The sequence below is a fragment of the Pipistrellus kuhlii genome, unplaced genomic scaffold, assembly GCF_014108245.1.
Source record: "Pipistrellus kuhlii isolate mPipKuh1 unplaced genomic scaffold, mPipKuh1.p scaffold_m20_p_2, whole genome shotgun sequence".
Classification (NCBI taxonomy): Eukaryota; Metazoa; Chordata; class Mammalia; order Chiroptera; family Vespertilionidae; genus Pipistrellus; species Pipistrellus kuhlii.
The window spans coordinates 7512589-7584677 of record NW_023425515.1 but is presented as its reverse complement, the minus strand read 5'-3'; the positions used below and the strand labels follow the sequence as shown (position 1 = coordinate 7584677).

General features: G+C 40.6%; 2 protein-coding genes and 1 long non-coding RNA gene across 3 annotated transcripts; all 3 read right to left on the bottom strand.

The window, feature by feature from the left end:
* Positions 1–17671: 17671 nt before the first annotated feature.
* On the bottom strand, positions 17672–65716 carry ADAMTS5 (ADAM metallopeptidase with thrombospondin type 1 motif 5). Its single transcript, XM_045585345.1, has 8 exons — positions 63781–65716; positions 54406–54538; positions 43535–43702; positions 33831–34114; positions 31173–31356; positions 30342–30517; positions 27798–27973; positions 17672–24126 (listed from the first exon to the last, which is right to left on the bottom strand). The coding sequence occupies exons 1-8, from the start codon at positions 64939–64941 to the stop codon at positions 23559–23561; spliced, it is 2850 nt and encodes a 949-aa protein (XP_045441301.1). The 5' UTR covers positions 64942–65716; the 3' UTR covers positions 17672–23558.
* Positions 50210–51930, bottom strand: LOC118722289. Its single transcript, XR_004988960.2, has 2 exons — positions 50574–51930; positions 50210–50349 (listed from the first exon to the last, which is right to left on the bottom strand). It is a non-coding gene; the product is annotated as an uncharacterized LOC118722289 (long non-coding RNA).
* Positions 65552–67325, bottom strand: LOC123652798. Its single transcript, XM_045585214.1, has 3 exons — positions 67273–67325; positions 66069–66578; positions 65552–65723 (listed from the first exon to the last, which is right to left on the bottom strand). Exons 1-3 carry the CDS (start codon positions 67323–67325, stop codon positions 65552–65554), a joined length of 735 nt encoding a protein of 244 aa, XP_045441170.1.
* Between the last annotated feature and the right edge of the window lie 4764 nt (positions 67326–72089).

Below are 72089 nucleotides of genomic sequence, written 5' to 3'. Positions count from 1 at the left end.
GATATTAGACTGCCTATTTATACCCAATCCAGTGAGCCTAAATGGGCAGTCGGACATCCCTCAAGGGTTCCCAGATTGGAGAGGGTGCAGGCTGAGCTGAGGGACCCCCCATCCCCATGGACGAATTTCATGCACCAGGCCTCTAGTAATAGATAAAGAGTTTCACTGTTTTTTTTTGTTTGTTTGTTTTTTTGTTTTGTTTTGTTTTTTTGTGTCTTTTTTTGTGTTTTTTGTTTGTTTGTGTGTGTGTGTGTGTGTGTGTGTGTGTTTTCAGAAACTAAATAGTTCTCCAAAAGTGCTTTAAAGAGCCCCATTTCCATTCAAAGACATGTATAACCAATGTTTCTAACTCTGGTCAGAGTCTCACTTTGATTCCTTTATCGACTCTCACTCTTCATGTCCCATCTATCTACTCTTGCCCTAAATCAGACTGGCACACCACAAAGGCAGCACAGGGCTTTCCAGGTGGTATGATTCCAGATCTCCCAGTGAGGACTAGAGGTCCTGTGTACTGCTGGGTCCCTGAATCTCAAAGAGGTGTTGGTTTTGGTCTATGCCTCTGGTGGGAGAGAAAGCAATGAGAGAGGTGGGCATGGTACCACGCTTGCCATGAAGAGCATAGTGAAGTTTATGGAAATATGAAGTGTTGTGAGGACATGAATGCGGACTTAGTTCCTTTGAGTCAATAGATGAAAGACTGCTGTTAACAGCACTGGCAGGTAATTTGACTTCAAGTCATGAATTATTGATCTCTACCCATAAAAATGCAACAGGACAGGTGACCACACATTTTCTAATTGGTTTTGGCATCATCAGTGTCTGGTTACCTCTCTGTGTATGTGTTTTCTTCCGTAGGTAAATAAACTAACGCTAGCTGTTCTGTGTCAACTCTTCCAACAAGCTTGGACCTTGGTTCTGATTTGGCTCCATACAAACCAAGCACTGTCTCCACTCTAATATTTAGTTTGACTTCTTTCTTCTCAGGTCCATAATACTCATGAGTGTTTCTCACATGATTTCAGCATATGTTCATCCAAATAAGCAAGCATTGAGTCAGCACTCAATCTAGCTATCTTGGGTCAATGTTGTCCTGGACTAAAGGGGTCTGTTTGCCTGCGGCTCATCAGAACCCAATCAAAGGCAAACAGGAATTTGCCGCCAAGAAAGTAAAGGTTTGTTTTTAAGGAAGTGGCATCATGCCCAGAGTCACAGGTGAGCTCCTGCTCAGAGACCTGGCTCCCAGATGGCTTCTAGGGGATGGGTTAGATAGGGGACTAAGGCAGTTAGGGTCATGGTTTTGGTCCTGGCCTCTAGTGATTGGTCAGTATTGGGTAGGGGGTAGTTGGTTATTGTTAACTGGTCCTGAGGTCAGCCATGATATCACTCTGTCTGATTTTGCCAAGGGTGTTGTCCCGGGGAGCATTCTGCATTTCTGGGTCTGGAGCTGAAACATAACTGAGGCCTAGACATTGACTTTAGATTGAAACTCTATCTCTCTGGTCAACAGACTGGAGGCATTTTCCCCAAGATTATTTGATACTGACCAGAAAGAACATCATTGTTCTGACAGCTTCATGACTAAGGAAGTGAACAAGCAAGGGAGAAGGATGGTGAGGCAAGTTGCTGAATGGGGCCAGAATCAAAAGGAAAGAAAGATGGTAAGATATGTACACAGATAATAATTTAATTAAAAAAAAAAGAAAAGAAAGGAGAAAAAGCCATATTAAAGAAATGAAGTTTCTGTGTGGTTACATCAGTAAAACAGAATATGATGCCATAGTTGAAAGCATTTGCAAAAAAAAAAATAAAAAAAAAATACACAGTACTATTTTATGTGTAAGAAATTTAGTATTATTTATCTAGAAACTTCAGGTTTAGAATTTTCTTGAGGTATTTAGAACATGTTAGGCTGTTAGCATTATCTAGGATCAGGATGTATATGTTGATCATCTCAATTTTTCTCAGATCTTTGAGACTACATTCAGTGAAATTAATAATAAATAGTTATCAGTTGAGCCAAGATGTGAGATTGATTTAGAGGGTGGAAAGGGGACCATTTGCAAGGTTCTTCTACTTTGAAGATGTTATTTCTCTGTTTTTTTTCTTCTCATTTTCCTCTTACTATTAAGTTCACCTTATTTCAGAGCTAATACTTTGATACCTTTAAAAAGCTAATAAGAAAGATACAGAGATTAAATGAAAAAAAAATAAGTGAAAGGATATATAATGCGACCAAAAACTCAAGGAGTGAATATACTTGAGGCTTTAGAACTTTTTAAAAGTAAGGAATTCTATATTGATATTTTTCATTAGCTTTGTCATTAGCACTTCTCAACTCACCTGGGTATGACTACTTAATATTTGAATTCAGTTAACTGTAATCTCATGTTCATTTTATGATTTTTAACACTCATATTTACAATATACACTTATCAATGTTAAGATTCCATTTGACAGGATCAAAGTTATGGAAAAGATCTACATGAAAATAAAATAAGGTTATGATTTCTTAAAGTAATTCTCTCAGATATTTATATATTCATATTCAATTTAGGAAAAATTATAGTTTTTAAGTTTTTGTTACAGAAGTCAGAGGAGTAAACATTCATTCTCTTTCTCAACTTTCCCCTTTCACATTCTTTCAGTTTTACTCAATGTCTTTCTGTCTCTATTTTTACTCATGACTTGATTTTGTTGGTATATTCCGTTTGCCATTCATTCACTAAAATGACTGGAAGTGAAGTTCCTTTAGAAGGTTAGCACAAACATGACTGGTTTATTTCAGAGGGAGTCCATCAACCAAAGGTGGAAAAAATTCCAAAAAAATTCTATTTGCTGGAAAATTTGCTAATAAGCTTTTGGTTACTCAAAGGCTTGCTCACAATGTGGGGTTTGAGGGCGGGGGCCTGGGTGGAGAGAAGACAAAATATAATAAACACAACAGAAACTTCCTGGCATCAAACTAGAGTGCATTAGGAAAACACGAGAGGAGAACTGTGAAAACAGTCTTTGTACTTTGAAAAGTGGAACGTTTCAGAGATGCCGATTATAAAGATTGGAACTAATAGCAGTGCCCCAGAGCAAGTTTCTGATTCAGTCCTGCATTTGCACGTTTTATTCTTCATTCATAAAGAAATCTTAGTTTGCAAACAGGATGTATACCAGACCCTTCAATGATCTAAGAGTTTCATTTACATAGAAAATTAATATAAACACATGCCCTTCTTTTAGAGTGAGAAACGACTAAGCTGAACTGAAACAAAGAGCATTTACTACAGCTTATCTAATTTTTAACAATTAGATACGTAAAGTATATGAATGGAGAATCAGGTTTTTAATTAAAAACATATTTTTGCATGTTTTTTTTTGTTTTGTTTTGTTTTTTTTTCCCCCCGGTACATTTATTTTTTTTTCTCTTCCATTTGTTGACTCCAATGTGAATTCAAGTTAAGTTCTTGGTTTATTTGACTTTTGATTTTAAAAAGCAAGGGATGAATTTCAGTCCCTAAATTTGGAAACATGTCCTTGGAGTGAGGTCCTTCTAACTTCCGTGAGGGAGTGGCAAACTAAATTGGCTCTTAGAGAAAGGGTATGATTTCAATAACAAAAGGATGGGGCAGAGTCCTCCCATACCAAGGGGATGGGATCATTGAAGGCAAGAATGTAGATGTGGATTAAGTCATTTTTGATGAGTGAGAGTGACTGGACAGTGTAAGACAAAAGCCAAAGAAGAGGAAAGTTAGGAAATTAGTCATGTGCCTCATCCCAGAATGCCAGGACTAGGAGATCTATTTGAATAATTGGCCAATGGTAGACATTGGCAGTTTTAAGGTCCATGAAGAGGCAGTGGGTAAGCTAGAAAACAAATGAAGAAAGACTAAATGCCAATGGAACTATTCCTTGTGCTGTACATTATATAGGCATGTCAAATTCCCCACTACGCAGATAGGGAAACCTGAGTTCAGAAATGTTGAAAATGGCTAAGATCTATAAATTTAGCATTCAAATTCCAGTTTGTTGAATGAAAGCCTAACCTTCAATAATGACAAGATGCAAGAGATACTTTAGAACCAGAGATCTGGCAGAAGGCATAGAGATTGGGGGCAGGGAGACTAAATTGAGACCCTCTAGACTGCATCTAGGAAGACCTTATGAACTATGATGTTAGAGAACATAGGGCAAACACCAGAATACTAGTTTGTTATTTTTTTTTCTTCTCATTATTGAAGTTAATAGGATTTTTGGGTTAGCATACTAGCCATACTTAATAAAATACCTCATCTTAACTTCCCATTAAAATATCATAATGACACACAGACAGAGTGGCTGCAGCATTATAAATTAAACACAAGAAGAGATCAAGACCAGAATTTTTTTTAATTGGTAGATTTGAAAAGCATAGTCTTTAGAGATATGATCTGGGTTCCAACCTCTGAACTTGGACAAGAGAAAAGCCAGCCACGCCATTAGGCAAACTTGTTTACCTCTCCATTACAGGTGGTTGACTATTAGATTGAAGGGGCTATTGTTCTGGACCCATAGGCACTGACTTTTGAATGGTAAGTGTACACAGATCCAAACTCATTAAATTCAGAGCCCAGTTATTTCCTTTCTTTCTTCTGTGTATATGCGTCCATTTCTCTCTTAACATTCACTGAGAGGTTACAAGTTCAGGGTACTAAAAGCCAGGAATTATAGAAGCACTAAGAGACCTGGTGCACAGTTTGTGCATAGGTGGATCCCCTCAGCCCAGCCTGCACCCTCTCTAATCCAGGACCCCTTGCAGGATGTCTCACTGCCTCTCACAATCTGGGACTGCTGGTCCCTAACTGCTCACCTGCCTACCTACCTGATCACCCCTACCTGCCTCTGCCTGCTGGCCTGGTCACCTCCTACTTACCCCCTGCTGGCCTGGTCGCCCCCAATGACTCCCCCCTCTGCCAGCCTGTTTGCCCCATGCAGCCTGTTGTTCAGATGATGGAAAGACAAACTGAGGGAATGAAGTGATAATATTCAAATGCTTGTTTGTCAACCATTCATACAATAAACCTGGAGTGATTTATTTGGGTATCCCTTACTAATGCCCCTGTCAGTCTGGTTGCCCCACACAGCCTGCTGTTCAGTCGTTTGGTCATCCCTCACTAACCCCTCTGCTGGCCTAGTCACCCCACACAGCCTGCTGTTCAGTCATCTGTCCAGTCGTTTCGGTCATGACAGCTCTGGCTTTTTATATGTTAGGATTGTTGAGTTCAGATTAACAGAGAGCAGTTCTAATAAAGACAAGGACCTTGGACTGGGACTATTGCACAGGGAAGCTGGCTGGGCTCTGTTCATGGCCACGAAACCTAAAGAGTGACCTGGAGATCTAGCATCACCAACCAAAAAAGAAGTAAAAGTGCTTTCCTGGGCTATTTTCTTCTGAACTCATTGGCCCTTAGGTGTTTTATCTATGAAGAGGACAGCTGATATGATTTAAAGCTTCCTTAAGTCCAATCTATACATTATCATATTGTTTTTCAGTGTTAGAATTTGATTAGCATTGAGGACAACAAATAAAACAGAAAGTATATTCTCCTTACCTTTCAGCAGTTACTTTAGATGTCATGGATGTTCCAGCATCAGATTTACAATGAGGTGAGTGAAGAACTTGCATGAAGCACCAACTGTAAGGAGGGGGAGGTGCCTAAAGACTCAGTAATTAAAAAAAAATCTAGTGTTACATCTCAAAAAAATCAAAATTAACACAAAATATCCAAGATGAGCAAAATATCAATAACCAAATAAAAATAGGCTACAGTTTAAAATTTAGATGTGCTTAGTGTAAATTAATGTTTATAGTGTTTGATTGGGTTAATATTTAAATGTTTGTTTATCAACCATTCATACAATAAACCTGGAGTGATTGCAAATACAAGGATGTTGAAAATATAGTCTTTGACTTGAATGCCTTTATAATCTAATGTGGGATGGTGAAGTCTGTGAGGTAGGGGAATAAGCTAACAAATACATTTAATTTTAAGACAAGGCAAAACAGAAGAGTATAATAATAATAATACAAGTAGCCATAATATGGGTATTTAGAAGAAAGGGTTTTTGACAGGGAATGTGTGTGTGTGTGTGTACACACACACCCTATGAGGTAGATTTGGGCAGTCTTCATGAAAAAAATGTGACTTTTTAACTTTGTAGGAGAGATGATGGAAATACAAACTGAAGGAATGAAGTGACAAAGGCTCAGAAACTTGGAGATACAGAAAAAATTCAGGAAAGGAGATGGCTTTTGTGGCAGATCGTAAGTGTGCATGATTAGGTACAATAGTCAGACTTGTGGCTGGAAAAGTTGGTAGGAATTTGAATGTTATGAGTACCCATCATCAGCTGGATTCCAGAGTCTGGTCCTCTTGGGTGAGGAACAAAGCTGTAAACACCCCTAAAGTTCCGAGTTCCCACCAATGACAACCCACTGTGTTTCCAAATGCAACAGTGTTTGTGAACTTGGTAGCTCTGACCTGGTAAACTTCACCAAGAAGGTTTAGTTAAACATCGAGGGAAACACGCTGCCTCCAGAGTTTAGCTTTGAACTGACAAAAGCCACTATTCACTCCCCATCTATGTCACATGCACAGTGAATCAGAACAAAGATAACACATTTTTAGCGGTTGGCCTCAGGTCGGGAGGCTCATGAGTGATACCACTCGCTGTGTAACAGGTTTTTGAATGAAACCAAGATTGACTCTTTGGATGGAAAAGAATTGCTGTGAGAGAAAAACAAAGCACATCAAAGAGCAATCATTTTTCAAATTGTACACTTGCTTCTGGAGATGTAGCGTTTTTGGCCTTGACTTGAAAGCTGTGGTGTTGAGTCTGGGAGGAGGTGGAAGGTAATGGCTGTAGACAGCAGCAATAAACGAGAACCTCAGGAACCCTTCTGGTTTGGCCTGATGGAATCGAGTGGCAAGTACACTGTATGTATCTAAAATGAAAAAATAACCTCATAAAAATGTAAGCAAAATTTTGTTGTGTGTCCTCCCCTGATCTTACCTGACCTTAACCATAACACCTCTCTCTCTCTCTCTCTCTCTCTCTCTCTCTCCCCCTCTCTCTCTCTATCTCTCTCATGTTCTACTTAAATTCTAAGATACTATGTATTGTGTCTCCTATTTGGTTTTAGCCAAATTTCCATCTATTGAGTTATTGGTGATTTTCTTACTACATTAGGATATTGTGGTTGGAAATAAAGAAAAGAAAAACCCATTTTTTCCCCCTCTTTTGTTAATTAGAATAGGATTAGGGCTGTTCTAAATGGCCAAGTTTAAGAATGTATATTTTGGCTCCAGAAAGCCTTTATTTAACTCTTATTCTTAAACAAAAAGATTTAAAAGCAAAACAAGAGCCCAATATCTATAGCTAGTGACTCATGTAAAAATTGGACTGGGGTTGTTTAGTGTATGGCTGTATTTCTGTATTTTTTTTTTTAGAATTCTTGTATTTCTAGAATTCTCTAGAAACTAAACTTTGCTCACTAACAGTGCTTACTGTTTAAAAACAAGTGCTATTTGCACCTAAAATAAAATGTTGCTTAAAAATGCGCTTGAAGGAACAAAACTTTCATTCTTCTCCATTTCTTCATTTGGCTGTATGAGAAACATTCCACTGAGCTCATTCAGAAAATGTGCAAGCCTGGCTTTGGGCGCAATACTAATTTTCTAAAGTGGATGGGCCAGGACTGGTTTCCGTATATTTCTTGCAATCAGTTGCACGTGGCTGGAAGACTAACGGTGATTTATAGTAATTGCCTGTCATCAGTCTATGCCATTGCTCACCTGCATAATCCATCAATTGTCCCAACAATGCCCAACCTCTCTGAGGTTATTTGGTTCTTGTGTGAGGAAACACACACCAAGTGCCAAGTGCCAATGTTCCAAGAATGAAGCCCTGGCCCCCTGTGCCTGCTGCTCCAACTGCCACAGCAGCAAGGGGAAAAGAGTCACAGGCATGGTGCCTCACATCCAATTGGAAGTTAAGAAGGCATCCCCTGAGATTGTGCATTACACAGGCAGAGTAGGACAGGCATGGTCTACAAGGCAGGGTTCTTCAATCTTCTCAACACTGTTGGCATGTAGGATGGGATAATTCTTTGTGATATAAGCTGTCCTGTACAATGCAGCATCCTTTGATTCTACCCACCAGATCCCACACCACCGGCCCTGTATTTTGACAATAAAAAATATTCCCCAGACATTGCCAAATATCTCCTCGAGGGACTCAATTTCTCTGGAATGAGAACTGCACTGTACTAGGGGAAAAGTAAAACAGCATTCATAATTGGCCAGCATTGCATACTCAATGCATGACATCTATAGCACTCTACAGCATGGAAAGGAATAAGACAAGTATTAATTAAACATTTTTAAAAATAATGTATAGGCACACAAAGCATAGATCAACACTTTTAGAAAACGTTTCACTGGAAAGGGGAGTCGTAAAAATAAAACTCCATGGTTATAGTATTTCTGAAGCATCTGTGTTTGAAAGAAAAGTGAATGATAGGAAGTTTTTCTACATTGGTTACTATTTTGATTAACTCACCTATTTTATTTTTATTTTTTCCAACTCACTGATTTTAACCCTACCCTTCTCTTATATAAAATAAGTATAATTTTTCTTCCCCATGGTAGTTCATCAATTATTTTGAAAGCATCCTATCTAATAAAATAGTGATGTGCAAATTGACCATACCTCCACTACACCAACAAGCCATGCCCACAAGCCAATCAGGAGTAAGTATGCAAATTAACCCAACCAAGATGGCTATGGCCACAGAGAGAGCAGGAGGGATGCTTGGGTTTTCCCGGCAATGGAGGAAGCCAAGCTTTCTGCATACCCTGGCCAGCTGAGGCCTCCACTCCATCCTACAAAATTTCAATTATAAATTCCACCAGAAATGGCTGCTGCCAAAGAGTGATCAGAAGGCTTGGCTCTGCTCCAGGCTACAAAGTTTCAATTGTAGAAGATAAATAAATCTCAGATACCAGGGCCTCTGCTTGGGTAGCCAGGGGGTGTGGCTGGCCTGCAAACCACCACAGGTTTCTTGCCCAGGCCATCTCATGCCCCAAGGGAACCCCCACCCTGATCCAGTACACCCTTCAAGGAAAACCAGCTGGCCCCCACTCATGCACCAGGCCTCTTTCCTATCTAATAAAAGAGTAATATGCAGATTGACCATCACCCCAACACACAAAATGGTTGCCCCAATGTGGTCAAAGATGACTGCTTCATGTGGACACAAGATGGCCACCACAAGATGGCCAGGAGGGGAGAGCAATTGGGAGGGACCAAGCTTGCAAGGAAGGGCAGTTGGGGGCAAGTAAGCCTGCAGGGAAGGGCAGTAAGGGGTGACCAGTTTGGCAGAGGAGGGAAGTTGGGGATGAAAGGGCCTGCAGGGGAGAGCAGTTGCGGGGGACCAGGCCTGCAGGGGAGGGCAGTTAGGGGCAAACAGGCTGGCAGGGGAGTGGTTAGGGGGTGAGTAAGCTGGAAGGCAGAAGTGGTTAGGGGCAATCAGGAAGGCAGGCTGGTGAGCAGTTGGGAGCCAGCAGTCCTGGATTGTGAGAGTGATGTCCAACTGCCCATTTAGGCCCAATCTCAATACCCTAAACAGGCAGTCAGACATCCCTCAAGGGGTCCCAGATTGGAGAGGGTGCAGGCTAGGCCGAAGGACACCCCCCCACCCCGTGCACAAATTTCATGCACCAGGCCTCTAGTATATTATATCATTCTAAAGGCCCTTTCAAAGCTTTTTATCTTATAATATAGGATGTAGTTTTAATTTCCTTCATCTTTCTCATTTCTTTCCCCTAATAGAGATAGCCTATTTATATTATTCTTAAATTATGATTCCCAGGATTGAAATGAGAACTTGAACCAATTATAAATGCTTTTGTTTGCAAGAAAGAGAAAATTCAGTACAAATTTAAAACTTTAAAAAATGTTCTCACAAAATAAGAATTTCAAAGATGGTTGATGGTTAGCATTTGTTCAGTTGTTCCAGGACCCAGTCTCTTGCTGATTATCTGTCTTACCCTTGTTCATATTGAGCAAAAAAGGGAGGGTAGAGAGGATGTTAGCATTAGCAGCATCTGAAACATATGTTATCACTGTATAATAGGGAGAGAATCACTGTATATATACAGTGTGTATATGTAACTGCATCAATACACTTGAAAAGCCTAAATGCTTTTTACTAGTTTACTTGACTGCCACTGTATTTAACTATATTGTAGAAACTATTCTATTGTAATATAATTTGTCTCTATCTTTAGATCATTGATTACTGGAACATTATATTATTTGTTATTGCAACCCTAATATTATTGTAGCTTATATACATAAGTAATTACTAAAAATATTTTTAAATTATCAATATATATAAGTATGTTCTCACCTTAAAAGCAAAATTTTCACTTGCAAGAAGTTGTTTATAGAAAATTTCTATTTACAAGATATTTATTTTTCTTTCTGCTACATTGGAATTTCTTGTGGAAGTCCATGAATTCTCTAGGAACTGTAGATCTATCATATTTGTGTGCATGTACATTTAGGAAGTGAACCTCAGCTTTAGTCAGGTTTTTAAAGAGGGATTTGGCTCAAGAAACTTTAAGTTCTTATACAATATAGATTTTTCAAAAAAGGAGAAATAGGAGATCAAAGGAAAAATACTCTGAGAGAAGAAAAGTGTTTGGGAAATCCAGACAGCCAGAAAAAGCCTCTATTTGAAGAGATTTCCATTTTTAAAAGTTTAAAAAGAAAAAAAAAAGTACGTTTAGTGACAATCCTAATTTCATATTAAATTCTGTCACTGAGCTTCCATAATGAAGACTAGTGAATGCCAAAATAATAATAATAATAATAAAAAGAAGGTTTAGGAGTCTAATTTCTATTGGATTGTGAGTATAAAAATAACAGGCTCCAAAAACACTACCAAAATTAAAATGGCTTTAATCTTTCAATAAGATAAAGATGCAACATATAACTCTTTTCTATGGGTTCTAGATCCAATTTCAGCAAATGCCTTTTAAATTCTGTGTTGGAGGATTTATACAGATTCTGCAAATATTTGACTGGCCCACAGTAGGACCAACGTAGAGGAACTGGTAGGATTTAGGAGTGAGGTCTGTCACTTAAAAGGTACAGGAACTTGACAAGGCCAAATTAAGGAGGTAGATGCATTTATTCTATAGCACATTTCCTAAGTCTTCCTCCTCCTAATTAGAGGGGTTTTCGTTTCATATGAAACGACCTGCAGGTGACTAAACAATTTATTATGCTATTGTATACATTCAGCTTAATCTATTTTGGGAGATAAAGATGTCAAATTCCACCTGGACAACTGATACCGAAAGCTTTCTTTGCAGTCTTAAATTGGAGGCCTCCTTAGGGCCAACACTCCGGATCCACGCATATTGAAATGATTTTTCAGGGAAAGGCATACAGACTTGAAAAACAAAACAACAAGAAAAATAACAATGAATATCAATTCATCTTCCCCACCCAAAGAAAAAGAGTTCCTAGAGTCAGAGCTGGTACACCCTGTGAATTAGGACTGTCTGACTTATTGTCTGTGGCTTGTTTGTTTTGTATGCAAATGAATATTGAGGGTAATGATTCCCACTTGATTGTTAACTACTATACCTTTACATTTCTGCACATTGTTGTTTTTAAATAAATACCTCCATTTATTTGAATGTTGAAATATGTTTGCAGAGAAAAATAAACTTTAAAATGCTAATAACCAAAGTGCAAAAAAATTGGCATATTGTATAATCTTTTAACTTCCGGAAGAGTCAAGGAAGGATCTTTGAGTGTTCCTGATTTACACACTGGTAAATTTTTCATTAGTTGTGTTAAAATGGGATGCTCCCGGGCTCCCAAGTCTCTGCCATAGAATTTCAGGTTCTGCCGAAACTGGTATGTCTCAGTGGATAGAGCATCGGCCTGTGGACTCAAGGGTCCCAGGTTCGATTCTGGTCAAGTGCATGTACATTGGTTGCAGGCACATCTCCAGTAGGGACTGTACAGGAGGCAGCTGATTGATGTTTCTAACTCTCTATTCATCTCCCTTACTCTCTGTAAAAAAAAAAAATCAATAAAATATATTTAAAAAAAAAGAATTTCAGGTTCCACTTGGTCTTCTTCAAACACCTGTTCTTGTTTTGTTAAAATACATTTTTATTGATTTCAGAGAGGAAAGGAGATAGAAACATCAATGATGAGAGGAAAGGAGATAGAAACACCAATGATGAGAGGAAAGGAGATAGAAACACCAATGATCAGCTGCCTGCTGCAAACCCCACACTGGAGATCAATCCTGCAAGCGCCCCCCAAGGTAAGGTGACTGGATCATCCTGCTTTTGGCGGGACAGTTCTGATTTTTAACAATTTGTCCCGTGTCCCGCGGCATTTAAAAAAAAAATCCCAATTTTTGGAAAGAATTTTTGGAAAGAAATCGAGACTTTTTTAAAATGCCACCGACGTGGGATTTTTTTTAAAAATCGGGATTGTCCCGCCAAAAGCGGGACATGTGATCACCTTACCAAAGGGAATCAAACCTTGACTTCCTGGTTCATGAGTCCATGCTCAACCATTGAGCCAAGCCAGCCAGGCTGGAAACACCTGCTTTGGGAATCCTGGACCATCTTGTAAGAGGACTGACTACAATTTGCTGAAGAGGTCACAGTAAAAGGCTGAGACTATATGAAAAGGGGGAGGCATAGCTGAGCCTGACCTCCTCACAGTCACTGCCAAGGCACCAGGCATGTGAGTGAACCTGCCATGGCAAGCTCCCAGGTGAATCTCATCAAATGAGCCCAGGCAATGTGAAGGGCAGACTTACGGTCCATCTGAACCTTGACTCACGAAATCATTAAAATGTCATCTTCAGCTACTAAGTGTTTTGATGATTTTTTTAAAGAGCAATGTATAATCAGAACACCTTTGTTAACATTTTAATTTATTTGATCAAAATCTTTATTCACTTATTTAATGCCAAGGAAAGATTTCTTAGTTGCATTTTGGAAAACATTAATCCAGGCAACAGATCCTCCATTCATAAACTCCCATTCCTTTTGCCCCCGTTTTCAGCCTTGTTTTTGCTTGTGGCTACAGATTCTGATTTTAGACCAATCTCTTAGCTAATTCCATCCTTGAGTGAGAGTGTGTATATGTCTAGCAGCCCAAGTGATTTTTCTATCAAAGGTAGGTTAGATGGTCTTATTCCAAGACATTGTGCCAGGGCTAGTAACTCTGATTCTGTGTTTTTCTTTTGCACTCCCCTCCCTCTGAACTGTATGCAGTCCTAGTAACTGGGTCTTAACCTGTTCATTCTCCTAATTTGATAGCCTTTCTAATACTCCACTGTAAATTGAGATCTTTCCTTGCTTTCATTTTCTGTAAGTATTCATAACAAATTGCTACACATTTAGCAGCTTTAAATGATACCAATTTATTCTCTCACAGTTCTACAGATGTCTAGGCTCAGCATGGCTCAGCTGAGTCTCTGCTCGGGGTGTTACCAGGTGGGAATCATGATATCAACAGGACTGCCTCCCTTTCTGGAGGCTCAGGGGATGAATCTGATGCCAAGCACCTATGTGTTGTTGTTGCAGTCTAGTTCCTTGCATTTGTAGAGCTGAGATCCCTATTGATTTGCCGGCTGTTGGCTGGGGCTTGTTCTCAGCTTCCAGACACCATCTGCATTTCTTGGCTTATGGCTCCATTTCTTTACTTCAGAGCCAGCAATGGAGTACAAAATGCTTCTCATGCTTTAGAATGCCTCTGATTTCTCCTTCTGCCTTTCTCTTATATTGCCCTCACCCCTCTCCAGTTAATCCTGTGAAACTTCCCATTTTGAGGTTTGTTGGTTTAGTGAGATTGATTAGTGTTTGATTGAATGATGAAGGGACGAGAACTATGGAGGAAACTTTGGAATGCTGCCTTTCACCACATACCATCTCAGAATTGAAGATCTATCTTAAAATCAAGGAGCTGAGTTCTTGCTACCACCCATCTATTCTGGTTTCCTGGCCTAACCCTGGTTTGCTTTTTGTCTTAAATGTTACTGTCACACGTTTAAAATATTTTCATTATTCCATTCTGTCCACTTGTAAAGACACTTTGTAAAGACAAATTGTCCACTTGTTGACAATTTTCTAAACTCCCTTCGTAATGATTATCTCTGCCTGGATTTCCATTCATTCATTGATTCATTTACTCATAAATACATTATAAAAGTTCTTACTAGGTACTTAATATATGTCAGGCACCTTTTAGGAGCTAGTAATATGACAGTGAAAAATAGAAAACAAAACAAAAACAGAGACTGAGCCCTCAAAACTGTGTGTGTGTGTGTGTGTGTGTGTGTGTGTGTCCATATATGCATATATGTGGTATAAAACATATACAAAATGGGCATATAATGATATTTCAAGTGTTGATAAGTGTCATGAGGAACAATGGAGGACAAATGGTTCTAGTCAGAGATGGCCTCTCTGAGAGATGACATTTAAGCATAGATGTGAAGGGAGAGAAGAAGCAAGCCTCTCTCTGGGGAAGAAAGTTCTAGGCAAAGCGTTCTGAAGAGGATTCCTGCTTAGTACAGCAAGTAAGCAGTAAGAAGATAAAGCAGCTGGAGCCCTGAGCCAGGGGGAAAAAAGTAGGAGAGGAAGTGAGAGAAGAAGCAGGACCCTGGTCCCAGGGGGCCTTAAGGTCACGGAATGTACACTTTTTCATTTTGACTAAGACAAGAAGGCATGGGAGAAATTTTGGCAAAGGAGTTAAATGATCTGACACAGTTGAATGATCTAATGTATCTGTCTGCTGAAGAAAATAGGAGGCCCTATTAAGAAGCATTTGCTGTTGTCCACAGTGGAAAGGTTGGTGACTTAGACTACCGTGGCAGCCGTGCAGAAGCTAAGAAGTGACTGTTCAGCATAACCTTGATGGAAGGGACCGCTACTCCTTATTCCTGTACACTAATATTCTGCCTGATATATCTGAAAACTGCCCACAACCATACAACTAAGATCCAAGGAGCAAGACAAAACATTTTTAATGGGCAAAGATAGCAGAGGATCTGGAGAGTAAAGAAAACACGTGGATACATTCCTTACAATGTCTAGGAGGAACCAGACTTACTTGTATTTGGAGGATGAATAAGTTAGTGGTTCCCAACAGGAGAGACATTTTTTTTTTTAACCTAAAATTAGTTCAGCCACTGTTTTGTGATGAATCTACTTATAAGCAATTTAAAGAGGTACTTTTCTGCTGTCCAATATTTAGATGCTTTTAGTAATAAGTAACAACAGCAAAGGGTCGGTAGCTACAGTTCAAGACAAATGCCAAAGAAAACTGGAATTGGGAGACAAAATTCTGTAGGCATCTAGAAATTGTGTGTGTGTGTGTGTGTGTGTGTGTGTCCATATATGCATATATATGGTATAAAACATATACAAAATGAGAAATCTATATTACAGCAAATATTACAGGGAGGTTCTCCGAGTGTTTCTTATCTTCCTCCTTCCCTGGGAACTGCCCCCCAACGAGTTAATCATTCTGGGATTTGATTCTATTAACCTATGAGAAGGCTGTGGAGGGAGACTGAGAAAAAGCAACACCCCTCTGCTCGTGTCTACATTAACACCCATAATATTTCACTCTGTGGGAAAACCTAAGTTTAATTGAACAGATTAAACAATAGCATATCAGGGAATACCCTACACAATCTAGGAATTAGAGACAGTTCTAACTTCCCAAACATCTATAGTTCCCTTTCTAACTATCTTCTTTGTTCATTCTACTCCTAATCTAAAATCTACCCCAGGGCCATTTTTATGCCATTGACCTTGTCTAAACTGGCTCATTCTTAGCTGTGAAGGAGTTTGTAAGGCTAAATATCATAGGTTTGGGTTTTAATCCTTTCGAGAAATTTACTAGTTTTCTAAATCAAATTCTCTCTCCCTAAACAATACTCCTTTGTACACACTAAGCTCTTGCCTCTAGTCTCACTGCTTTGCCCAATTCTCCAGAGTTTCCTTGCCATTTTTATTGGAACTTCAGGATCCCTCTTGGTTTTACACAGAGGGCCCCACATATTAGGGCATCTAAACACTTCCCCTCATTTTTCTACACTAACACAGTCCTCTACCCGACCTACAACCCTTCCATCAGCCTTACAGTCTATAAGGATTTAAGACTCTCAGTGCTTAAAAAGCAAATAATTGAAAATAAATGTCTGTAGTGCTTATAACAGGGCCTGGCACTTGGCAACAGCTAGATGACCATTAACAGTTATTATGGTGTGATAGTCATCCATGATATTGGACTCTTAAGACTAAGGTCAAAATGGTCATGGAGAAAAACATGTGGGAGAACGTGGGTGAGGTTTTTACCTCTGGGCCTGACAAATCTTAGCCATTTAGGATGGCTCATTATGTTTGATAACTTTAAAAGGATAGGTGTTTTAAATTATTTCTTAAAAAGGAAACATCTTACTATGAAGAAAAAATACCCAATTCTGCAATATTATTTGATATGAGAGAGAAATGCAATGTTTGCAATGCATCCTGAACACCTATGATTTCAGGTTTAAAAAGAATTGATGTCCTTAGGAACCTTAATACCATACATGTGTGGTAATAAATGATGTTTTGCTAGTGAATGTCAATTCTTTTTGAATTTCCATTGCATACATAGCTAGAAAAAAGTATCACTTAAAAATATATATATATTTTATTGAGAGGAAGAGAGAGGGATAGAGAGTTAGAAACATCAATGAGAGAGAAATATCAATCACTGCCTCCTGCACACCCCCCACTAGGGATGTGCCCACAAGCAAGGTACATGCCCTTGACCAAAATCGAACCTGGGACCCTTCAGTTCGCAAGCCTCTGCTCTATCCACTGAGCCAAACTGGTCAGGGTGAAAAAGTGTATCTTTAAAAGATAGGTGATCAGGTATATTATGTTGCTTGCTCTTTCTAATTGAATAACAACATTTTGATATTAGACAGACTTAGGGGATGGCAGCCTGGTAAGAAGACTTGAAGCAATAGTTTCAGAATCTTTTAAGACACAGGAAGTACTAATTGTGCCAAAGTGGATGAGGGCTGAAAGAAATTATAGATAGCCTAGAGTTTCCTTATGTCCTGGCTGGATCTACTGCTGTTCTAAGAAAATTTAAAATAAATGGACAATAGTTTCCAACTCTAAAACAGATTATATGCAGCACATACTTTACCCTAGTTTACAGTTCACATTTATTATGCTCACTGAAACCACAAGGCCGATGTTTAATTTTACAGTTTGAAGTCACACATAGGGAAATGCTTTACAAAATAGGGTATTGTTCCTCAATGAAAAATATTATACAATAGTATAGGTCCCAAATGACTCAGTTCAAGTGTTTTACCTGAATAACAGAGCTGTTGTGGAATGCAGACTATATAGGACATAGTAATGTTTTCAATAGTCGATTCCGATTTGAAATTTGCCAAAGCTGAAGAGACATTTTAAATGAGATCTATCTTAGATTTCAAAGTCGTTGTGTGTGGTTGTTTTTTTGTTTTGTTTTGTTTTTGTTTTGTTTTGTTTTGTTTTTTGTTTTTGTTTTTTTGCTTTTCCAACTACATTATATTGTATTTACAGGAAAATGTCATCACTTCTGGAAAAATGGGGCTCATACAAGCAACTTTCATTTTACTGCTTATATACAATATGAAAATCTTCATTGTTTTACTCTACCTTGCAAGCACCTTTCAAGATTTAAAAATACTCAGTTCTACATACTTAGATGTATTACCTGAATTTATTCACAGACTCCAATACAGAAATCAAATATTTGTGCCACTGCTCACATAAAATTGAACATATTTCTACAACCTGTTTAGTTATCGGCAATCTATTTACAAAGCACGTGCATGATTTTCTCTGACAAATATGTAATACAAAAATGTAAGCAGTGTTTGTCAACTTCGACAATTATGTCATGCTTCATGTATAATGTGAACACACCATCCAGAGGACTATGTATTTCTTAGTCAAAAGTCTAATCTCACAAAGTACACAGAGTGTGATCTAGTCTCAATATGCTCTCAGTATGGGGTGAAGTGTTTCTAACATGTTGTGAATTATTAAAGCAAAGACTGAGATACAGTAGCCAAGTGTTTACTATAGACAAAAAAATATTGCAAAGCTTAAACAAAGTCAGGTCAAATATACATTTTGTTTGTGTCTAAGAACCAAATAAGTGTGTTGAGAAGGAATGTTTGAGAAGAATTCTCATGTCTTAGTGAATGATGAAACATGACTCTTCTAAAAGTCTGCTACTCCAGCCTGATACTCTTCAAGTTTTGATGTCACCTGAAACATCCTCAATGCACATACAGCCTGTGTCACTGTACTCTGCTGATCAGAATGACCATTAGATGCAACTCCCTTAACTTTGAGCACCAAGGGATGCCCAGCCTTGACAAAAACAGAAAAGCCAAATCAAAACTTAGTTCTTTCTTGAAAGCATCACATAAAATAAAATAGCAAATCAGAAATACCACATTTGACAGTTGATCACTGAAGATATTAGCACCTTGATAGAACATTATAATTGTTTATTGGATATGCCAAAGGAAAATGGAAAAAAAAAAGAATGCCCTGTTTTATTTCTAAATCACAGTTTTCTCACAGTGTTAGACTTGGGCCACTCTGATGTGACAGTGCCTTACAGGGCGATGGACCACTATTTGCTTTTTCATCCACCCATTGTTGTCTGCATGGACCAGTTGGAGCTATGGGACAGGGGCCACCAACCGCAGACTTATTGCTAAAGTGCTAGTATATTAGGAAGGTACAATTAACCACGTTAGCTAACACATACATTTCAATATTATTCTCTTTTAAAATCAGCATCTTCTAACAAAATATGTATTTTTTCCACAAAATCTGTATTGAGAATTATGGCATCATGGCACCAGAAAGACATTTCCCAGATTAAATGCTTTTCTGGTCTGAACACCATGTCTATGTCCTTGTATTGTTTCACTACTGCATGGGTTTTATTTCATTATGTTCCCATACACTAATTGACCAGAACACAATTATGAGTTATTGATTGTTGTGTTTCATGATGATATAACTTGAGAAGTCATTTCTGTTGTTCCTACTAGCAGGAAGCTCTTAGGGAGATTACTTTTCTCCAGTGGACTAGTGAGTTAAGTTGATCTATCAATATTTGATAGACAATCTAAAACTACAGGTTGTTGAATGAGAAAAATAATAAAGAAAACATCCAAGTTCCCTTTCTGTATGTATAAATGATAGATCACTTTGACCCTGACCTCTATTACAGCTTTGGATCCTCATTTCTGTATTCATGGTTATTCATTTATTGATATTTTGTATCTTTGAAATGTTAAAAATATAAGGTATTCTTATGGTCTCAAGTTTAATTATAAATAGGATAGCAGTATTCGCCAATCCTGCCAATGAGATTTCACACTCAGCTGCAAACTATCAGCAAAATTTGGTCATTGTCACATTCAATCTTATTTCACAAACAGTGAACTCTTAAGTCATGGCACAAGTCCTGAGCTTTTTAAAGTTTGGCTGCTATCCTCATCTAAACCACAACAAATGACCCTGATAATATGGAAGGAGTCAATGGGAAAAACATTAGAGCCAGAGTTTGATCTGGTCAAATGTGCATCTAAAGATGCACATTATAACTGTAACCAGACTGTGAAATCATAGTCAGGGGTAAGCTGATGTGACATGAGGGGTCTCTGCCTGCCCGAAGCCCTATTATCACTCCATGAGAGACATTGGTAGTAGTAAAAAGTCACCCTTTATCAAATTAGACCCCATATTTGTAGAACCAGTTGTGACTACTAACATTGGAATAAATTAAATCCAATTTGTTTACTCTCATCTACAGAATTCTATAGATACTAGAGACTAAGTGATACTAGTTTTTAAAGCAGCAAAAGGCAATATTTGGTTTTATTATCATTGATATTACTTGAAGGTTATGTGTATACAACTTTCATATAACTCATCAGCAACTCTTTGTCCAAGTTTATCAGTGAAATGAATAGACCTGATTCTTAGCTGTGTCTCAGCTTCGGTGGGAAGCTTCCAGGTTATCTATGAACCCGTTTAAAACTTGGACCAAAGTTACTTAAATAAGTGTTTGTTTTTATTTGTGACTTGGAAAATCAGTATTTATGAAACCCAAAAGACTTGTTAATATAACTACAACTAATGACCACTACTTGTCATGAAATATTAAATTAATGTTCTTAGAAAAAGTATAATATCAGAATAAAGATGCATGAGGAATATATACATATACACTTGTTTCACACAGAAAGCGCTCTGTAAAAAGAAATACAAAAGCAAACAGTGCTGTATATTATGTAAACTCACAAAGTGTACTTTATACACAAACGTGAAGCATAAATTAAAAAAGAGGACAACAGCAAAACATTTTAAATATAGAATTTGCACATATTTTTGTTAAATAAGAATAAATAATTTTATCACACAAATTCACATACCAGTTGCAAAAACAATAAATTACTTTTTTTTTCAGTGCTGCAACTTTGTTTGTTTGTGATTAATCCCTTAATTCTTAGTTTAATGTGATAAAACTGTTTCCACAGGAAGGCAAAGTAAATTGAATTCATTGAATAAATTCAATCAATGGCCTTAAGTCCCTAAAAACAAGGCAGGGCTTAATTTGACCTCATTGTTCTAGAAGAAATAACTGTTATTTTTTTCTGAGCTCCCTTTGTATTTGATAAAACTTAGTCTGGACTGTTTAGTTTTACGAATGAGGTTAGATTCTTACTAACCTGAGCATTTTCAGACAAACTTTTTTTTAGGAAGTAGTCTCTAACATCTTGAATCCCAGATTCTTTATTCAATATGCAACTATGCAACTATGTAAGTGAAAGGAATATTCCTAAGTCAAACTGGACTGAACTAGGTTGTGTTACATAGGATTTCCCCTTTGCTTATCATTCTTTATATTCATCAAACACTCAATTTATCTGACTTCAGCTTCCAGTCTATATCATTTATATCAGGAGTTTAGACATACATTCCTTAGTCAATCTATTGATACTCATATAAAAGGAAAACAACAACAAAAAATAAACACCAAAAAAATAAAAAATAAAGAAACTTCCTTAACAGCATGGAATAGTGGTTTATTCACTCTAAGCTTGCTTTCTAGGATTGTTCAAATCAAAAGTGTAAAACTTCATTATTTGAGGGAAAATGAATCATTGATAAATCATATTAAAAATCTCTGAATCCAGTACAGAGAAGCAGAGTAGGAGACAATCATGTTTGCTCTTCAATCATCTTTTAATGTTGCTGTCAATATACCCACAAAAGATAAAATCAAACTTCATCAAAATTGAATTACTTGATTAAAATTGTGTTGAAATTTGAAAAAATAATGTTGATCTAATAATTTTTCTCTGCATAGTTAAATGGTCAATATGATTTTAATTTTTCCCCCCGACTATTCTAAATAGTTTTGTTCCCTGTCCCTGATAATTGGTTGACTTCTATCGAATGTAGGTTAGCTGGCTTGTGTAGGCCGAATTTTTCCAACTGATAATTTATTAAGAAAAAATGACCACATTTAAGCCAAGTCAGTTTATAAAAATCCAAATGATGGTGATCAGTTTTGTAAAATAGTTATTTGTTCTACCAAATAATTTCCTAAGAAAATACTTAAAACAGTGAGACCCACTGAAATGAATGTGATATAGCAATATGAATTGCATAATTATTTTATATTAAAATATCTTATAATAAAAATAAACTCTTATGAACTTAAGGGAACTCAAACAATGGTCCCCTAATATCCTTAGATGCAAATCTTCACAATAGGCACATTTGGTATTATTATTATACAATTTTACAAAAACAATTTGTGATATTTCACACAAAAAGCAAAATCCCAAAGAAATGAAACTTTAGATTTTCTGAGCTATTGGGTAGAGGGACACAGTTTACTGTCTAAAAAGAGATTTCTGGCATCTGATTGCAAAAAATTTCCATGTCTAACTATTAAAACTTACAACCTATCTAGACAGGCTATGAAAAGAAAAGCAACAAACTTCTCAAAAATCACCATATTTCATCACTTAAACACATACTTATACAACCAAATGCTTTCCAATTGGGAAAAATATTAAGTGCAATATCAGTATACTTGGATTTTTAAAAACATGCAAGAAATTATTGCCTGTATGGTGTGGAAACAGTCTTATTAATAACCACTTTTTCTTTTTGCACTAGCCACATAAATGGTAATCACTTCTAGATATGGCTAACTAAAGTGATCTTTAATATTCCAATTAAACTAAGTCAACCAGAAGTAGAAAATCTTGAAGATCTTCCAGAACCTTTGAACAAAACAAACACACAAAAACAAACACGTTTTTAAAGGCTTGCTGGTAAGAGGCATACCAGTAGTGAGAGCGTTGAATGTGATTAGGAAACTCTTTGCCGTGTGTATTTGTATACATTACACATTGTGAGACACCAGATTAGAGCCAAGGAAAGGGAAAGCAATTGTGAAAATATACATGGAAACAATGGTGAAGTGTGATCCCCCCCGCTCCCTTTTAAATTCTAACAGAAGGGAACTAATTTTTAGACTCGTGAATACCAATAACATACACACACACAAACACTATTTCTACAACCTAATTTTGCATTAATTTGGCTGGCTGCCTGAAAAAATACAGGCCATCAAATGTTTAAGCAGATGGACCCACGTATGTATTGAAATGACTAGATACACTGAGATCCTTTTCCTTTTCGGAATTTCTAGAAGATGCTTGCCATCAAAACAATGTTTGACTAAAATTAGATCTCCTGTTGTCTGAAAGTTATACTAAGTCTTATTAAAACAGCAGCAAGGTCTTAGAATTTTCCAGTAAAACATCCACAGCTCTTTCCAGAAACTGGAAGGAGTTGAAATAGCTGCAGACCTACTTTGGTCAAGCACTTTTTTTTTTTTTTTTAAAGAAATATATATATATGTACATATATATATTTTTTAATAGAACCAACTGATATAAAGTGACATACCAAGGGAGGGCGTATTTACAAACAGTAAAAAGAAGCTACTTGGTATTGTGGGTGAACAGGACTACAATGCCTTTGAAGACATTTTGTAAGAGGTAGGTGACTCTTGTTCTGCCTTCTTCAAATGCTGCCTGGTTCTACACTCATCATGGTTGTTCCTTCTCATAGGCCCAGGGGATGGCTGTCAACTCCCCAGTTTTTTTTCCCTGAATTCCGGGGTCACCACTGTCACACGAAAGGGCGCACACCTGCGTTTGTCGCAGAGAGCGGATCCTGCCCATAACTGGACTCCTGTTGACCATGACCCTGAAGCGAGACCTTCCGGGCCTTAGGCGGACCCCTCGTCCACCGTGACTGGCCAGTGAGGATTGCTGGGTTAGCTCTGCATCAGGGTATGACCAGAGGCTAGCACTTCTTCAGCAAACATTGCTTAAAGGCGGAAGGCCTCTGGGAGAGAAGACATCCCTTTGCTAGTTTTCTGTTCCCATCCTGGCACTGCACCGTCCGGGTGTGCCAGCCCGTGTCACAGGACCGAGAGCAGGCGAGCCACGGGCCCGTCACCCACTGCAGCTGCGAGGGGTGTGATCCCACCTTATTGCCGCCGTGGCTCGTCACAGAGTTCCCTCTCTGCGTGGACTTCTTGGGGACAAAGAAGCTGTAACGGACATCGAGTGCTTTCGTGGGGTCCGTGGCCAGGATCTGCACGATGAGGATCTCCTTGGTGGCAGCGTAGCCCATCCCATGCAGGAAGTCATCCCTGTGGCTCCAGCCGCTGTAGTTCATGACGGTCCCATTGAGGTCGACGATGGTTTCCGAGGTGGAGATCATGTACTTGCCGTTGATCAGGTACTCGCCGTTTTTCTTCTTCAAGGCCAAGTAGGCAGTGAACCGGGTCTGGTCTTTGGCTTTGAACTGTCGGACTTTTATGTGCGTGGCCCCTTCGGGGATCCTCACAACGTCAGTGTAACCCTTACTGGAAGCAGGAATGTCCACAGGGGAGACCGGAAGAGAGAGGGAGGGAGAAGAAGAAGTAAACACTTAGTAAATGAATAAACCAAAGGAAATTCTCTAACACCATGTTTCAATGTATTTAAGAGTTGACTTTAAAATGGTTTCAAAAATTATTTTTGGCCCTAACAGGGTTGGCTCAGTAGATAGAGCGTCAGCCTGAAGAGTGAAAGGTCCCAGTCAAGGGCATGTACCTTGGTTGTGGACACATCCCCAGTAGGAGGTGTGCAGGAGGCAGCTGATTCGATGTTCCTCTCTCATCGATGTTTCTAACTCTCTATTCCTCTCCCTTCCTCTCTGAAAAAAAAAAAAAATCAATAAAATATATTTTAAAAATTATGTTTTGTTGCCTGGCTGGTGTTTCTCAGTGGTTAGAGCATCAGCCCATGCAATGAAGTGCCTTGGGTTCGATTCTGGTGAAGGCATGTTACCTGGGTTGCAGGTTCAATCTCCAGCCCCAGCTAGGATGCAAACAGGAAGCAACTAATCGATGTGTCTTTCTCACATCGATGTTTCTTTCTTTCCCCCTCCCCTCCACTTTCTCTAAAAATCAATGGAAAAAATATCCTCTGATGAAGATTAACAAAAAATAAATAAAATTTAATTTTCTTAAAAAAAAATAGAATTGCGGTTAGACTATTATATTATATACATTTCTATTATGATGTTCAAAATTAGGATAATATTAGCAACCTCCCTTTGTATTAAAAATGTATAATCACTTCACTTTATTTCATAACTCATCCTTATTAAATCCTATCTTCTTTACAAAGCTCCTGGATACCCTTCTGGAACAACGTAGGATAAACATAAACACTAACAAAAATCTGCCCTCAACCTCCTAGAAATCTTTAAATTAACTTATTTACATATCAGAATCATTTGGGGATCTTTTAAAAATGTCAATTCCCAGGCCTCAGACCAGTGAAATCTCTGCCCTTTAGGACAGGAATTTGGCAGCAGTAACCTGGAGCTCCTCACATTGTTCCAAATGTGCAGATTTGTTGGGGAATGAGTTTCACAGACCAGAGACAGAGTGGAGGCCCTGCTTCCATTTCTACTAGAACTCTGGATTAACTGGGTGACCACTGCTTATGAATACCATCAAAAGAAAAAAAAAAAGAATCTTTAATGCTTGAGTATTAGGTCTAGTAATAATTAATGTCGTTTTTAAACATTCGTTTAAAATCTTGCTTGGTGTTGACTTGTGTTGACATAACCTTCAAACACGTGGTATCTACAGAACGTGTGAAGTGCAATTAACAAGTTTTGCTTGAAAAAGTTTGTGTTTGGTTTGGTTTTTGTTGCAAAACTAGGGCTAAGAAGATGGCGGATGAAGAGCATATTCGGCACTGCATGCTTTACGAGTTCCAATTAGGAAGAAAAGCAAGTGAGGCTGCAAAAAACATCTGTAGTGCTCTTGGTCAAGATGCAGTTAGCGCCAGAAAATGCCAGCGTTGGTTTGAGAAATTTCGCAAGGGAAATTTTTCGTTAGATGACAAGAGTGGTCGAGGTCGTGTGTCCAATTTTGATCAAGAAGCTCTTCAAGCTCTTTTGGTGCAAAATCCTCAAATTACCCAACAAGAACTTGCGACAACTTTAAATTGTACACAAAAAACAATTTCCAATCAATTGCGTGCACTTGGCAAAGTCCAAAAGTTTGGAAAATGGGTTCCTCATGAGTTGACCAACAACAACCGTCATCAAAGAGTCACAATTTGCAGTTCGCTCCTCTCTCGTCAAAACCGTTTGCCGTTTTTAGAGTAAATTGTTACCGGAGATGAAAAATGGGTGCTGTATGTTAATTTGAAAAGGCGGCCTCAATGGTTGGACAAAAAATGAGGCTCTGCAGCCCACGCCAAAACCTGACTTGCATACGAAAAAAGTGATGTTGTGTGTTTGGTGGAATTTTAAAGGAATTCTTCATTATGAACTTTTACCATCTAACCAAACCATTACAAGTGCAGTGTATAGTGCCCAATTGGAAAGGTTAGCCCAAGCTTTAAGAGAAAAAGAACCCGTGCTGATTAATCGGAAGGGCGTAATTCTTTACCACGATAACGCACGACCGCATACTGCAAGAATCACTGCTGAAAAACTGCGCCAGTTGGAATGGGAAGTTCTCCCTCAACCTGCATATTCTCCTGATATTGCCCCTTCCGATTACCATTTGTTTCGTTCTTTGCAAAACTTTCTTCTTGGAAAAAAATTTAAAAATGAAGAATGCCTCAAAAATGCATTGACCGAATTTTTTGCATCAAAATCACAAGAATTTTACAACAGAGGGATTAAAATGCTTCCTGAGCGTTGGGCACAAGTAGTAGAAAACAACGGCAACTACAATATATTGTTGATTAAATTTTGTTGTATTGTTTAAATAAATTCGATTTAAAAAAGTATTAGAAAACGACATTAATTATTACTAGACCTAATAAATTTCCCCAAATGCTTGGTGTCCATGAAGCATCCTGATAGAGTGAGTGAGACTTTATGGTGGGTGACAAGAAAGATAGGTCCCCAAAGATCCATTATCGGTCCAGAGAAATGGGCAAAGGCATAAATGTCGCTAATCCCCATAAGCTAGTGGCAGAGGCTAAGAAAGAAATGCTAATTAAGCAACAAAGAGCTATCCCAGAGAGAAGGAGCCACTTAAACACCTAAGTGTTGTCCAAATCTTTGCCTCTATAAGTAATTTCATAGCAAGGTGTCCCTTTGTTTTACTTTCCTAGTTATTTGATTAGAAATAAGTAAATTGCTTGTGCTGTTTGACTAATGTGTGTAAAATTTAATTCTTTACTTTCAAATTCTTACTCAAGTTCAGATTGTTGGGGCAACTGATTCACACACTAAGACACCACCTGTGTTTCCCTCTGATTTTTTTTTTCTGAATGGAAAGGAGAATCCTCCCCCAGGAAGCTCTAGTCTCCTGGACATCTAGTCTACAGTGACTGGCAAATAGATGTCAGAGCTTCTGTGTTGAAGACAGAAGATGCAATGTGGATGACGTTGCTTGTCCATTCAAAAAAATAATTTTGAACCATTATTTTTATCTATGTAATATACTTTAGATTATACTTCATTACAGGACTTTTTTGGAAGTATCTAATATCAAGAGATGATATGTAAACCAATGGTGGCTTCAAACAAAGCCAGAAGGGCTGCTAGAGATATCTTGTTTTTAGGTAAAAAGCATAGCAAGTGCGCTTATATTATAGGATTTGAACAATTTCACCCCAGCACTAATTTTATGGTAGTGCTAGGTTTACAATCCAGGCCTCCTGACCCTGAATCTGTGCTCCTTTCATCATCTTCCCATGCATATAACCTTTCCCTCTGCCATTTATATTTTATAGCAATGAAATGAAAATAAGTCCTGGTTATATTCTGATACCGAACATAGTGCAAAGGAGATAAAGAAGGAAAGGTAAAGGAATCAGGTAGGAGGGTTTGAGCTTCCACTTGGGAGAAATTTTTTCATCTTCTCTTTTTCCCTTCTCATATTCATAATGTCCTAGAGTCCTGCTAGCCCTCCTGCCACAGCTATTTCATGATGTAACATGAGTCTTCCTTTATCAATTTTGCAAGAGTCCAAAGCTTCATTCAATTCACATATGGGCAACTGCTCCATCACATTACCTTTTTTTGTTGAAGGTTCCAATAATCTTTGTGCAACTGGAGTTGTCTCCTCCACACACTCCACACTTGTCATACTGCAGCTTTGAGCCAATGATGCCATCACAGCCAGTCCGCACACACTTCCCCCGGACGCAGACGGAGTTACTGTATGGCCTACATTCCGTCCCATCGGTCACCTGCGTGTGAGAAACAAGTTAGCAGTGGGCAGTACTTGTGCCCACATACTAGGTTTCTTTGGTAAAAGACCAAATTGCAATTTGTGAGTTTTGAGTTTGATTGGAATAGATAGTAAGTTGAGAAATAAACAAAGAACCAAAAAACTATAGTTCAGGAGCATCTAACTGAAAAATCATTTACATGATGGTAGAGGATCTGAGATAAGTCTCAGTTATACACTTTCTCTCTTGAGCTTAATTATGAATGTGTTGAGACACCCAAGGTATTCATCTCCATTTCTCTATGCATACCACATCGCATTGTACAGCCTCTCCTTATTACCCTGAGCAAAGCGATCTTTCCACTTAGTCTGTGGGACTGTCAGTTGCTTCAAGAGCAGAATATGAGCAGGAGACCTTTCTTTGTCGCATAATTATTAATATAGCAACAAATTGGGAAACCTAAACCTGGCCTGCAAGACTATGTAATGGTTGGAAAGCAGTCCCTGTTGTGTCAATCTGACAGATGCTGAAATTGAGACAAATTAGTATAGGAAAAGGAGTCTGGGGAAGTCACTGAGAACTACTTACTGGAAGAAAATGAATTAACATCTATCTATATATATTAATATAAAAGCCCAGAGACTGGAACGGCAGAATGACTAGAATGACCAGTGGTTATGATGCACACTGCAGGAGCCAACCAGCCTGATCCAAGTCCTTATCGCTCCTCCCCCCGCCCTTGGCCTGGCTCCCAATCGGCTCCCAACACCCCAATTGGGGGTGGGGCCAGCCAGCCAATCACTTGTAGCCCCTCCCTCATGCTGGCCCAGTCTGATGAGCCCTCATAGAAGCATAGAAGCAGACCAGCTGGACCCCACCTGTGCACAAATTTGTCCACCAGGCCTCTAGCATATTCAAAAAGCTAGTTATAATATAGGATGTGCATGGACTACTTCTGGTTTGTGCATGTGAGTGTAGATAAACAACATGTCATATATATATATATATATACATATATATACATACATACATATATATGTATAACATATAGTTTTGTGAATATACAAAAATCTTCGTGTGAGTGTATGTGAGCATGTATATATTGAAGTATGATAAATTTCACAGATTAATTGCTGTCTAGATGGCTATATTTCCAGGTAATATTTTTGTTTTTATTTTCCTGTATTATTTTTAAAAAATGAAAATGTATTATTTTGAAATAAAAAAATATAGTTTTAAATTACATTAGTTAGACATGAACTTATTTTTCAATAATGTGTCAGACTATCTGAAGGTCAGGTACAGAGGCGGATTTAAATGTAGCACCTGCTGTGAAGGGATGAAGAAGTACAGATTAGTAGTTTCAAAATAATCATGGGAATGTAATATATGGCATAAGGAATATAGTCAATAACTATGTATAGTACCAGCTGGGTACTGAAAATATCAGGGAAACACTCCGTAAAGTATGTGATTGTCTAACCACTATGATGCATACCTGCAACTAATACAAAATAATATTAATGTAACTGTAATTGAAAAAAATTTAAAAATAATGAAGGTAGCATCTGTTTGCAAATTAGATAAATAGTATTAGATAAATTGCTGCATAATATTGATTGTGAGAAGTAAAGCTGCAGTAATTTAGAAAATGTTCTTCAGTGAAAAATAAGGAATAATTTCACACTCATATATTATGTGTACAAGTGAGGGGCATTGATTCATATTGAGTGCAAGGCATCTAAAAATCTAGTTCAGCCCTGGCTGTTTTGGCTCAATGGATAGAGCATCTGCCTGTGGACTGAAGGGTCCCAGGTTTGATTCTGGCCAAGGGCACATGCTTGGGTTGCAGGCTTGATCCCCAGTAGGGGGCATGCAGGAGGTAGACCATCAATGATTCTCTCTCATTATTGATGTTTCTCTCTCTCTCTCCCTCTCCCTTCCTCTCTAAAGTCAATAAAACATATATATTTTTAAAAGTCTAGTTCACAATGATCTTGAGATCTATCTTTATGAATCTCTAACAAAATTCTTAAGTAAATAATAAAGGGATAGAAAAGCTTTCTTGCTACACAGTCCCTTTTACAAATGTACCTTGGAAACACCAGCTGATTTCAGGACTATTTTGAACTTACGGTCACATCTGACCTGACTTGATGAGTTACCCTTTTCAAAAACAGCTCTTAAAACGCTGACTTGTTCTGCTTACAAAAATTTTTAATTCATTGTATAAAGTTTGAAAATAGAAATTGTAGAGATAAAAAAAAAAAATCCTTCTAAATCTGGCCACCCCAAAATAATGACTGTTTGCAGTTGGTGTCTGTAGGCGGCCTTCTACCAAATGATTTCTGCCAACGATGCCTATTATGTCTGGGCAGTGACTTGCCTTTGGAGAAAACACCACATAGTAGCCGGTGCCCTTGGCCCTGCAGGTCAGCTTGCACACGTCCCCCGGCAGGACGCCAGCGTACTTGGGAACCCATTGTACGAATGTTTTGACTCCTTTCGCATCCGACTGATATCCATTTTTGGCCTCGCACTGCTCATGACGAAAAGATTTACCTAAAAAACAAACGCATCGCGTTATGACTCTACTGTTCTGCAACTTACCTTCTTGTGCATTTCAGTCATTTTTTTTTTTAAAGATATACTTTATTGATTTTTTACAGAAAGGAAGAGAGAGGGATAGAGAGTCAGAAACACTGTTGAGAGAGAATCATTGATCAGCTGCCTCTTGCACCACCCCCCCCCCCCCCCCCCCACTGGGGATGTGCCTGCAACTAAGGTACATGCCCTTGACTGGAATCAAACCTGGGACCTTTCAGTCCTCAGGCCAATGCTCTATCCACTGAGCCAAACTGGTTTTGGCTGCATTTCAGTCATTTTAAGAAGGGGTTGTCTTCATTCTGAGCCTCTTTACATACCAGTATGGAAAGACTTTTATCTATACACGGAGTTGAAAATAGCCATTATTTTCTTTCAACTTCCTGAATACTCAAATGTTTAGAATAATAATTTAAAAAACCACTCAGGTAGTTGTTACTGATTTGCACACTGGTTGAACGATGAGTGCAAGATAAATAGGCTATTTCACCTATTGTATCATGAAGTACAAGATGAATAGGCTATTTCACCAGCTTGCCCTACCCATTACTGCTAGAGTAGGATTTGCAGGTGACACAACACAGGCGGTGGCTGACACCAGGGAGCGGCCTACCATTGGTGGGGCAGGGTGTAACACTGCAGGATCTGTAAATGGCCCTCTTTCCGGTGCAGTAGCGGCCACTGTTCCTGGGTGCTGGGTTATTGCAGTGGCGATAGGCAAACTGTACTCCTCCCCCACATGAGCGAGAACACTGGCCCCAGGACCCCCAGGACCCCCAGTTGCCATGGCTTGATGTCTGGAATAGAAAATAGATGTGTTAGCTCAGAAGGGAAGAACACATTCAGATGTACATTGGGACATTGCTTGAATATGAGACAACAGACACTTCCTTTAGAGGTATATTTTCAGTGTATGTTCTGGAATTACAGTGCGTTTCTGATTCTAAGTGATTCATCTTCTCTGCTTCCCCTCTCTCTGGCACTAGAGGTTCTTAATGCCTCACCCTAAGCACTTAGCACACTGCAGGAATGACCAACCTCCTGGTTTCTCTGGCCATTTTAACTGATGCATCCCGACACTGCACATTTCTGTCCATCGCCACTGAAGCCTGGTTGACTTTGTATCCATTCTGATCTTGCACCTTTAACAAATGTATGATGCTAAAGATTCTGCATGGCACTGGGTGTGAGTTCATTATGCTTGTATCTATTCTCCCTCTTTCCCACGGAAGTTCTGTAGTGCCTCTGGCATCACACATCCTGTCTGTGACAGACCCTCTGCCACATGCATCCACGTACTTGACCTGGGGGTGGCTTAATTCCTAACTAGATTAGAGTCTCAGGGCTTAGAGAGGAAATGTGGTGTCTATTGAGGTGCACCCACACCACGGGAAACAAAGAGCCCTGTCAAGACACTCCAGGCCTATTACTCTGGAAACACTGCAGCAAAGAAGCTGCACTCTTAAAGGAAGAATATTACCACTCCTTTGTGGAGGGATCCTGTTAAGAACACCCTCAGGCTGCCTGTGTCAGGGGATCTGAGAAGGTGTTAGCCTTTGAAGATACAGGCAACATGCACATGGCAACATTCTTCTAGTGCAGCAATCCACAACTGGTATGCTATAAGAATTTTTAAAACATCAACACCTGACTATTTAGTCAGGGGTGACCTCTTTTCCCTTAGATTGTCAAATAAACAATGGCAACAGCCAACACAATAATTGCCGTCTGGTATGAGACATGGATACAAGGAACAGGCTGACAGTTGACAGAGGGGAGGGTGTTGGGAAGGACTGGATGAAAGAAGGTGAAGGGATTAACCAAAGAACATATATGCATAGTCCATGGACACAGACAACAGTGTGGTGAAGGCCAGATGAGGGGGGCAGGAGCTGAGTGGAGGTGGACAAAGTACAGGGAATGGGGGACATCTGTAATAGTGTCAACAATCTACCTAATAAAAGAGAAACATGCTAATTAACTAGAACTTCGTGACTCACCACCAGCCAATCAGGAGTGAGCATACAAATTAGCCCAACAAAGATGTTGGGTTAATTTGCATATATAGGCATGGAGGGGCTGGGGACAGGGAAGGATGCTTGCATTCTGTTCCACACCAGCCTCTCTGGGCCTCTGGGCAGTGTGGGAAGGCAGAAAGGCAGTTCTGGACTGGAGCAGAAAGGCTGCTCCAGACAGAGTGAAGGCAGTGCCAGCAGCCAGGGGAATGAAGGCCCATTCTTGCACAAATCTTCATTTGTGCATCAGGCCACTAGTGAAAAATAAATAAAATAAAATTTAAGAACAGGGAAAAAATTATTCTTTTTGTTGTTGTTGTTTTGGTCAGATAGAGAAAAAATATGTTATGCCACAGAAGTTTACTAATTAGTGTATATGTGCCAGGAGATGAAAAAAATTGAAAATCGCTGTTCCAGGAACTTAGAACATTGTGAGGGTGAGTGTCAACAAAAACTTTGGGCCCTACAAATGAAGTTGGCAGCCCAGCCATGTGGCTCAGTAGTTCAGTGTCGACTTATGAACCAGGAGGTCACTGTTCGATTCATTGTCAGGGCACATGCTCGGGTTGCAGGCTCAATCCCCAGTCCGGGGCATGCAGGAGGCAGCTAATCAATGATTTTCTCTCATCATTGATGTTTGTATCTCTCTCTCCTTCTCTCTTCCTTTCTGAAATCAATATGAAACATAGTAAATAAATAAAAGGGAAGGCAACAAGAGAGTTTCCTCTTTAAAAAAAATGAAGGTGGCAGTTGCTGGCATAAAGGTGGATGATGGGCAGGATGAGAGTGGGGGAGGGCATGTCCGTGGAGCAGGTGTGGGCTACTTTAGCTGCTAAAGTTAGATGAACTTGCTAAGCGGGGGAAGCAGGATGATTTTGGCTCTCCCCGAGTATGTGTGAGGACCATGTGTGAGGGCTATTGGTATTTCCTTAATGAATTAAAAATTGCAGTCTCATAACATCGCTAAGAGAAGCCTGAAAGTAAACTTCCCCCAATGGGCCCTACTGGTGGAATCTGGGCTGCAGCCTAATTTATCACAGGACAAAAGCTGGGAAGCGCACCTGTGCCTGCATTTCCTCCACTTTTTCCCTGGCTGGACCTGGCACCTGTGGTTAAAGAGGAAGCAGGACATAGCTCTCTCAAGAAAACCTAGTTTCACTAGGACACGAAGCCTCCTGCTGACAGCCCACACATGTCAGGGGAACAGACTGCAGGTCTTGGGGCTCCAGGCATTGCCTGGGAGGAAAACCACTTACCGAATAATACTTTTTCTTGGTTTTGTCCACACACTTGCCCTGCAGGCAGATCCTCCCTTTCCCACATGGGGTCCCCTCCACAGCGGGCAGCTTCTTGGTCAGACACACCATCTGGCCCTGGCGCACCACCGCGCACCACAGGCGGGCACACACGTCCATGCCCGGGCACACCGAGTACTCGGGCCCAAAGGTCAGGTTGCACTGCTGGGTGGCATCATAGGTCTGTCCTGGGAGCTCCTCAGGGCCCAGGATCTGCTTGCGAGGCAGGTCTAGCAAACAGTTACCTGAAAGAATAACCAAGATTGACCACTGTTCCGTGTGTAGGTTTTAAACCACTCAAAGTCATGGATCTAAAGATGAAGCGCTCCAGCCCTAGCAGGTTTGGCTCAGTGGATACAACATCGGCCTGCAGACTGGGGGGTCCTAGGTTTGAGTCCAGTCAAGGGCACTTGCCTTAGTTATGGGCTCATTTCCCAGTAGGGGGAGTGAGTGCAGGAGCCAGCAGATTCTCTCTCATTATTGTTATTTCTCTCTCTTTCCCTCTCTCTTTCTCTCTGAAATAAGTAAAAATATATTTAAAAGATGAAGTGCTCCAGCTGATGTTGAAATATGATGCAGCCACAGATCTGCAGTGTGATGCCCTCAGGAAGGGACCCCGTGGGGGTGAGGCAGGGTGCCTCCGTGTAATGTATTGACTCTGGGGTATCTATAATGATGGTAGTGGCATGACTGAATAAACGCAGTTTGTAATAATTAGTTGTGAAAATAGCCATTGTGCTAAGAGATTAAAAAAAACTGGGATTGCTCGGCCAGCTGGCATGGCTCAGTGGTTGAATGTCAACCTATGAACCAGGAGGCTGGATTGTGGGCTGGATCCCCAGTGTGGGGGGATGCAGGAGGCAGCCAATCAATGATTCTCTCTCATCATTGATGGTTCTATCTCTCTCTCTCTCTCTTCCTTCCTCTCTGAAATCAATAAAACTATATACATATTTTAAAAAAGAAACTGGGATAGTTGTAAAGGAAATAAAATAACAGACATAACAGGAACAATAATCAATACACATTTATAACAGTAAGAAATAGTGTGCACTTGGCACTCTATTTATACCCCATGGTCCACTTTCAACTTATCTCTTCCTCATGTTCCTGCCCTTGTCCCCTTCTCATTAACTCCATAAATAATAAACAAGCAGATACCTCCTTCATTCTTGCACTCACTGAAAACAATGATAATGGGTATGATGCCCAACGTATTTGGTTAGCACCTATGACGTCCTAGTAAACATACTAGAAATTAATAGAAAAATAACCCAGATCCAGCCCTCAAGACCTCCCAATAAAGTGAAAGAAATAGACTAAATAAAGTATTTCTCCCAGACTGATAAGAATAAAGAGCTTTCAAGAGTTACAGAATAAAGGAGGAGTGGGAGAAGTCGAGAAATGATCTTTGATGGTTTGGGCCGAGATCAAACTTTTACTCTTCTCCTTCCTTTTCTTCCCTTTGTGTCAGTTTTTCCTAATGTAGTCTGTATTTGTTGTTTGGCATGAGTCTGCCCCCAACAAGTGGGGGCCCTTATTACAGAGTAATATGGGGCGTTTATAGTGTGCTGGGGGCCAAAAGAAGCCAGCAGTCCATGTGAATGATGCAATCTCAGAAGCCGTTTGAAACCTACCTGCCATAAGCTTCCTTAAGAATCCCTGCTCAGTGTGTGATATCATCCATTATTTCCCATGATTTGGGTGCAGGCACATTGTCCACCATTTTCTATGTTTTTTTTGTTTACTTGATTTTAGAATTTACTTGCTGATTAGTAAGAGCACTAAACATAACAAAGATCTCTTACACATTTACACTATTCTCAGCTACTTAAATATATTAGTTTACTTATTCCTCATGAGAACTCTGCCAAGCAGACTCTATTGCTTCCTTTATTTTATAGATAAGGAAGCTGAGGAACATAGAGACAGACCACTTACCCAGGATCACAGAGCTATTAGGGTTTTAGGCTCAGAGTCTGCCCTCCTCATCCTTTACCACCTCACATCTGCTTTGCATGTGGATAGATTTTTCTGATTTTACTGCTGCAGGGCAAGCACAGGTCGTGATCTTTTAAATGGTGGGTATGGTGCCTCCTGGTAGAAACACCGGGTCTAAAGTCTAACTCTGGCAAAACACTAGGGGCTAAGTGTTCTTGGCCAACTTAGTTAACCTCTCCCTAATTTCTTTTCAAGCTCTGGGAAATGTTTCTCTTTTCACTGTGACACCACAAGGGTAAAATTAGCTAAAAAGAAATGTAAGAGGCCACCAGAAAACTACAAAACAATGGTAGCTGCCATTATGCCCAACATATATAACAACCATTTAGATGTATTTGCGTGATTCTTTTTATTCAACAAAAAAAAGATACTATTTAAATCCTACTTTCCACTGAGAAATTAAATATCCAGCACATGTTAAATATACTGCACATGTTTTCACAACTACTACATCCACATCTCTTCAAAGCGAATACCTTAGAACGTGTCAATCTGTGATGGTGGCATTATATGAAAATGAATAAAAAGCAAAGTTCCTATTTGACTTCTGGGCCAGAACGTTTGAAGAGGTAAAACTTCTTAAGGTAAGCCAGAAAAAGCATTAAAAAATAAGTACCCGGCCAAAGAGAACTTGGGGAGAAAAACATCGAGTTAAAAGAAAAACATCGCCATCCAGTCAATAGGAAAGAATGATAGTGAAATCCCACCAAGCTTTGTTTAGGAGACAGGGGAAGACTGGGCTTGCTGGAACCCCATGGAATGCCTATCTTCACTGCCACATAAAAAACTCATTGTGTAAACCAGGAAAAGCTCAACAGATTGCTGACATTAAGAGACTGTGCACGGATCTCTGAGACAGCAAGAATGCTTTCCAGTTCTTCCAAAGTACTACTGCTTTAAAAAAAACACATTTTTATTTTACTAAAAAGCACAGGCCATAAGACTGGGTAACTAAATATTAGCTGGGAAGTCTTTACATATGTGGGTGCATGTAGCAACAGTCTACCTGGTATGACTCCAGCCAAAATAACTCCCCACCTCTCTGTGGACATGCAGTCAGCGACCTCTTTTCTACCTCCCTGATAGATGATGAGTGAAAAGAAACGTATAACGCAAACAGTTTGATATCAGCTTACAAAAAAAGGCAAGTTCAAGAGGTGACATCTCTTTAGAACACTTAATGCCAAAGTATAAATTTTGAGAATGAACAACACGGAGATACCACATTTTGCTATGAAAAATGTGGTATCTCCGCTGGATGGTTTTTAGGTAGAGGTCACCTGGGGATGACCTTGACTTGCTTCAAGTGATTTACTTCTGAATTGCCATGAATGCATTACCTTGATGATCTCAACATTAGGATTTGATGCTGCCTTCCTTTGTTTTTACTCTGAAATACTCAATCTGTTGATTTCCTCTATTTGTTGAATTGCAACCTTTAGCTATAAAACAGGTACAGGCATCTCTACCAAATGGCAGACTGTGCCAAAGAATAATTAAAAAAATAAAAAGCCTTATTCTGAATCTCACAGTATAAAATATTTAAAATCTCAGAAACAGTGGATTGGATATAGATTTTTCTGTCTTAAAAATTGTGTGCATCTTGGGGGAGGGATGGAAGAGCAATTGGTCAAACTTTTCATATCATTCATTTCAATCTACTGTTGACTTTTCTTGCTCTTTTTAATTCTCAGCCACTTTTTTACATTTACATAATGTGCTTTTTAATTTACCTTTGTCTGAAATCCTATCTGGGCTTGGCTGCCCACACTGGTCTGTTTGCTGTGTTCCACTAACTGCCAAGTTGCTTTTTTCCTTTCTCCCTCCCTCCTTTCTTCCTTTTTTTTGTTTGTTTTTTTGTTTTGTTTTGTTTTAACATTTGGTGCCTATAAATGATGGTTTCTAAAAGGTTTATGAATGCTGAATCATTATCTTGTATACTTGAAACTAACATGATATTATATAGCAACTATATTTCCTATTTGTTTTTACTCTCCATGTTAAGTTAAATGCTACAAGTAAGGTGAAAAATTAGAGAGTAAAATGCAGTGATTTGAGATGAACAAATAGAAGAATCATCTCTCCATGGTGACAAGGCACACTAAGGGGTTATGGGAAGTGTGCCATGCCTCAAAGAAATAGAACAGAAAAAATTTTGGTTTTGTTATATCTATTGATATTTGTCTTTCATACTAATGATTAATGAAAATTATTGTACTTAGGTTACTGGCTCCTTATTATTTTCATGTTTTCCTCCCTATTTCTAACAGTGTAGTTATTTTATTTTCCTTTGTAGTATGCAGATAGGAAATTAAGCATTGGCCCAAATATCTATGGCCTCGGAGACACTAATTAATATTCCTAATAAAACTCAATCAAAGGAGCCTAAAAATACTGCACACTCTCCTCTATACTTCTTATCCTCATCTCCCTGGCCCTCAAAATCTCCTTTCAGTCTTCATTTGAATGTTTAACATCAACAGAGAAACTGATGCCTTATGGGCTCGATGATAGGTAATCTGACGGGAGTATTGAGGAAGCACAGTGGTTGCTACCAACAGTAACTCAAGGGCTCTGTCTGTGAAACTTCTGGAAGCGTGAGGCACACTGTTTTAAACAGAGGCAATGCCAAGGAGATTAGATTAAAAATTATCCATGTTAAAGGATAAAGCCTAGCTTTTTAAACATATAAGTCACCATGGACTTAAAATAGATGTCTTATTTGCAGATTCTAGTAAAGACTACATGTATGGTGCAAATCAAGATACTACCATAATGGCCTTTGAACTGATGAGGTCTACCTTAAAAACTGAATGTTAATTCTAATTAGATTTAGAGGGGTGGTCACATTGTAAGGTATATGAATGTTGAATTATTGTATTATACACCTGAAACTAACATAATATTGTATAGCAACTATATTTAAATTAAAAAAAAATTATAAAAGCTTAGCCTGGCTGGTGTAACTCAGTGGTTTAATGCTGACCCATGAACCAATATGTCACTGATTCCATTCCTGGTCAGGGGTCAGGGCACATACTCAGATTTTCCTCAGTCTCCAGTAGGAGGCAAGTGGGAGGCAGCCCATTGATGATGTTTCTCTATCACCTTTTCTATCTCTCCCTGCCTCTCTAAAACCAATAAAAAACATAAAAAAGAACTTAGAAACAAACAAGTAACAGGATATAAGTACAAATGCCCTAGATATTAAAAACATAATGAGGATGTTACGAACAACTTGATGCCAATACATTTGGAATCAAGATGAAAAGAAATTGAGCATTAAGATCATATTTCTACCTTTATGTACTGTAGTTACAAGTGATTTCTACAACTGATTCTCTAAGACCATTTTATCTCCAAAGGTCTGTGGTTCAGTAAGTGACTGTACATGAGACCGTCACTTATGCTCCATGTTAATGTTTCAAAGTTCTCTCTTAGTTTTCCTGGGCAGCCTGTGTCATGGGTGTCGTACTGGAGCTGTGGCTACTTAGGTGGCGGCCTTTCTCATCACCTGGCTTGGAGACTTAGGGATACAGTGGGGGCTGAGTATTGTTTCTGGCTTCAAGGTTACAGAGCACTGAAGAAAGGAAATTCAATAATCTGCTTTCACTGCACAATTTCTCTGCCAGCGCTTCCCTTTATTTTTGAGGATCACACTCCTATCCAGTTTGCCTGGAGCTAACTTGTATAAACATGGCAGAATGTCTGCAAGTATCTCAGCCAGGTTGAAGTGGGCGGGGGGCGGGGGGGTGGGGGGAGACTGGGGATACCCATGAGATATGGCTTCTCCTTTTCCGAATCACAAATCTGCAGGCACAGTTATTTTCAAGTGTGCATACTGACTTTTCAACCATAACCTAAATTGCTACATAGCTCTTGTTGGAACGAAATCAGGAAACACTCAGTATTAATGAATTTTTACTTGGCAATGGCTGAGTGCTATAAATGTCTGACTATTTATGGCTAATACTTTTAAAAATAAAGCAATTGATCTGAAAGTAATCATACTTTAAGACCTCATTTCTCCAGCATTGCTGGAGGTGGGAGGGAGACAGGTAAGCTATTTTTTTTTAACCCACAGATTTTCCCAGATAAAAAAGTCCATCTAAAAACTGTATAAATGTTGTGAGAGTATCTATTTAAAACAGCAGTTACTTTGCTGCCCTTATATTGGTGTCACAATTTAAGTTTTCTAAAATAAAGGCGTATCAGTTTTTGTATCATGCTGAAATATAGAGGGACCTTCAGGGATCATGCTGGTAGGATAGGGTTTTTACTTTTGGCAAAAATGGTGCCAGATTTCTAAGCTTTAAGTGTTTTAGGACCACATCTTACAACTTCTCTGGTTTCTCCCTTATTGTCAAATGACATTATTTCTTGCTTTTAGTTTACCTGTCTGAAGTCCAGTCCACCCCTGCCATGATTTTATTATTGCTTGAAATTGTTGGTGGCCAAGAAAATTAGAACAAAAAATAGTAGCCTGGCCAGTGTGGCTCAGTGGTTGCGTGTCGATCTATGAATGAGGTGGTCATGGTTTGATTCCTGGTCAGGGCATATGGCCGGGTTATGGCTTGATCCCTGATGGGGAGTGTGCAGGAGGCAGGTGATCAATGATTCCCTCTCATCATTGATGTTTCTATCTCTCTCCTTCTCCCTTCCTCTCAGAAATCAATAAAAATGATATATTTTTTTTAAAAAAGAAAAAGAGAAAAAATATATTATTTCTACTAAATATGAATAAGAGGGCTCTGGTGGGAAGTTTGAGTAGCTCCTTATAAGTAAAGTAAAATAATTTTATGATATGGTTTTATTATATCAGTTCAGCCTTCTGACAAAGATGTGTTTACCTGTTTGTTTTTCCATTGTCTTGGACTTCAACTTTCTTCCTGGTTCTCTCCTAAGCTCTGAAGTGGAAATGTCAGAACCTTAATCATCCAGAAATTGCATTTACTAGTTCTGACTGCCACATTTCCACTTAAGTCAGTTTTCCAGCTTGCAATTTAAAAGTTATTATATTATTTGAATTCACATCTACAGAGAGCACTGCTCTGCATGCTATTTTGGAATGCACATAATTGAAAGCTTTGTTATCATAAGGCCTTTCTTTTTTCTTTTTTTTCCCTTATCCTGAAATTTCTTGATTCATTATAGGCTACTGAGAAAAAGGCTTTGTTGTTGTGTTATTAAAATGCAAGACTGCCTAACCAATATATTTAAAAGTGAGAGTCTAAGTTTCATGAAATGAATAAGCCACTTAAGAGAATTTGCTGTCAAAATTCAATTTAGGGAACTGGATTTGGTTGTTTAACATGTAAATGAGAAATTCAGATAAGATTTTATCACTGCAAGAGAATTAGGTCTGTTTTCACTAAAAATATATTCTTGGTTGTTATATACCATGAGATCCTTTGGAATAGACATAGAGATATATAAAACACTTTTAAATACAGAAGTAATATTAGAAAATGAAGATAGTACTAAAAGTATATTTACTGCACAGAAAGTAAGATCATGGATTCCACAAATGTGAAATAAATGAATCATTCCAAAATTATGGTATTAAGAAATAAAATTCTGCACAGCATTGTAATTAACTGACCTAATACTTGCACAGGGAAAAAAATTTGGTCCCATTTTAGCCATAAGTATTTGCTGCCTTAGCAACTAAATCCACCCATTTAGTGATTCAAAGTTTAACTCAACATGTTGGAATGTGTAACGTGTGATGGTGAAATAAAATATTAATGTGATTTCATTTTCAGAAAGCCTGAGGAAAAAAATCCAAGCAAAAGCAATAGTAAGAGTAGAGAATACAGGCCCGGCTGGCATGGCTCAGAGGTTCAGTGTCGAGCTATGGACCAAGAGGTCACACACACAGTTTATTTCCCGGTCAGGGCACATGCCTGAGTTACAGGCTCTAACCCCAGTGTAGGGCATGCAGGAGGCAGCCAATCAGTGACTCTCTTTCATCATTAATGTTTCTATCTCTCTCTCTGAGATCAAGAAAAAAATATTTTTTAAAAAAGGCATTTGCTTTAAGAAAGAAAGAGAAAGAAGGAGGAAGGAAGGAAGGGAGGGAGGGAGGGGTAGAGAATATGATTCCACCCAACAGGAACTATACTAGACATTCACTTGCAGATAATTAAATAAACATTAATTTCAGGAATTTATCAATATTTAATCAACATTGTAAACTGAGCTAAACAGAAAATTACCACTTTATTATTAGTCTAAAGGAAAAGCCTAATTCATTGATTCTCATTATTATCTCAAATCTTTGAGATATTGAGATGTCCTTTCAATGAACAAAAAACATATATTTTGTATTGAGGAAAATTTTAAGCCAAGTTGAGCATGTATTATATTCAGAAATAAGAAATTTTAAAATTCCCAAGTGGATAAAACATTTCCACTAACAGAGCAAAAAATGAGTTAATGAACAGATTTTGCCTACAAGCCACCAAAGAACTACAGAATAGGATTTATTTTTGTCTGAAAAAAATTGAAATTTTAATTGTTTTGACATTATGGAGTCAAAGTTGAAGATGGTGAGCTCACTAAGAAATTATAAAAATATTAAACCCTAACTTTGTGGAACTAGGAAAAAGCAGTTATTACAGATTCTCTTTATCCAACTTTGAGGCAATTATTATAAAGTTAAATTTATGAACAATTATTATGCTCAACAATTTCTGTCATATTCAATTCAACCATGACTTTTACAAAGAGACAAATTTTAAGAGGGGGAAAAAAAAAAAAGCCACAAGAAACGAGAATATGTTCTTTTCTGTAATATGAGAAACTTGAACTAAGTGGTCTCCGAAGTTCTCTTTCAACTCTAATGAGCCTATTCTCCAGTGTTTCTAGTATTTTAAAATAATAAGGAATGCTAGGAAATTTGCAATTCCTTGTTTCACAGATTACTTATGGCTCAGCACTTATTTCTAAAAACTCTTACTTCCTTAGTGTTTTAATAAAACCCACTGAGCCTCAGTTTACAGAATTTCATAAAGCATGCTGTGCCCTTGAACTGGATCTGAATGAGAAAGCCAAAGATTTTCGTTTGAAATTCTTGAAGTATTTTCCCACCATTCAGATTGATTTTTCTATTTCTGTTCTTCAGTTTCTACTCCCCTTTCATGAGAACCTGCCATGAGGATGAAGTCAAATCCGTCCAGTGAATGCAAATCTAAAGTGCTTCCCTTTCCTGGCTTTCTGTGGCCATAAAGGGAATCTGACAGAACTGTCACCTACACCTGAACCACACCCTCTAACAGGCATGTCACAAGTACTTCTGGGAGCTGTATTAATAGCAGGGATATAAGACGTCTGCCAGAGTTCTCACAGGAAGCCAGTGGTGAAAGAAGGAATAAAAGCCAGGCTTTCAGGCCACGAGCGAGGCCTTCTGTGTGGTCTCCCACACTGCTTCTCTTTTGAACTTTTCAATTCAAAAGCAAAAATATCATTGCCCTAATGCCACCAAGGATGTTGGCATGGTAGATCAACAGTCAGTTCTCTTGCTGCTTTTTTTTTTTCTCTTCACACTGTCTAAACCACCATTGTCTTAGAGGGCAAGGTCAATGTCGTGAGGATAGAATGAAGGAAAACTCAATAATCCTAAGTTTTGTTTTCAAGCCTCCGTTGTTCTTAACAATACCTACCGTGGCCGTCGTCCAGGAATTCGGTGATGGTGGCTGACGCACATTTGGACCAGGGCTTGGAGGCATCGATGCTGGTTAGGATGGAAGACATTAAGCGCTTATCTTCTGTGGAGCCAAAGTTCTCTTCACAGAATTTGGAATCGTCATGCGAGAGGCCAAGGAGATGTCCTACAGGAGAGATGACAGGAAGTGCGAATCAGAGTGATTTTGTGATTCTACTTTTCTGTGACAATTACACTAGCACTTGATTCTCGCCCCACAATGGTACATGAGTTAATTTTAACTGCCTTTCTCACGCGGAGACCGAACTCCCGGGGACATTAAAGCTGAATACAGTTAGAAGTAGTCACTTTTGGTAAACATCTAGGGGAAATCTAAAAAAGACACTAAGGAGTAGATGTTCCCATAATGCATCTGGAGCACACATGCTCAATGATATGCAGCAATGAGGCCTTATTTAGAATCAAGAATTTGCAAGACAACTGTGGGATTATGTCATAGCCCTCCCTGCATATTATTGTGATTATTTGTCTAATTTTCCACCTTCTCTGGACAATCAAAATCCCCATGAGATCAGAGAACATTTCCCACCATTGACTGTTGAACTTTCTGTTTTTAACTCAATGTCTGCAAGTTGTAAACACTTAGTAGATGGCTGCTAGTTCCTTAGCCAAGTAGCTATACGAGATGACTGGGGGAAAAAGGGAAGTGAAATGAGTAACTTTCTGGTTGCTTGTAAATGTAAGCTTGTCTCACCCTTTCATTTCTTTTTGTTATTGAGTGAGTTATGAATGTAAACCTCACAAATAAATGGCACAGTTTCATTTACATTTAAGAAAAGCCCTAAATACCAAGATGCTCATCATGGAGTATTAGAGCTTAAAGAGAAAAGGAAAATACTGGGAAGGTAAGTGATTGTCTAAAACCACTCAACTGGGTGATGTTTGTACTTATCCCTCTCAGTCATGTTTCCCCGGCTCCCAGTCACCGCCATTCTACAAGTTAGGTATCCTATCACAGAGTTCATAACCACGTTCTTGTATCCAACGGGATTGTTTATTATGTAAGATTAATTTTTACATAGTCTAAGGATAAAGAGTCATTGTTCAATAAATCTATAATGTTCTGCAAAGATAAATTTGGGGCAGCAGCGTAGAAACTCTGAAAAGTAAGAAATAGATACCCCTAGTAGCATTTTTGCAAAAGTTTATAGAATCATACACAAACCACTACACCGGAATTAGGAAATCCTATAGAAAAATGATGACTGCATTTTCTGTGGGTTTCTGAATGCCAAAGGCAAGAACTTGGATCACTCCACCCAAGAAGTCCAGTGTGTACCAGTAAAACCCAACAGAGATGAAGTCTTTCACGCATTCCAACTGCTTTTGGCCAACTTGTTAAATCACCAACACCTCATAACAAAGCTGTCCACTGAGCAGCTGGTTGCTGTTGTGGCTGACATGGAGTAGCTAGGACTTGGTGACCTTCCGAGGCTCAACATTTTCATGCTATTTAAGCGGTTGTTTACTTCAATGGCATTTATGAGGCTAGCAAGCTTTCTCAGGGAAAACTTCCCACCAGCAGTCACGTTTTATTTGGTAACAGGAAAGCGCATCCCAGTCTGCAAAGTCCACCCCAAATAACATGCAACCGGCGATTGGAGGGGTTCTTCCAGTTTGGGGGTGGTATGTTGAGTTTTTCAGGGAACCCACAGCTCAGCTCTTTCACTCATGCCCTATTTAACATGGCTTAAAGTTACTTAGTACATCAAACATGGGTTGAGAATACACTCTGTGCGGCTTGGGTTTTTCCAAGGCGGGATGTTTATCAGCGAACACTGGGATTTGTAGGGAAATTTCACACTTGAGTGTTCCCCTTGTCATAAACGAGAGGGGAAATGGCTTAAAGAGACCTCTGCAATATGATATTTATTTTCTATTTTAAAAAGCATGTACTTTTTGCATTCTATTTCATAAAATAATCATATTTATTTAAAGGACTAAGAGCCATTTCCCCCCACAAATCTATATAAATAATAGCACTTGCCATATGCATTTTTATGAAGGGATTGTCACTTCATTTGGAGGGTAGGTTTTAGGTTTCTGATTTAAAATGCAGGCCATGTGGCAGATACCAAATTAACTTCGAGGGGCCTGGGAGAGTACCTGAACTTTTTTTTCTTTCCTATAGTGGTAAGGCATATCATTTTAAAAAATTCAGTTACATAAGCAAAGCAGTTTATTTTAAAATCATTTGGTATAATTTTATGAAGATTTTGGCATGCTACTTGGCATACTACTGTGACTTGTATGCTCCCTACATTTACTAATTTAGCACCGCAACTTCACTTCTGCTGAAAATACAGATAAGAAATTCTTATTTGGCCCTCGGGAAATATTGCCATTCTGAGCATGAATGAATCTGAGTCCTGCTTCAGCAAGAGCTAAAAGGAGATGTGGATTTTGTAAGATCCCCGAGAGTCGGTCAGGAGCGGACTTGCTTGAGCATCCATTGGAAGAGACACGGGCTCCTCGGAGGGCAGAGCAATGGTCCCTCCTCCATGAAAAAGTGTGTCAGCTGGCTGGGACAGGCATGCTCTGTCAAGGGCAGTGAGAGTCCCGGGCAATCTGCAGCGCTTTTAAGCGCCCAGAGGAACAGGCAGCCAGTGCCACAGAGCTGGAGCCAGGGCACAGTGAGAGCAACCCATGTGACTTCCCCGCAGGAGCTGGACAGGAATGAAAATGGAAGATCGATGTGAGGGATGTTGGATCCCCTTCAGGAAAGACGTGACCCACATAGCAAAGACCAGGAGCAGGAAAAGTGGCGATTTGCAAATGGGATCCTCCAATCATTATGCTAAGTCGTCCAATGCCAGGCATGATATCATCAATATCTTTGAGCCCTGCAATGGCAAGGTATACATAAAAGCATATCCTCAGCTGAGGGTATTTTTGCCATAAATTTTTTTTTTTTTCAGACAGAGTAGAAGGGAGGGGGATAGAGAGACAGAGAGAGAAATATCAATGTGAGAGAGACACATTGATCGGTTGCCTCCTGCACACATTCCTACAAGGATTAAGACTGCAACTGAGGTACGTGCCCTTTACCAGAATTGAATCCGAGACTCTTCAGTCTTGGGCTGATGCTCTAACCCACATGTGTCAAACACAAGGCCCGTGGGCCAAATCCGTCCCGCCAGGCCTTGCAATGTGGCCCGCACCGCGCTGTCATCACTGCACTCCGCTGCGTTTCCATCACAATGACAGTTTATGACTGTTCAGTAAACCATTCGGCCTGTGATTTAGGCTGGATTTTAGATTTTGGCCCCTTCTCTGATTGAGTTCGACATCCCTACCTAACCATTGAACAAATCTGCCAGGGCAGCATAACCTATTTTAAAAGGACATTCTAAATAAAGACAACACACAGGAATACTAAAAACTGACTCAAAAGAGAAAAATCCAGAATCTAGGAAATTTAAAAGGCAATGTCTCAGCTGAAAACAATATATTTCAAGTATATGTTGTGAAGGGGAATTAGAATATATCATGACATCATTGACTACCTAGGGCATTGCCTTTTCCAGTGAGAGTTTGCTCATAAATCACCCACAGAGAATTTTAAAATTACAGATGTGGATGAAGGATTAAGCATTTCTCCTCCGACGAGCTGCCTCCAGCAGGCTTAACATGGATGCTATTCACACATGTGCCCCAGAGAGTAAGACAGCCAATGTAAGAAAATACTGGAGAAATTGTTTACAACTCTTAAAGAGATTCATTGTTGTTTTCATCAAATATGTATTTTATGATGAGTTTTTAGAACGCACAGAGCAAATTTATTTGAGGGGTAAGATCTTGGAGGAGGCAGAGGGATGGATTCCAGAGAGTCATAGAAGAGCCATTGTTGGCTCTTCCATTTTCATTCCTGTCCAGCTCCTGCGGGAAGTCACCCTTGGAAAGAGAGAGAGAGACATCTTTCTCAAGTCAAAATACAGGAAAAGAAAGATAAAGAGGTCTCAAAGCGATTTGGGAGGGTAAAAGAAGATATTAGAGAAAGCTTAACAAAGTTCTTGCAGTAAAACAGGAAGTGAAAACTCCTAGTGGATTGATTTAGGGCAACATTTCACTCTCAGGGTTTCGAGTTGAGGTCCTAGAGTCTTGATTTACGGGAAAATTAGTATTTATATTTGCAACCATGTATAATTAGTAGATTGCAAAAGACTGAAGAAGTTTGTGTGCCTGAACTAAGTGAAGTGATCTTGTTTATATTACTATTTTCATTAGTGAATCTCTATCAATTCATGTAATTGCATACTTCTCACCTAAAATCCTGAGGCACTTAAGGACCAAATACACTTGCATAGTGGGTGCACTGGTTAATGGCATTTGCATTTATACACTAAATAAGGAAGAAAAGGTTTAAGATAGGTCAGAGTAAAATTTAGAGAATCATATAGCTGTCTGATCGTTATTTTCCCAAGTGAGGCAGCAGCCAGAACTGAATCTTGCTGTTTAAAATCAAGGTGTAATTTGTCAGTGCTTTTGGGGGAAATACTGATCTATTCAGACACTAAAGCACATCATAAAGACAAAAGTCATGTCATTAAGTGTCCATCACCCATCAAGAAGAAATTTATTTCAATTAGGCTAAGGAAATGCATTTCATGGTAGATTATGTCAAAGCAAAGACTATGGGGTAAGAGTTTGAATTATATTGTTAGTTCAGATAGCAAACAACTAGTCACATGATACTTTCTCTAGTATGATAGCTGTCTTTTAAAATTGGCAAGTGGGTGTGATTGTATTAAATAGATTTAATTTCTAATATTAAAAATATAGATTTTTAAAATCACCTTGCTTTCCTAAATTCACAAGTGAATCTGCTGTTAGAAAACCTGAGCTAATGTTCACCTGGATGAAGACATGTTACTTGAAAGGAAAATGTTAGTTCAGCTTCTTATTCAACTCAGGTATTACTGTACAACCAGGGCTGACTTATAACCTTAACCTCAGAAAGGAAACGAGTTGTTTTTCTAAACTTTGGTCTGCAAGTTAAACAGAATTTCAGGCTCTTGACCTCAGAATGACCAATGGACAAGGGGATACAGCAAGCTCCTAAAAATGTGTCACAAAACTCTGTAATGTGTTTACTTAAGAAAGCACTGGTCAAATGAAGCATCTGTCTCTTAATGAAATCATGTTTTTATTTTACCTAATTTTCCAGCTGGGATTATTGAGGTGCAAGAAGGTCATGCCAAGGGGTGGAAAAGTGAGTCAGTGGCCCACAGGGGATCAGAATCCAGAATTTTTAAAGAAGAGATCCGGGAGTTCCGATAGCAGGAGAGTTCAGTGCATTCAAATGCAGTTTTATGTAAAAACAATAAAACTCTAGAACTCCCGTTTCAAAACAGTAAACATAAATGGCAAATATTGCATCAATTGGAAGGAACAAAACTTAGTTCTTTTCTTTTTTTACTTTATAACTAGCTGTGTCAATATCCTTCTGAATCAAAGTCAAGGTTATCTACTTCAAAATGAGCACCGACAAGCCATTAGAAGATGGTATCAAAATCTTGGGGACTGTGGCCAGATGAAATGGGTTAGAAGTTTAGAAATTTCTCTGTATGTCAGTTTCCTGTCTCTTGCGTGACCCATTGAAAGCGCTTACTTCATGGTGTTTTGTGAGGATTCAAGGATATAAAAGATGCAAAGTACTCAGAATAAAGGACTGAAAAATATCTATTGCCCAGTAATTGTTAGTACTTTGTTGTTCTCATTAACATCCTGGACTTACACTTTTACTGATAAGTATTTCAATCTTCAGTTGCTTTGATAAATTTTGACATTTCTAAACACTCTTGATTTGGGAGAGAAGGGAACATTTCTTATCATAAGGAGAAAAAAAATTATGCATTAAGTGTGTGATATATTTATTTTTTAGGCCACCTTCAACAGGTTGGGTTTCCACATATGGCAGACAATCTACTAAGATAGGCCTCCCTTAAAGAAATATTAATTGGGATTTGATTTATAAAACAAACAACTGATGCTAAACACTGAATGCTGCCAGACATACAACAAAGACCTATTCCCACCTTTCATCTGGGGGCCAAGAAAGACACAGCGTGGCACTGGCCCAAACTGGATAGGAAAAAAATGCTCAGTTTGTGTTGATTAAAGCTATGGTTTGGGGGGAAAATACCAAATTTCATCCTAGCTTCCCTTCCTTTCACATCTCACAGCCAGCCCTGACATCTGATTCTTGCACTTGGCCTTGGTCTATGGTGTTTCCACTTTCAAAACACGGCCTTGTTTAATCTAATCATCTAGGGGAGCACAGTCCCACGGAGATCAGCACAACCAGAGAACGCACGCTAACCACAGCAAAACGCGGGCAGCTATGCTGTTGTGTCTCACCCACTTCCCAGGTCTCCAGCCAAACATTTGGCTTCAGCTTTCCCCGTCGCCTGCTTTCAGCTGAGGAAGCATTTTGGAATCTTTCATGGTGAAGAGAGTCACTTAGCACATTTTATAATTAACCTCCATGAAGCAGAGCTTCGGCAAGTTTGCAAATCATGGGTTTCATTAGCCTAAATAAAGTCAGATTGTTCCTCCTGCTGTATTAGAAGCTGGCCCAACATCAATACAATTATTATTTTGAGCAACCATGTGTGCAGCAGGTGAAATCTTTATGATTACGAGCCGATAATAAAAACTTTGACAAGTTAAAAATATTAGCTCAAAATATAAATTTCCATCGACTTGAAACTTTCTCAACAATTTGGGTTGTAAAATGGCTGTACCCACATTCTTTTTAAAAAATATATATTTAATTGATTTTTTTTACAGAGAGGAAGGGAGAGGAATAGAGAGCTAGAAACATCAATGAGAGAGAAACCAGCTGCCTCCTGCACACCCCCCACTGGAGATGTGCCCACAACTAAGGTACATGCCCTTGACCAGAATCGAACCTGGGACCTTTCAGTCCACAGACCGACGCTCTATCCACTGAGCCAAACCGGTTTTGGCTGTACCCACATTCTTGCCTCCACTCAAGGAACAGAGGTGGGGACTGGTTTCTTGATGGTTTAAAGCGACTTTCATAAATGTTCTCAAAATGCAGTCAGTGTTTACACACACATAACACAGAAAGGAGAAAGGTAAAGTCTCCATGCTGCCTATGGAGACTCTAAGGTCATCAAATTTTACTTTCCAGAAGCCTGACTGGGCACCAGTTGAGTAGTGCCTCCTACATCTAGCTCTTTCTTAGAAAGAATTAGCAGGGAAAGAAAAGCATTCCGGGTTAGCATGCAGGGCATGCAAAGAGTCGCTTTCCCAATTGTTCACTTAACCCACTTCTTTCTGACTTTCACACCACGGATTGAACAGGTGTCCAAGGCACTTCAGGCAGACTCTCTCTCTTTCCTGTTAATCCTCAATGCAAACAATTTTCAGATGGAGGAGGGAAAAGAACAGAGAAAATGCTCATTCAAGTACCATGGCTTCGTGTTTCAAACTACTATGTATAAAAAGAAGGCATTCCATGAGAAAGTTTAAGTTGGTTCATGAAAGTGTTATTCTTCACCAAATACATCCTCTAGAGCTTATAGAATAATAATAATAAAAAAATATGGAAGCAGCCTGAACAGTTTCTCCACAGCTTATGTTTTAAGCTAGTAACATCTTTACAGTCTGTGTACATGAAGCAAATGGGCGCATTCTGAAATGGGCTCAAGGAAAATTCAAAACACTCAAGCAAAACAGGGTTCTCACAAGGTCATGTGCATCACCGGACAGAGCCCGTATCGTCAACCTCCAAATCTGGGGGGTAGTATGTGTCTAACAAAAGGGAAGAGAGGGAATCACATGAGAAGGATAGAGTCGAATTAGAATCTAGAGCATGAATGGCTCGTTCCATGGCCTCATGCAACAGCCTAAAAATAAAGCACTGGAAACAGACTCAGGAACACGCTGGCTGCAGAGGGGAAGCCGTAATCACACGCAGATGATTAGAAAACATTTTGTAAAGTTATCTCCTCTAAGTTTCGCAAGGCTCAGACTTTATAACACATGTTTACAATTTTTTAAGGCAAAAAGTGAAATTAAAGAATCATAAAGCAATTAAAAAAATGAATGAAAGCCAGATCCCTTTATGAAGTGGGAATTAAATCCATATTCCTCTAGGCCCGGATCTTAAATGTCTCAGAGTGGGCCATATGCCATGCAAAAAAGGGAAATGAAATAGGCAGAGTTTGATTGGAGAACAAATTATTGAGAAGTTTAAAGAAGTACAAAGAGGTGAGTCAACCAAGAATTTAAAGGGGCCAAAACTGGTTTGGCTCAGTGGTAGAGCATAGGTCTGTGGACTGAAGGGTCCCAGGTTCGATTCCGGTCAGGGGCATGTACCTTGGTTGCGGGCACATCTCCAGTAAGGGGTGTGCAAGAGGCAACTGATCGATGACTCTCTCATCGATGTTTCTAACTCTCTATCCCTCTCTCTTCCTCTGTAAAAAAATCAATAAAATATATTTAAAAAAAAAAAAAGAATTTAAAGGGGACTGAAGGGTATAGTCATATGTCAACAATTCAGGTTTGGTTTTTCACATAGAAACCCACATTTCTGCTACACTGTTGTCTTGTAAGACGATGTTCAATATTCTTGTCCTATTAGGAAAAGCCTGTATTGCACACATTTAGTTTTTTTAATAAAACACTTGTTCTCATTGGTATCTGGCTTCTTCCCTTTCAGACTGTTGTCTCTGTCTGTGTGACTCAAGACCCTTGGGTTAGGATTCAGGGGGGCTGGGAAAGGAGATGCTGGAAGCTTCTTCATTCCAGCCCACTTGGCTTGAGCGTCAACGCAGCCCCAAGGAAGATGCAATCTTCCAGGGAAGTCTCCCAGATGCTGTCCAAATGTGAAAAGGGATCAGGATAGGATTGAAGGAAGTACTAGCCCTTCCTTCAAGGAATTTGCAATCTCTTCTTGGGAAAATCAGGATCTGGCTCATCATCGTATAAATGGGTAATGCCAAAATTCAGCTCTGTTCCTTATGCCTCACCATCCCTCTGCCCAGACAGAGAAGAACCACCCGCTGCCTTCCAGGGATTTAGAATCTCATGGGGCTTCTCTCACTCTGAATAATGGTGATTAATTACTGGTGTTGCTTTTTAAATCTTCTGTTTAATTACAATCCCCTTGGGTATTTGGACTAATCTCTCTTGATGCAGAATTGGAAGGTTGCCAATTCTTGGGCAGCTTTCATGTTTCTGCCACTTACTCACTCATGAACACAGAGACCAAATAAATATTGAGTTAGGATCTATATGAAGCTATGCTTTTGTTTTTCTTTTTTTAATCCTCACCCAAGGATATGTTTTCATTGATTTTAGAAAGATAGGAAGGCAAAGAGAAGGAGAAAGGTAGGGAAGGAGAGAGAGAGAGAGAGAGAGAGAGAGAGAGAGAGAGAGAGAGAGAGAGAGAGAGAGAGAGAGGTTGCTTCATATACCCGACCTGCTGGGGCTTGAACCCACAAACTTTGGGTGCATAGGACAACACTCCAACCAATCAAATCACCCAGCCAAGATGAGGCTGTAGTTTTAATTAGTTACTTTAATATGCATGAGTGAGAGACAGGTGGAGACATAATCCCATCCCTGATGCTCAAATGGCATATGGATCTTAAAAACACTTCCAGCTCTTCTAGCCCAGCAAGACGAGAGCCATGGATTCTGAGAGTGTCTAAATGACTCACCTGCCTTAAAACACAGAATCTTAAAACAGAGCTGGGATTTCATTTCAGATCACAGGTTCCTGAAGCTAAAGATGAGATATTATATTGAATTATCATCAGCAGTGCCTCTGAGTGGTTATTTAGGCAACAAATACTTTGTTGCCTTTTTTGCTTAGATGCTAAGAAGAGTGATACATACATTTAAAAATGGAAATGAACTATTCAACTTAAAAGCAAAACGGATGATTATGTGGGTAACAATAACAGCTGATACCTATGATTTAACCAATTTGGTCCCGAAAATCACTCCATGAAATAGGCAATGCTGTTCCTATATTTCATATACAAAAACTAAAGCTTAGAGAGTTTAAATAATAAGACCAATGTGACAGAGATATAAGGTACTTTAGCAAGAATTGAGCCCAGACGTGTCTAATTCCAACATCTAATCCTAAGTACTGAACTAACCTCTCATACACCTACCCCGAGTAGCCTATATCAGTGTTAGAAAACACATAATCCCTAACTGCTGGGATATTTTTCAACAACTCAGCCCTAAACTTCTAGTTTTAGGATTTAGATACGTTTCGTATGACAAGTATACCAGGGAAGTGACATTTTAAAACAAACTCTGTTGACCACGGAGCTTTGCTTTGCTATTAAAAACAAGACAGGCATATTTACCATAGCTATTGATTCCCCCTGACAGGCCCAAACTATCATTATCAGACACAGTGAAGGAAACCATGATACATTTGTGTGCAAACCGCTTAGCCCTTGGATGAGTCAACAGAGTCTTGAGTAACCCCTAAGAGGAACATCTCTGCATTCCTCGCCAGCTGTGACAAATCTTCTCGAAGAGTCATTTGAGGATGCTTAAAAGACAGTGGCAAAAGCAGATTTCTCTTATGCTTTAAAGTGACAAGTGTCAGACCGGAAGCATCTACTGCGTGCCTGACTTTGCCTCCCGTCTCCCTTCTTCGTTAACCCTGAAAGTGCAAATACAAACAAATGTAATCCCGAAGGCCGCCTGTGAACCGGGAGAAATCTGGAATTCCCTGCCAAGCATTTCAGTTCCCGCTGCAGCTGTTACAAGTGTTTGATTTGGCGAGGGAAGAGAAAGGGCGCTGCATACCAATTTCGTGAGCCACAGTGAAAGCTGCGTGGAGGCCGTCGTCTTCAATCACAGCACAGCTGCGCTCCGGAGAACATATGGTCCCAACGTCTGCCATTCCCAGGGTGTCGCATGAATGATGCCCACATAAATCCTTCCCAGGAGAGAGAAAGAAATCATTAAAATCAATTACCATCCAGAAGGGTCCACCTTGAAAAACCACTTGCTCGCTGCGAGAGGCAACACTGGGGGATGTTTATGGTGTCACCTGTTCTGGCTCTGGGAATGTTCCAAAGACAGACCAATGGCATCGACTCGTTTAAGCTTCTCTGGACTCCAGAGGCACCGGAGGATGAGGGGACTCAATTCCATTAAAAAAAGATATCGGAGGATTGGAGCTTGTCCATTATGGTAACAGCTGGAGCCTTCTCCAAGCTGTAGCCCATGTATGCAGACACATATGTCATGGACCACTTTCACATATGGTCATGCTTAGGGAAGCCTTAATAGTCTGGCCTAAATGCATGCTAACTTTATCAGAAGCCCGGCCTAATAATTTATTTTCCATCACAGGGGCAAACTGCAACCACATACTTGTGGCAGAATATCAATGTATCAGTAATTTGGATAGGAAGCTAAATTGTAATCTAAAGCATAATTCCTTAAGCATCTCTTAATTTCCAAATGGAGTTGTAATTTCACAGGTCATGTCTTCAGAAATGTATGCATTTAATGAAGTATTTCTCAACCAGAAAATACATTTTATATATTGTGTTTATATAAGTGAGTGTATGCATTTTTTGGGTGAGAAGTTGTATATTAAGAGATCATAAAGGGGAACATGATTATGCCCCCACTAATGGGTACAAGTTATAGATTTCGATAAAAGAGACATCAACAGACAATTTAAAATGGAGACGTGTAAAGAGAAAATATAAGCCAATTTTTTTTGCATGATAGATATATCATGATAAACTTTCCTTAAATGCTATTTGAGTATTAATATACATTAGAATTTCTTGTGCTTGCCTATGGTTTTCAATAAAAATTAATCGACAGTGTGCAATTTATATCTGAAAAAGCAAGTTAGTACCCTAGTAAGCCACAGTTAAATAACTAGAATGAAAATATTTTTAAAAAATTATTAATTACTATGAAAGATGACAATGTACTAGTTGAAATGACATGCACAGTTTCTATCACAACTATCATCTTACTATCTCCACTACCACAATGTCTGACTTATAAAAGGAGCTCAACAAACATTTGCTTAATTGAGGTGAATTTTGACGTATAATCAGACACAGTGTGTACATCTTACACACCTTTAACAAGCTGTATGCTAGCTAAGCAAGCAAGACCTCAGTGGACTTCTGGGAGATAGCACAAGATGTTATTACTACATATTATAACTAATGCCACCTCCTCACTGTCAACATATTCTTCTAACTCTTCTCTATTTTGCTGCATAAAAATCCAACCACAGTAAAAAATAAAAATAAAATAAAAAAAATTAAATGATATATCCTATGATCTCTCTAGTACATTTTCAGGTTCTTACTATGTGTTCCATGCATTATGAAATCCCAACTGTGATGAATTACACTGTGGCTGCCATCTTATTATGCTAGTAGTTCCAGACAGTGGAAATCTGAATCAAATCACCAAACCAACAGTAGCCTACCAAAGTTTCCTGTGTATCCTTATATGCCATCCTGTGGGATCTCAAATTACAGCTGTTGAGAACAAATTAGTAGTTTTTAAAATTGAAATTGGAACACACTTTTGCCTAATAATAAGTCTTAGATTTAATAGTATAGTACAACACATTTTTAAAATCCATTTCCCCCTGCTCCCCCAATCCTTTTAGTAGCTTTAAGACCAAAGATCCAGGTCATGGTTTAAGCAAATTGCTAGACACTCTCTAAGTTTATTTCTGCACACATATACTTTTTTAAACCAAGACTTGTGTTTATCTCCACAACTTGGGGTTCCTTATCTTCAAGTAGAATATTAAAATTTGATATTGTTTCCTCTTCTTGGAAGAGCCACAGCAAAATAGAAATGGTCTTCCTATTCTGGACAAAATTTAATCTGGATTTTAATTTCTATATGTTTGCTGGTAATGAATTGCTCATTAGAGGCCATCAGTCCTCCTTGTCCTCCTTGAATTGCATTAAATGCATTTGGCCCTTTGCCATGGAAATGCGTGCATGTGACAAATTTATGAACAGAAGCAGCTATTTTTTTTAAACACACTGATTAAACCCCATGATGACATAGTCACACTCTCTATATTTCTGTCACTAGAATTATGTAAACTGGCAGCCTTTCCACTTAATTCACACAGTTTCAAACACTGGCAGCCTCTTTATGATTTCATCCTCAAGATTCACAGCAAATGCATGCATTTCTAGGTGATCCAATGTTCATTCCAATGTATTAAAACCCAACTTGTGCATCAGATCAGTAAGAGTACAGCACATAACATTACACTCATGGCTATTTTTTTGTGGTGATTTATATCAATATTTATAAGTGAGAATCTTATTTGAAATTTATAAGAATCTGTATTATTATTCACAGTAAAAGTAAGAATACTGTTGGGACAAAAGTATTTCTCTACCCATCTACCTGGATTTGGGGGAGGGGATAATGAAGAAATGTGAGTCACGTACAGTATTCCCATGAGATAAATGAATTGAAAGTGCTGACAAGAGTTTTTCTGATTCATTAGTGTAGATATGAAGGTAAGTTAGATCTCTGTTATGTTAAAGAAGTTCTTTTCATACAGGATCAATATTTTCTCACCATGGTGTAGACAGACAGGAATGCAATGGGAGATTTAGTAAAAACTAAAAAGCAAGGGTTGCAAGAGTATGCAGAGATTTAATCAGTGGGCTTGTGATGTGGCATTGGCTAGGAGATAAGCCTGGGACATTGTGTCTAACCCAGAAATAGAGCTGAAATGGTCAGCAAGACTAATGAAGGCTTGACAGGGAGGTAGGTCATTGGCATGGTCACCGTTCAATAGTTTGGCCATAATGAACATGGCAATATCTGTGACTGGTGGAATGTAGAAGAGCTCCTGATTCCCCAGACCTATTCCTGCAGGTGGAGTTGGGGACAGGGAGTCAACGAAGTATACAACCTTGACAAGCTGAGGCCAAGAAGACAGCACAGCCTGGGGAATCCTGGCGGTCAGGACTGATGAGAAAAATGAACCAAGCAGGTGTGTGAACATGCAAAGTGAAACAAGGAACAGGAGTTGTAGGATTTCTTGCCTTGCTCAGGAGCGAGGTCTCTCTGGGATGCTAAAAAAAGGAGTGAAAAGGAAACACACGCCCGTAAGAGCACAAATCATCACAACTGCAGCAACAGCAGCCAAGATTAAGGAAGAATACCTTGTAGAAGAGAAGCTTCTACAAGTTGTAGAAGCTTCTCTTCTACAGAAACAGAAGCAGCTTCTGTTTCTATGTACATCACCACCTGGGAAGGGCAGGTGTAGAACTCAAGGGGAGGTTCAACTAGCCTCAAATGTCTATATGTCTGTCCACCCAAGGAAGAGGGATTAGTGATAAAAGATTAGTCTCATGCGGAACATATTTTAGTCTTAGTATTACACGAACATACATTTACATACCACAATTCCTAATCCCTGTGAATCCAATTCTTCATCTGTCATTTGGCTCTCTGGCTACCCCAATTATAAAGGTCTTGATTTGGATCTCAGTAGAGACTACGTTAATAATGTCTATTGGTCCACCCATTACAATAACCCATGTTTATACAATCTCTATCCATGCTTCTGCTACAACTAAGCAATACCACACACACACACACACACACACACACACCTCAGATGGATTAGGGGCCAAGAGACCCAAGTGTATGTATTCCTCAAACAATTATGGTATGCCCACAATCAGCCAGATACTGCGAGGTGCTGACACTGTGGTACACAATAAAATAAGAGCTGATCCTGACCCTTAAGAAACATGAGAATCTGGTGGAAAAACAGAATTGCTATGAGAGTAACAGATTGTGACATGCTGTCTTGAATAGATTGTTGAGGGAGTGCAGAAGAGGATTTGTGGGAATCAATAAGGGTGTCTGGAAGGAAGTAATTGGATCTGGAGGGACAAACAGAAGGCTGACAGTCTCAGAATAAGGGTACTCAAACAAGGAAAGATTGGTGAATCCATCAGGAGATGGTGAATGGCAGGGTCTGTTTTGGAAATGGCAGGAAGTTTGTTGGGGGTGGAACAGACAGGATTTGTTAGATTCAGGAGACTTGGGGAAGCTGGAAAAATAGTGTAGGCCCACCTAGAATTCCAAGACAGGACATTTTTTTTCTGATAAATGTATAGTCAGAAGAAGGGAAAGAAGGAATGGAGCAAGTTGGGGATTGAGTGGAGTAGATGCTTGGAGGAGTCATTTTGGAGAACAGAATAGAAGCTAAATAGAGATAACAAATGGAAGGTCAACTGCTTTTAGTTCTAACCTCTACTAGTAAGAGTCATTATGTAAGTCATTTATATGCTTTCAGACAAAGTTCCTTCATCATTAACATAAGGAATTTGGACCAGGTGATCTCTGTGTCTTTCCAGCAATACATGGTTGGTATTGTATGAAAACATTCAATTTATAGATGGAGAAATTAAAGCTCAGGGGTAATAAGTGTTCAAAGTGGGAAGTTGAAACTAGTGAAGCTGACATTCAACCTATGTCTAAAGACTCCAATTCCTGAACCTACTTTGCCATGGCACTATTAGATCATCATACATGTTATTCTTGACATAACTCTTATTTTTTACATTCATAAATTGTGCTTGGTCAAGCAAATTCCTTTTTTTTTTATTTTGGCAATAGATAGATAATACAGCATAGTCTTTATCTCTATATTGTGTTTGGTATAACTCAATAATTTAGAGGCACATTAAATATACAGAGTGCACAAAGTTGTTCAGGAAAGAATATAGAAGTGCAGGGTAAGAAAGCTGTGACACCATCAACTTGCCTCTCTCTCTCACCTGCCATATCTGATAGGTGAGTCACTGACTCCATCAACCAAAAGTCTCCTGTAACTGTCCTCTCTTTCTCATTCATTCCATTATTCCTTCCTGACTAGACCATCATCCAAGGCTGGTCCCATTGCCTCTTGTAACCTCCCTACCTATATGCTTAGACTCCAGATCTTTTTTTTAATGAATTTTATTTTTCAATTACAATTTACATTCAATATTCTTTTGTACTAGTTTCATATGTACACACACTATAGTGGTTAGACAATCACACACTTGACAAAGTGTTCTCTGATATTTCCAAAACACTAACTCAAAAGAATATATGAACCCCTATGTTTATTACAGCACTATTTACAATAGCCAATCCAAGTGTCCATCAGTAAATGAGTGTATAAAAAATTTGTGGTACATGTATACAATAGACCCTGGATCTTAGAAGATTCCTCAAAAATTTAAAAGATACAATCTTAGCCTCCATTCATCCATGCACAATGCAACTTAAGCTTCCTGTCAGCCTCAACTGCACCTTCATGATCCATCTTGTCCAGTATTTCTTGAATATCTCATCAATTTTGGCCCCAAATCTTAGCCTCAACATTCCTTCTGCCAAAAAGGATGAATTAACTCACATCCACCTTACTTTAACATTTCTTGACTTGATCTCTGTTTCTCTATTTTCAGGTGTCATTGCTTTATAATGTTATATTAGTTTCAAGTGTACAATATAACAATTCGATATATGCACATATCATGAAATTTTTACCACAGTAAGTCTACTTAACAGCCATTTCCATATGATGACAGTTATTTCTTTCTTGTGATGAAAATTTTAAGATCTATTCTCTTGGCAACTTTCAATTCATCAATCATTTTTCAAATGTCAACTAGAGCTGCTCAATCTGCTCCAGTCTTCCCATTTTTGAGTTATTTTGCCTTGTATTAATTGGGGTTCACCTATAGGCTATAAATCCTTGCTAAGGGTTCATTTCGGCTTTAAATGGGACTTGAACTCAAATATGAGATTGATTGTGCCAGTCCAGTCAGCAAGCACATAAGAAAAAGCACATCCTTCTGTCACCCCGAGCATCTGGTCTCCTTGTAAGAAGCCAGATGGGAAAGAAGATAAGCTATCAGTGGAGTCCCTACCTCAGCATTATAAAACACAACATACAGAGAGGTGTTAGCTGAGAGACAATTGCCTATGAACTACCTCACTGATAAGTCATAGTGAAAGCAGATGAACCTTTTCTATTGCATAGCCTCCTAGCTGGTTCGGTTACAATCCCATGCTTTCCATCCAGGGATGAGTGAAGCTGTCATTGGTGTTGTCCCCTGCCAATTTTCTTATCAAGCAGGCAGGAGTTTTGCTTCTCAAGAAGAGTGCATGGTCTCCAAAATGGGCTTAAGAGCTTATCTTTAAATAAACTACAATAAAGGAAGAAGCTAAGAAGAAGGAAAGAACTCTGGAAAGTACAATTAAATCCTGGGGGGATTGGGTTTCGACTGTTTGATGGCACCAGTGGTGTGAATTCCAGCAGAAGTGCCATTCCAAAATGAAAAAGGACTCGTGCCAGAAAGCTGACTGGTGCTAAAGTTTCTCTAATTAGTACAGTACTGAGTGCTGGGGGACAGTCCTGACAACGAAGCGTGTCTGTGTGATAAATGAATGACTAGCACTATTCTGCTGACTCCCGGACACAACGCTCAAGGTGGCCCCGGCTAGTAAACAGCGGTGGAAAACACATCCTCACACAGTTGCTTCATGCCTGAAAAACAAGTAATTTAGCAGAAGACAGCTGGACGCAAAATTTGAACGGAGCTCTGAGCCCATCAAAACATGGATTTCATGGCTTGGCATCTGGCTGCTAAGCAACGGGTTTATGACATCAAAACAGAGTTGTAAAAGTAGGATCCTGGTGCCAGCTCTGGGTAGTTCCCATTGAAAAGAAAGAGCTGCGAGCACTTTTTTTTTTGCTAGGTCTGAAGAGATCTGATTTCCCTGGGATAGAGGAGAGCTCAGATCATTTCTCCTCTAGCCCAGAATGTGTTTTCCACATTCTGAAGTATTAGGTGGAGATTAATTTTGCATTTCTGAAGTAGTCTCAAGTGCATGCTGCATAAGGGTCTCTGAGTATTTTTCTCAGCTCTTTAATGAAGAGCACTCTTTTAAATGAGGTGCATGTATGCATAACACACATGCTTTTCAGATACTTGGTTCTCATCCAGTTTGATGCATATACCAGAAGGCCAGCGCCAAAGTGAGTGGCAACCGCTTTACTAAAAGTGTGATTCTGCTTGGTGAGGAGGCCGTCGAGGACCAAATAGGAAAAAAATGTTATTAAGATACTCATTCACAATAAGATAGACTGTTCATCTATTTAAAATATACCGGTAGGTTTCAGAGCTTGGGAAAATAGGAAATGGTAGCTCCCCACACTAAAAACAAATCCAGAAAAAGCAGCAGACATCCTTTAGAATCACTGACCAGTTTTCCCTTTTTCAGGGAAGCAATTAGGAAAACTGCGGGGCAGGAGGTAGGAAGGAGCGGTCTCCTATTCATTTTTATTTATTTTAAAAAATTATGGAATGTGCGTTTGCATTTCCAAAGGAAAGGGAAGCATTCAAATGACCTACTCTTTGGAGCAGTTTGCCTACACGAGTATTTTTCCCTTTGTCTTTACAGAACTTCCTTCCATAAACTCTCTGGAGCCTCCTACTTGGCAGCCTTTGGTGATGTAGCAAAGCAAGAAATCCAGACATGGAAAGTTGCTAAAAAAAAAAAAAAAAAAAAAAAAAAAAAAAAAAAGAACTTGGAAACCAAAGAAGAAAGAAATAGTTTTACAGGAGAACTTCACACTGAAGGCTGCAAAATGAATGTTCTTCCGTTTCAAAGGTGAATGTTGTGTGGAGAAATGAAAGGATGTATCCAGGAGATCAGTTCATGAGGTGACAGATTTTCCATGGGGCATAGCACTGTGTTCTGCCGCATTCTCCCTAAGCTGCTGCCCTCTGCCGTCTTCGTTTACTTGTGGTTTACATGTATCATATGTCTACCCCATAAACTACAAGGGTTCCTCCACTCCAAATGTATCAACACATTTTCTTCATGCCAGAGGCACCTTAGTAAAAAAAAAAAAAAGGGGGGGGGGGTAGGTTTGCTAGTGGAGCTCCATGATTCTAAAACCTCCTGCAAGCCACCATTGCATTTCCTATTCTAGCTCTGGCTGCTCCATTTCCACCCAAGATTTTGCATACTCTTTCAAAGTTGCTAATCCTCATCGATACCAGGTGGATCTCAAACATTTAAAGAAGGAGCTTTAAAAGTTGCTTTTTACCAGACATCTGAGAGGCACAACTTAAAACGACCAGTTGGAGAAGAGTTGTGAAAATTGAGGCTCGGAGCTGAGCAAGCCAGCCCCACAACCAGCCCGGACGTTTGTGTCTGAATGTCACACTCACATGGTGTCTCATGATGGTGCAAATAGAGATTGTGTTCTCCCCAGAACCTCTGGCCTATAAAGGTCAATGCCTTTCCTATTCTGTCTTCCTTAAAAGATGAAATCCTGAGAGAACATTCTTCCAAGAGTTAAGAACATTCTTCCCCGTGTCTTAACTCTTGGCCCAGATCTTTCCACACTAGGGGCCTCAGAAACATTCATCCCAAAACCCAAAAATGGAAGCTGGACTTGACCTTTCACTGAGTAGGCAGCGCTGCATCCAAGCCAAAGGCGTTGCCAAGGAACCTCACAAGATTGGGTTTCTAACCAAGGAACCTCACAAGATTGGGTTTCTACATCCTCCTCACCCTCCTGCATTCCTTCCTTCCCAGGAATGAGATTCCAACTGGGTGGACATGCAAGAACCTCCGCCGGAAACCAGACTGAATACAGAGTCCTTCCTTCGGAAACTCTTCCCTCCGCTGGAGATGGAAGAGGCTTAAGGACGAATGTAGGAACACCACCAAGGAAGGTGATGGATAAAAAGCACTACCGTGGATGGGCCATCAAGCCCCTTCCATTAAGTTGGACAACGTTCTATTTTCCCTGATTTCCAAGGCAAACTTGCTTCTCCTCTTTCCAACTTAGCTAACTTCATTTCCCCAAGCATTCTAGTCCCTTCTTACCCTATGTATGCATCGATGACACCATATCTTGGACTAGAGACATCCTGCCTGATGATTGATTGATTGATTGATTGATTGATTGTCTAAGCAGTTCTGGGGGTTGCTGCAGGGGTTACCCTGAATACAGAGGCAGAGTGGGTATCCTGCAAGAAGCAGGTAAATATATCCAGAGTTTTCGGAAGATGTCAGCAACCAGTATAGGATGGCTGTCCCAGCTCCGTCTATCCTCTACCCGGCTGGACCTACCTGGCGCGTGAAGAGGATGGCGGCATCGTAGTGCTCCTCGTGGTCGTCCCCCAGCTGGTTGTGCTGGTGCTGCCACTTGCAGAAGTTCTTGAGCGTGGTGGCCGCGTTCTTGCTCACCTCCAGGCTCTTGTCCCTGTCGCCCAGCACCACCACCTTCACCACGGCCAGGCGGACGTGGTTCTCGATGCTGGCGTGGCTGTACAGCCGGTTGGCGATGGAGGCCAAGGTCAGCAGGTAGTGCTGCAGGCCCCGGCCGTACAGCCGCGCCATGGACACGTCGGCCACCAGCAGCAGCTCCACCTGGCGGGCCCGCGAGATGGAGCGGCGCCGCCGCCGCCACCAGGTCTGCGGTCCCTGGTCCCCATCCGACGGCGGCGGGGGCGGCGGGGGCGGCGGGGCCGACCTGTCATCCAGGAGCCGCGGGGCCAGAGTCCAGCGTCCGTCTGCGCTGCCGCCGCTGCGCCGCGAGGGGCGCTCGCGGGGTCCCGCCGGGGCCGCGGGGGTCTCGCAGCTCGCGCGCGGCCGCAGGGCCTCGAAGCTGAAGCCGTCGCGGGTGTAGACGTGCGGGACCCGCGTGGACCCATCTCCGTACGCGCGCCCAGCCTCCTCCGCCTCCTCCTCCTCGGCCCGGGGCCGAAGCCACAGCGGCTTTAGGGTGTAGCGCGCGTGCTTGACGGCGAAGAAGCCGTCCAGGCCGCCGCACAGGTCGAAGACGGCCAGGGAGCGGGGGCTGCCGTCCACCGTGCCCCGGTACAAGCAGCGGCCCCGGCGGTGCCCGCTGGTGGCGCCTCCCGGGGGCGCCAAGCCGGGGGCGCCCAGCGATGCATCCCGCTCCAGGTCCAGCAGGAACCTGCGGCCGCCCGCGTACACCAGGTAGCCCACCTTGCCGCCGCCCGAGTAGATCTGGTCGATGTTGTGCACCAGCCCGCGGCTGCTGCCAGGCGGGGGTTCCGGGGGGCCCGGAGGCTCTGCCCGCTCCGGCGCCTCCTCCTCCCCCCGCGGCAGCGGCCGGCGGGGCTGGGCGATCGCGGCGGCGGCGGCGGCTGCTGCCCGGGGCCGGGGCCGGGCGGTGGGCGCCCGGGCAGGTGCGGCGGCGGCGCCGGCGGCGGGCGGGGGCAGGCGGAGCGCGCACAGCAGCAGGGACGCCCACCCGAGCAGCATAGTGCGCGGCCCGCGGGGAGGGGCTGCGCGCGGGACCCGACGGGTGTCTGTTATTCGCTCTGCAAGGTGCCGGGGCGGGAGGTGGGGGTTTGCACACACACACACACACACACACACACACACACACGCTGCTTGCACGCTTGCACGCTTGCAAGTTGAGTCAAGTGTCCTGGGAGGAGGGGGACCCAGTAGCGCCAGCCCGTCCGTCCGTCCGTCCGGGCTGCCGCCGTGCCAGCGTGCGAACTTTTCTTTGTTGCTTTGGCAAATGTTGGGATTCGTGCTCCGGCAAGAAGGAGAGGAAAAAAAAATAATAAAAAAAATTAAAAAAAAAGGGAGAAAAGCAGCCGGATGGTGGAGATTCAGCAACTATGAGAAAAGGGGGGCGGAGGGGAGACCCCAATCCTCTCCAAATTGCAGCCAGGAAAAGTCAGGCTGTGCATCGGGCGGGCGGCCCGCCCCCCCGGGCAGCTGCCCCGGACCGACCCGCGGGCAAGCGGGGGCTCCACGCTCCGGAGCCCACTTTTCTTGCTTATTGGGTGGCTCTCTTCGACTCGAGTGGCACCGAGAGGAAAGGAGGAAAGCAAGAGGAAAAGGCCATGAAAAAAAAAAATTAAAATGAAAACGCCTGCAGCGAGCCGGCGAAGCGCGTCCGGGTCCCCTCGGGCGGGCGCGGCGTCCTCCGGGCCGCGGTCATCCCCAGTCGGCCGCTGCGGGCGCGGAGAGCGGCGCGCGCTGTGAAGATGCGAGGCGGCGGAACAATGCATTTATAGCGGCATGCCATCCTGCAATGGCAATTTCAACAATTCGTCACTGCGAGCTGCCTCTTAAAGGGAGAGAGAGCTTCCCCCACCCTCCCTCCCTCCCACCCTCCCCGGCCCGCGCCCGATCAGACGGGGGAGGGCGGGCAGGGGGGAGGGTGATCGAGGAAAGGGAGACTGGGAAGGAGGAAGGAACCGGGCGAGGTGAAAGGAGGGAGCGAGGACAGGGTGGGGGCAGGGGGGTTGGCGGGGGGAGCAAGTATTTCGGTAAGGAAAACAGAAGATCTCCTTGGCCTCCTTTAAAGCCACAGCAGCTCCGGATTTGCCTGCTATTTCACAACGCGCTGGGGTTGGCTAACCTAGGCTTACCTCCTCTCCTGAAGGGGTGTTTGGGGTGTGTGTGTGTTTAAAGTTACTGGGATGTTTCGAGTCTCTCCCTGCCTCCTTCTCTGCAGCTTTTCTTGTCTTGGGTAGGAAGTTCCTGCCGGAAAGTTTTTTCCCCCGTTTGCACGCCGGCCTCTTAAACGGTGCAACTCCAAATCCACCAGCAAAAGGCTTTCGGCATCCCGTGCGCCCCCTGGTCCCGCGCCTCCTCCCAGCCGTCCAGATCCCGAATTTCTCCCCCTGCTCCCACCACCCAGCCCCATTCCCAGGCCGGTCCCCGGGTGAGGGCTCCGGGTGACTAACTTCTCCCAGCCACCAGCAGAGGGGCAGGGCAGCCGGTGCCGCAGGCGCTTCCTGGCTCGTCTGCTGCGCCCGGAGCTATGCTGTGCCCCCAGCTGGGCCGCCCTGGCTCTGGGAACTCCACGCCTTTGTGTGCGAGCCGCGGGCTCCCCTCTTTCTCCAGCGTGCTTTGCATCGGTGTCCACAATCTGCCACCTAATCCCAGATGTCTTTTGCTTTGCTTTGCCCTAAGAAGGCTGGGCCAGAAGGAGTTAACTCTTAAATATATATATATATATATATATATATATATATATATATATATATATATATGTATATGTATATATGTATATGTATATATATATGTATATATGTATAATTGATTTTACACAGAGAGGAATCGAGAGGGAGGGATAGTTAGAAACATCGATGAGAGAGAAACATCGAGCAGCTGCCTCTTACACACACCCCCACTGGGGATGTGCCCACAACCAAGATACATGCCCTTGACAGGAATTGAACCTGGGACCTTTCAGTCTGCAGGTCAATGCTCTATCCACTGAGCCAAACCGGTTTTGGCCAGAAGGAGTTAACTCTTGAAGGGAATTGCGCTCATTTTTAACATCGTGGTACCCACACTTCTCTTCTGGCAGCCTAAGGAGTAATAATAAAGTGATCCATGCTGCTGTTTGTATTTATCTCTCCTACAGCAACCAGTGATCGCCCTAGGCCCTGACTTGCTGTCCGTCTCAGAAATTCCTTTCTGCAGAGAAAGAAGACCTGGGCTGGGCGGTAGGGTGATGCGGGTCAGTGGGATTGTCACTGTGCCTCAGTTGTCCCTTTTTTGTCTCTTCTGGTTGTCCACTCTAATAGGAAGAAAAAGAAAACCCAGTGACTTTGCAGCCATTACCTGGTACCTGTCAGAAGGTCTACTGTAGGGGCAGGAACATTCTCCTCCCCCATTAGTCTTCACACAAGTAAGGGAACGCACCAGTGAAACACGGAACCGGCATGATTAGCACATTTCTGTCTTTCCATGTGTGTTTAGTGTCCAGGGATGCAGAGACCTCTGTGGTATTCCTGGATCCTGGGTATGCGATCTGATCAGTTTTCACGGAGAGGACCAAGGAGGTCCTGGGCCGATGGAGGTCCTCAGCGTGGGAATGAGCCCCAGGATGGAATCCTGGAAGTGCCAGCTGTGGTTCATGGCCTGTGCCTGGTGCACCCTCTGGAGCATCTGGGTGGCAGGGAAGTGAAACATGTCCTGAGACAGTTCACGTTTATAATGGAAGCCATCGCTGGGGTTGGGGTTTACCCAACAACCCCTAGAGGATTCTGAAATACTTCCAGAACTGGGAGGAAGTGGCCATTGCTGAAGGACATTGTCTTTTAGTCCCCCCACCCCTCGGTGGCTCCTCCCTCAGTGACGTGCCCATGGCCAATGCTGCAGGTTGAATATTTTTGAGGAATCAGATATTCAGGATAAGTATTGGAAGGAAAACCCAGGTTTCAGCAGGCTTCTTTGTGCCGCCAATAGCCTTCACGTGTTGTGGGTTTGCCTAGAGAAAGCAATGTCTCGCCTGCCAATTCCAGTGGAAAGCACTAGCGCCATCTCTAAAACAATTTCAGTCATTGTAACAATTTCAGCATTGTTGCTCAAAGGATCATTTTGATTGGCAGTTTAGATGACAGTGGTTTACATGTATTAATGACAATCATTTGCATTCGCAGACAAGAGATTATTTAGCATGTAAAGAAATTCTAACTGAATTTTCTTCTTAGTGGATGTTTTCCCGTTGTTTCCAAAACACTACATTTCTCACATGAATCATGCCTCTGAATTTTATGCCTAGCTCTATATTTAATTTAATAATGACATTAAATAATCTACTCATGCAGATTATTTAAATGTTTAGAAATACATTGAAGAAAATGATAGAAGCAGATAAAACTCCAAAGGTGAACATCAAGAACTAAATATTTATAGAACCATATACCCATAAGGAATGGTATTCTTCCAGTTTAGAAATATAATGAGAAATTCTTACATATTCAGATAACTTATGCTTGGATTTAACTTCATTTTTTTGTTCATTTGGGTACTTTACGAAGTACAGTTGGTGGTGATACTTTTAAAATATAACCCTCGTGGGTGAGGATGAACTGCTTTGTTCCAGAAAGAATTCATGCCCTCTCAGTCCAAGGAAGTAATTTGCACTGAATGAAAGTAGCTTGCAGTTATTTATTTATTTTTTACAGTAGAACGACAAAATACATTAGCAACCATGTTCAAGTAGACCAATTGCTAGGCTATTATTTCATTATTCTGGGCAGCAGTTTTACTTGTGCATAATTAATGAGGAAGTCCCACTGGGTTGACAGAGTGTCTGATCAAGCCTGATCCATAATTTTACATTTCCCGAAAGGAAGAGAGAGACTTCCCACTGCAGACTGTTTCAGTGGGAAGTTATCTTGGAGGTTATGTAAGGCAACTCCCTCCACAGACCAGTGAGAAACTGAGCGTAGAGACCGAAGTGGTTATAAGGCCCATGAGTGACCAGCTCCTTCAAAACGTAAGTCCCTTACTCCCTTGATTGGTGCTCAGTCTACAACACCTCTTAAAATCTACCCAGTTCCACAAATATCCATGGAAGGACTGCTGCAAAGTGCTCCATGAGGGTCTCAGAAGGCGTATAAAGACGAATAAGCCATGATTCATGTTCTCAGCAGCTCACAGTGCCAGAAATGGAGTTAATTATACCAAGAGATACTTGGAATATGAGCCGGAAGCTACACGTAGAGAGGGAAGGAAGCAAGAAAATGGCTCCTGCAGGTTCTCCATGACGTGTGTTTCCAGTACAGCTTCACGTCATAGGATTTGTATGCTGTATTTTCTCGAATTTCCACTTGCCAAAGTATCACTTCCTTCCTCTCCGGCATCTGTGATTTTAATGGGAAGAGTGAGGAAGTAACAGACAATAAAGCATTCCCCTCTGAACAACACCTGCTCCTTACCTCCCATGTAGGAGAATTTTTTTTCGTCTCTACCCTGGACCTTGCAGTATTTTCAGCTCCATTAACATCATCTTCCTCAGTGGGAGGATGGTAGAAGCTGGGAATCAAGCACTCCACCACTACGTGAGGCCATCCATGCAAGCCACCCGAGAGACCTTGGGCCAGCCGTTTCCTCCAGTGTCACTTAGCTTAGCAAATTCTAGTTTTCATAAGACTTTCCTCAAAACCACAGGTTATTTTAGGGGCCTCCTAGAAATGCAATCAAGCAGTATTTGTTCTGTGACTGGCTTATTTTTCACTTATAACATCTTGCAGGTTCACCATGTCATCACACACAAAATAGTCAAAGTCACAGAGGCAGAGAGCAGAATGATGCTTGCCAGTGGCTAGGGGCAGGGAAAGGGAGGAGTTGTTGTTCAATGAGTATAAATTTTGAGTTTTGCCAGAAGAATAAGTTGTCGAGATCTGTAGAACATCGCGTCTGCAGTTAACAGCACTATATTATACACTTCAAACACTACTAAGGGTAGATTTTATGTTTGGTTCTTACTATAAAACCAAACCAAACCAAACCAAGTGTTGCACTTTGGGAATATGAAAAGGAAATGGATGAACTATGCTAGCTTTCATATGAATCCTGATGTTTTAAAGAGTGAAACTATATCTGAACAGTCCTTCTCTTCTTTTCCAGCCTTTTACCTCCATCCGTGTCTCCTCTTTTGTTCCCCAGTGGTCTAACATGCATCTTTGATATATATATATATATATATATATATATATATTTCAGAGAGGAAGGAAGAGAGAGGGGGAGATAGAAACATCAATGATGAGAGAGAATCATTAATTGGCTGTCTTCTGCATGCTCCACAACCTGGGCATATGCCCTGACTGGGAATTAAACCATCACCCCCTGATTCATAGATCAATGCTCAACCACTGAGCCACACTGGCTGAGCCTAACATGCATCTTGATCTTGACACTCATTAGACACACCAGGCACGTCAGTATGGATGTGCTCACACACACACTCATCCAAACTCAGTTTGCCCTCGAGGCTGCACTGACTGATAGGTAGAAAGTTCTGATCAAAACTGAGATAATATGAAAAAGGATTTTACCAAATCTACCCTGCCCCTTGCAAACAATGTTTTCTTGGGACCTGTAGTGTGGAGATTTTATTTTTCCAGGGACCATTCCTGCATTCCTGATAAAACTCAGAACATTTTACCTGCTGTCTGTTCAGGAGCAGTCAATCTGTGGTGATGGATAACATATGCTTCGGAACCAGTTTTACCTAATAAAAGAAAGTTTTGGAAAAGCTACATTTTCATTTTTCTTATACTCAGGCATTTCATACTGTCTAAAAGTCTTTGAATGAATAATGTACATGTGTATTATTTAAGACATACAGGTGCTCTTGGTAAAGCAAAATCGACTAGTCAGTTTTATGCTGACCAGCTGTGAAATGTTGTTTTAGCTTTTCTCACGCAATTATGTGCATATTACTTGCTTTTATGAGTTACCCCAGTTCTGCTTTTTTCCTTTATTTTCCGGAAATCATCTCAAAATCAAACCTTACTGGAAACACATGGAAAATCAGGAATTTCCAGCCTAGAGTAATTCAAAACATTTGAGGTTTTTATTTTTTCCTACATGAAGGCAAATTCAAGCAAAGATTTCAGATTACTGAATGAGTAGTAGCCATAGTTATAATTGTAGCAGGTAAGAACTCTTGGTTTGCAGCCCTAAAATTAGGTTTTTAACTCCGGAGTATCATAGTCTTCCTTGAAACTACCCAATCTTTCCCTATGAACTGCATTTCCCTTATTCTGATCAGTGAAGCAACCTCATTGGGGACTACCTTATTTACCCCTGAGGGTGAGAAAATGAAAACAGTATCAGCCTAATCAATAAGGTTACCTCCCACCCATGACTGACATGGGGTCACTGCAAGTTGCTTACATGGTTCAAGAAAAAGACACACAGTATTCTTTTTCCATGACTGCCTATGGACTATTATATCTCTCTAATACACACCTCCCTAATAAGGTACTACAGGTGGAAAAGCAGTCATCCAGGTAATGTTCATACATGAGGAGAGAAGGAGGTTCAGGGAAAGGCATTGCAGTGTTTCTTTCTTTTATGTAGGAGGTGTCACTCTTATAATCCTCTTCCCAACCCCTGAATCATGTGGGAAACAGGAAGGGACAAGCCACCTTTATAAATGGAATGAATGAAGATTTGATTTCAAGTCCCAGAAAGGAACCCCTTACGGGGCAATCATCATGAATGCCCCTTTCCTCACTAGCTGAAGTGCCCCAGAGTCCCAAACAAGCTTGCCACCTCTGACCCGTGAAGATAGGAGAAGATGAGCCTGAGGCAGCAGGAAGCCAGCAGGAAGTGGGACTTGACCGAGGGACAGTTCAAGGAACTAATCTTGGTCCACAGTTTCCTCTATCCTGCCCTGAAGCCAGACTGTCAATGTTGCACCTCTCTTTCTCATTTTGGGAAACTTCCAACTCAGCAACACCCTTTCCAGTCTATTTTAGTGATGAAACAAGATTTCCCCTTGCCCATCAGGCATGGGCGAGGGGGCTACAAATTCTTTCAAGAACAGAGGTGGGTAGGAAAGCATGAGGATGTAGTTCTATCACAGAAGTCCTCCCTCGCTGCATCTGCTCACAGAGGTGATCAGATGCGGGGGACTCTTT

Coding starts and splice junctions, on each gene's coding strand:
- ADAMTS5 (XM_045585345.1), bottom strand. CDS start 64,941: ATGCTGCTCGGGTGGGCGTCCCTGCTGCTGTGCGCGCTCCGCCTGCCC. Junction 31,357..33,830: donor CCAAGAAAAAGTATTATTCG/GTAAGTGGTTTT, acceptor TTTCTATTCCAG/ACATCAAGCCATGGCAACTG. Junction 30,518..31,172: donor TACACCCTGCCCCACCAATG/GTAGGCCGCTCC, acceptor TTTGTTTTTTAG/GTAAATCTTTTCGTCATGAG.
- LOC123652798 (XM_045585214.1), bottom strand. CDS start 67,325: ATGGGGGAGGAGAATGTTCCTGCCCCTACAGTAGACCTTCTGACAGGT. Junction 66,579..67,272: donor GACCTTCTGACAGGTACCAG/GTAATGGCTGCA, acceptor ATCTGGGATTAG/GTGGCAGATTGTGGACACCG. Junction 65,724..66,068: donor ACACCCCTTCAGGAGAGGAG/GTAAGCCTAGGT, acceptor TTGCCATTGCAG/GATGGCATGCCGCTATAAAT.